We start from the raw sequence: 72,089 nt of genomic DNA on the forward strand, positions 1-72,089 counted from the left end.
CATCCGCCATCCGAAAAACAAATCATGTATATAATTCCAATAATTGTTATTAAAATCTTTCTATATATATACAAATTGTTTTTATAATCACTTAGTTTAGTTTTGAAATATACTGTGTCTAATATAGGTAAATCATATTCAAATAAATCACTATATAAAATATTTAAGACAGAACATATCACTGACATTATAAAACTCTAGTAAGTCTACTAAATCTTTTAGAAATAAAAATTAATAAAATAATAATAATAATAATATGGCATCAAATTAACTGTTTTCAAGTATTCGATGAGTGCTAACACAATTACCAAAACTCAAACATCTACTCAATATTTTGCAACGTTCTTTTACCTGGCAAACATGTTTAAGACATATAAGTGTCTTATTTGCTCCCATTACCAAAGAGGAAAGAGTTTTTAAAATTCAAAAATTTTCCTGTTGCTTGAGGTAGTTAGTCCCTCAGTTGAATACCGGATATTCGGACTTTTAATCTTAAAACCTATTATGCTTCCATGTGCTTAATATTTGCACTTCAAACCTGTGTTGCATGTATTCGAGGTTAACTCCGGGTTGTCGTCTGTGTATCTATCAACCTATCTATATTTTTATTTTACAATTAATATTACTATTTTTGGATTTATATTTATTAATATTAATATTATTATGTTTGGATTTATATTTATTTTTATTTTTAAATTTGTCGGCGTTCAAAAAGTCAAGTGGAACGAAACATGAGACAGTACTCATTTTTAGTTCGAATTTTAGTTTTTAAAATTATTAATCATTTCCGAGTCGATTTGAAGCACTAAAATTAATAATTAGTTTTTCTTTTCATGTAGTGTTTATTTGATTTTCATTAGTCTAAAATTATTCATTCTTTCTTTAGTTTAAAATATTTTACGAAATGTCAATATATTTTTAACATTTCAATTTACAGTTTACTTCGTCCTAAAATTGACTACTTCCATATGCTTTATATTTAAATTCCTTTTAAGTTTCTTGGGAAACTATATTCGTTTTTCTTCTAATTTTAAATTTTATCTTTTATATATATACATACAGGATGTGAGATTTATTAATATTTAACGAAAGGGAAGCAAGCTTATATTATTTGTAAATGTAAAACTGGACAAACGGACTTTTTGAGTTTAAAGTCATTATATGCATTTCCAGGTTCCATGACTTAATTTTGAAATCGAATTTACCGATACAAGCTTTAATTCGAAGAGTTAATGAATTTTAAATCAAAACAATCCAATCCTCAACATGCAGTATTGCTAAATTGCTGGCCACCAGTATTTTCTTCCCCTCTTGTGTTATCAAAGCTTGGAAGAGCGTGGAAGCTGTTCTTCTGGGTCCCAAGGCTAAATACTTAGGAGTTATTTGAACCAATGAATCGCATGGTCTAACCACGTTAATAGTGTCAAGAGCAAAGCCATGGGCATAATATGCAGATTTCTCCCGGTCGTTTTAAAATATTCAAATCTTAGCTTGCACACCAAAAACATATATATATACCACTTTAATTCGACCGATACTTTGTTATGCTGCTGCTGCTTGGAACACTCAGACTCAACTGCATCAATTACAAGTAGTGCAAATCAAATTTCTGAGCATTATTACTGATTCACACTATCTTATCCGCAATAGACTTTTACACAGAGACTTAAAACATGAGACGATTCCAGATTACATCAGAAGATCTAATGAAAGATTCTTCAACAATGATGTGCAATGTGAATTTGTTAATTTCTCCCAAGTCTTTAATTATGAAATTCTCTTCGAAGATAGAAACGTCAGACCACTTGCAGCTCATACCTTCATAGGAGGAGACGACAACGTTTTCACTTAGCTCCTCAGTTGGTAGCTTTTTATACTTCCAATGCATCTGATTTTGATTGAAGTTCTTCTGTAGCTTGAATATTATTCTTGGAGATTGATACAATTAATGCTGTGAGATTTTTCGCGTTGTGATGATATAGTAGTGTTGTAAATAGGTTGCTTAGGTTGTTGTTGAGTTGCTGTAGTGTATTACCGTTGAATAGTTGTATTAAAATTGTGTTGTATAGTTGTAATGTATTGTGTTGTATTTAGCACTATTGATTGAGGTTGTTTAGTTGTATTTGAATTTTTCATTGGAACTATTGCTGTAGTGTATCTTTTCATATTGTTGTCATTGATTTGCATTGTCTTGGGTCCTACTTGAAAGCTATGATCGCTCGTCACGTTTGCGAACTTGTCCGATTGGATTGTCTTGCTCCTTTTGGTACTTCTCTTCTTACGCTTTTCTCCGTTTTCTCATCTGAGATTTTCTCCACGTCCGGATTTCCTTATATCAAGTGCCCTTGGGCTTTAATTCTGGAACCGGCAACATTGCTCTTCGCAATAGCTTGGTCAATTATAAAGTCTAAGAGGACTAATAAATTTTGTGCATTCTGAGTTATAAGATGAAGCATTCTGAGTTAAAAATGATCATATGCATTCTGATTTGTAATATGAGGCATTCTGAGTTAAAAAATGAATAATATGACTCTTGCAACGGAGACTGCTCTTCTTGATTTTTGGTAAATATAATTTTTGCTTGCTCTCGTCAATGTGCCCAGTAATAGCGAACCACCTGATAGGGGCAAAATTCCTTGGCATGCTACTTTCAGCGATTATGATAGCGATAATGATTCTACTTATTCGAATTGTTCAAGAAAATTGACTACATCCAAAGAGATGCCTGTAATTGCTTCAGATGACCCGGTGCTTCAAAGTATAATTGCTACTCTAATTTCTACCAAAAAAGTAAATCCCAGAGAAAAGAAAAGAAAATAGCCGATAATACTAAGAAATTCAAACCTTCCCCTTCAAATTTTGAAGCAGTAGTTAACAAACACAGAAAAGTTTTCCCTAATTTAGCAGAAGCTATCTCCATATAAATCTTAATACTCAGCTTCCGACTAACCCAAAAGATCTCTCACTCAAATTAGAAAACGAAATCGCCGATAAATTAAACTGCATTGAGTCTATGAAGACATTAACCCCCCCCCCACCACCACCACCACCAGCGATAGAAATGCACTCAAAGTTACAAGAAGAAATTTAACAAAATCATTTTTTTAGCAAGTATTCAGAACACCCCGAAGATCGCAAATTCTAAAACAGATGATAAAACAATAAATCAGAAGGATTGGCAAACTATGCGTTACGACATAGACGACATAGACATAGACATCGACGACTCATTCCTCCAAAGTTTTAAAATAAAAGTGCAAGGCAAAGCTATGGTCTATACATATGTTGAAATCGGTTAATAGTGTTGTCAAGGTATGCTGAAAGGAGAGTTTTCAAAAATTTAATTTTCTCCAAATGATCTTAAATGTAAGTTTGTTATGCTAATACTTTGATACAGTATGTGTCCTTCGTTCTACAGAACAACAAGAATTTTTAAAGTTATGGGCCTGGTTATACTGATACAAATATTCAAAATAATAAAGGGATTAAATTGGATTATTCAATTACGACAAAGCACACGAGAGCTATCTGCCTAAAGGGAAAGATGTCTTAGTGGAGGACTTTCTAAGGGAAACTGGCTCGTATACACGTTACACATGGGGAAAACCACGAAAACGCCCATGCAGCCAGCCCGTTCGCGGGATTCGAACCTCAGACTGAACTACCAGTGTTCAGCGTCTTTACCGCTCGGCCGCTGGTGGGCCCAAAATAATAGAAGACCGTAGAATTAAAAAAGGGGACAGCAAGAGGCATCATGTAACAGCGCGGTACCACTTAGATTGGTATTTAACTGAATTTATATGGCAACGAGCTCCTAAGGGAGATAACTCTTTATTTATTATTTTATATACTCCATCAGGCATATTCAGACACCAGAATGACTTTCTCTGTCGAATAATCTCAGATTTCTAGTTCATTCTTTTAGAATGTGTATATTCCTTATTCCAAGTATACTCTGGTTATTATCTAACCCGAAAGCTGTCTATTATTATCTAACTATATAGACAGCAGTCTGTTCTTTCAATTTTCCCACAAACGAAAGCGACATGATACAAATATTCGTTTCTTTACTTAAATTAAAATCACTTCGATTATTCACGACACCAATAATCAAGTCCTCACTGTAAATGAAAGAAATGTCAGTATCGGAGTTATGTATTTATATATGTCTCTCTTACTTGAACGTGGTAATGGAAAAAGATGAATGTAAAAATTATCCTTTATTTATATGCTTGGGGAAAAATGTAAAAGCTTCTGAAATATATACATTACTGCTGAATGTTTTTCCTATGGATATATTTAATCACTGATAGGGTCTATACTGCATTTACTATTGAAATCTTGTTACATTACATAAAAGCCAATTTTTAAATTTTTGTGTAATTTTTTAATGTGTATACACACATGCACATTTGTATATATATATATATACACATACATACATGTGTGTATATATACATACATACATGTGTATGTATGAATAAATTCAAATTCGTTAATAAATTCATGGTAAATTCATGCCTAAGCTTGAGAGTCTCTACGCCATAGTGACTACCAGATATCCAAAGAAGGACAGAAGAGGTGGCTCTTCCCATAATTTTTAAGTTCATGAGCATCAGAATTATGATATTTTTTTTTAACCTTTAACTACTGTGACTTAAATTGTCGCATAACTACTGTGAGCGGTCTCTCAGACCGCGTCTGCTAAAAACAAAATAAGATATTCTTTTATTTTTCTTATTTGAATAAATGTTATTTAATTTCATATATTTAACTTTTTCATGAAGATATAAAGCAGTTTTTATACTTAAATCAGTTCATTAAAATAAAATATATATTATGATAATAATTCCTTCGCTTACGTATCTGGATGGAAAAAGAAAATTTTAAAAATCAACTTTTTTATTTTACATTAAAATTTGCGATAAGAATGCTTTAATAAGAATATAGAAAATTAATTTTTATTTTAAAAATTATAACTCGAGCTGCATTTTTAACATACTTTTCTACTGCATTGTAGACACATTGGTTCTTTGCATGCTATACATTTGTAAGTTGTTTTCCTTTTCTTGCTCGGTGGACAAATATATCACGTTCTTTTTTTATCTAATTTATCGTCTTCGATCGCAATGTTTTCTTCTTCATCATTTATTCCGAAAACTCTTCTTATTGTAAGTTTGAGTTCTGTATGTAAAAACCATGAAGTTATCCTCCGTTTTACATGAGACTGCACCAACTGAACTGCTAATGAAATCTTTTCGTTTTATTTTCTGAGCCAATGGGATAAGACTGAAATAGTTACGAATGCATTTATTGCACAGATATCCAAGTTTCTGAAGAATATTGCCATAGACCAACTTTGGGTTCGACGAGCAGTTGAATAAATTGAACGAAGAATAACATTGTGACTACGAGTTCGAACACCTTTGTTGGGCTCTTGAATACACCGTTTGAATTCATTTCTTCCAATAAAAAATCTCTTACAGAAGGAGAATATGGATTTTCATTTTCATCGGCAGATATTTCTGAATTTGTTTCGTGGTCGCTGTCAATAATTTTATTATGGGAACTTTCATGAAAGAACTGTAAATTAGACCGATTTTAAACTATTTATTCAATTTTGTCTTGGATAAGATATATAGAACGTTTCCTGCACGTATTTGAAGCCATTTCAAGAATATTTATAAAAAAGTGAAATATGTAACAACAACGAAAAGTGAACTTTATCGGCCGAAATTTGAATCGTATCTGCTGTGATCGGTCCCACTGACTGCTGACGGGGGGGGGGGAATTTTAAAAAATAAAAGAAGAGCTAGCCAAATGCAACTTGGTATGTGACCTTGGACAACTGGTTCAGGAAGGTACTAAGAATGGCAATACCCATTAATTATTCTAAGGGGTTGAAGCATTTAATGGAAACTGTCGCGCGGTCTGAGAGACCGCTCGCAGCAGCAGTTAAGGGTTAAATATCTTACAAAGATACAGAAAATGCCCCATCGAATTTCGCTAAATATTGAATACATGGTGCGTGAAACACAGTGCAATGAAGGTGGGGCTTCATTGCACTGAAAATAATAGCATTAGAAATAAAAGTAGCTTTAACAATATTTTACATTTTATCGTCTTTTCAAAATAAAAACAGCGCAAATTTAATTTTTGTAAAACTTCAAGCCACTTTCGTAATAGGAACTTTGCTGATATGAGGTATTCTAACCAGAAACAGTAACCAGTTACAGAAAGAGTCACGTCGAATAGTGCCTTCTGTACTTACTCTATATTCGTTTGCAGAGTGTAAAGAAGGAGATGAATTTTCAAACGTCTATTTTTCCTAGTTTATACTAGTGCATAGTTTGTACGTGCAATAATATAGGGAGCGATGCTGAAATGATGCATCAGTTTAACGTACAATTTCATCTGGACTATACATTTAATTAATGCCTCTTTTGGAAGTATGAAATTGCGCAAAGTAATTACTTGCCAATAGGTCAACAGCAGCTAAAGCTTTGATTTCAAATATTAAACTTCCTTGAAGCTCCCAAATGAAAGACATATTTTAATTGTGCACGTGTCCATACCGCGAGCCTTTAAAAACAACTGTTATGACCTAAATGCAGGTTTCAATTCGTAATTACTTACTTAAATAATCGAACAAGCTTTTAAAGTATCTCTTCATAATATGTTGTAGGTAAAACATAATTAACTGTCCCAAAACTGAAGAAATTGAAAATTCACATACAGTTCATATCAAAATTAGTACTTATATGTTGTAAATTTATTTATTTCGAACATTCGTTTACTAGTATTGGTATCCGTAAAATACAGAAGCTTTTTTTTTTTCCCCCATTCTTCTGTATTTTCTAAGTTATTGCTTTTTTCAATTCATTTTGTAAAAATGTTAAATTATGAATATTAATTGACACTATTAAGTTAACTGAACTACGTTGATTAATTCATTTTTTATACACACTTGTTTTTAGCACAGTTATTTGAATCTTCTAATTGATATTTTGATCTTGTAATTCAGGGCTGTCAAATAATAGGTACACTTGGGCCAAACAAACAAGGTTTAACAGCACGCGCTGTTAAACAAGGTTAAATGCACGCTCTGTTCTATTTTTAACCTTCCAACGCAGCTGTCTTTTCAAAAATCGTGTGCGTTGCTAAGGCAATATGAAGCAAATCTAATTACAATTCTAAATAAAAAAAAACTAAATAAATAAATAACTATGAAATCCGTAACAATATGAATTAAGTAATAATTAATAATAAAGAAAAGTGCATGCAAATGCATGCACCAATATATCGTACAAAACTATGATTGGAAAACTGAGACCATGAGTTCGGCCACATTCGGCTATCGGGGGATGCGTACAAGTTCTGAGTGCGCGTGTTCCCCAAAAGCCGAAGGTAGCTGAACGCAAGCTACTCACACGCATTTGTAATTTAAGTAGTGTGTGTGTCAGCTCGCTGTGAGTAATCTAACAGCACTGAATAAATTACTGTTAATTACTTAGCAGTAAACATTTCATTTTTTTCTTCGTCTATATGTTATTTTATTATTATATATTATTATTTGCCGATATATTGGCCGGGCCGCAAAAATATTTGTTGTGGGCTGCATGCGGCCCGCGGGCCGCGAGTTTGACATCCTTGTTGTTGTTGATAATAAAAAATAAAGCTGACTCATTCTTTAGCAAATGAGAAATTTTTGGTAAGGGGAGTTATTTTTATTTACCGAATGCCACATTCCGTCTTTTGGATAAAGATTTAAGAATACTTGATATTGAAAGTGATGCTGAGACGTACATTTTGAGTAATAATTTATGCACTGCTTTTGCTTCTAGCCTAACGTGAGAGCTAGTCAAAGAACAGCAAACTACAGAATTTGAATCTTATTGAAGATTCTGACATTATCAATCATTATTTCAACAAGAATTGGCAGTTGTTAATTAAAATGCCGAAATAGAAAATAATAATCGATATTTGAACGAATTGATATTTGAGGAAAATGAATAATAATAATAATATCTACTGGTATTTAAGAAGGCTGCTTGATAAATCGTTCCATTTAGCATTTAGCTTTGAAAATTCCTGAATGTAAATCAGTTTTATCTACAGCTTAATTCATTTTTTGAAACAATAATCTAAACTAGGGTTTTCCGGTAATTTTAAATTACCTGAATTTCTCATTGACGTTACAAATTAAAGTTCCGAAATATACCACGGGTAAAGCAGCCAATACCATTCTAAAGAAAACCGTTGCTACACAGCAAACCAACGACTTATTGTTTCTTCCTTTTTTACAGCTTCGCCTCAAAGAAGCAACGCAGTTTATTTCAAAAAAAAGCGCAAAATGTAGGAAGGATATATGTTAGTGTTTCATACGTTGATACAGAGGTATTTATACAGGGGTTCTACTGCATTCGCAATACTTCCCTGTAAACCTGAAGGAAATCCACAATGGGCATGGTGTTGAAAGGTTCCTGGATGAATCCCGTGGAGGGAGCAGGGAGAGGGAGGTGTGTGTGTGATTATGGCAAAGCCTCGAGGGCTATCTGCCTAAAGGGAGGGATGCCTTCATGGAGGACTTTCTAAGGGAAACTGGCTCGTATACACGTTACACATGGGGAAAACCACGAAAACGCCCATGCAGCCATCCCGTTCGCGGGATTCGAACCTCGGATCGAACTACCAGTGTTCAGCGTCTTTACCGCTCGGCCGCTGGTGGGCCCAGGAAGAGGGAGGTAAAAGAAGAAAAATATCTTAAAGCAATGTTCTCTACCTTCGGGGAAATATTTGTAGTGTGATACGTCAACTAAACATATTTGGCCGTATATTCCTCATGCTTTCAGAAAACACGTCTTTCAGCGAATTCATGGTTTATCACATCCAGGAATAAAATCGACTGTAAAATTAATGACATCAAAATTCATTTGGCCTAACATAAAAAAGGATGTACAGTTGTGGACAAGAACCTACATTCCTTGCCAAAAGCTAAAATCAGTCGGCATACCAAAACAGAATTAGGTGAGTTTGAAGATTTTCTGTTATCGATATCGATCTCATAGGACCACTTCCACCATCTAAAGGGAATAATTATTGTCTTACTTGCATAGATAGATTTTCGAATTGGATGGAAGCAATTCCTTTAGAAAATATTTCCGCTGAGAACGTCGCAAGAGCCTTTTATAGCAACTAGATTGCGCGTTTCGGAACGCCAAGTAAACTCATTAAGGATCGTGGATCCCAATTTAAAAGTGATACCTTACGAGCTTTGTCCACAATCTGTGGCATCAATTTACAACACACTACTGCCTACCACCCCTCGTGTAATGGCAAAGTTGAGCGCCTTCATCGAACATTAAAAACAGCATTAAAAGCCCACAACAACATATCTTGGACGGACACGTTACCAACAGTACTTTTGAGTTTGTGTACTGCTGTTCAAGAAGATACAAATCATTCTATTGCGCAAGTAGTTTATGGCCAGAGTCTCAGACTTCCTGGAGATTTTTTCAGCGAACCAAGTATCCAGACAGCATCGGAAACGTTTGCTAATAAACTCCAGAAACAGATGGAAGTTGTTGGACCGAGATTAATTCGTAAAAATTCATCTGAACGGATATTTGTACATAAAGACTTAAAAAATTGTTCTCATGTGTTTCAGCGAATAGATCGGGTAAAAAAAAAAACCTCTGGAACCTCCTTATGAAGGACCATTTCTTGTTATTGATCGCAAGGACAAATATTTTACTATTAGCATAAAAGGAAAACATGTTAATGTATCCCTGGATCGCTTGAAACCAGCATATACTTTAGCTGAGGAAAATTCCCAGTTGATACAACCTGACTACAGTAACTTCCAGAGACCGGAATCCAATTGCGATGTGAATCAAAAGCATTCTCGCACAGGCAGAACTATACGTTTACCTGTTAGATTCAAGGACTGACTAAGGGCCCTATTCATGACATTTTTAACCACAGCGTTAAGTAAGATTTACGGAATCACGTGATACTCTGACGTCACAAGTAGTTAAATCGCAAGTATTGGTATTCGCATCAAAGCTAGTGTTAAATTTGACCGTTAAATTGACGGGACGGCTGTTAAAGTAAGGACAGGTCTGACCCTTCGTGTTAAATAAAAATTCCGGCAATAAACATGGCGGAAGTTTTTCGTCAGTTTTAGCTGAAGCGTATTTGGATGAAATCAGTCGAATTTCTCTGCGTCGGCAGCGAATTTTCCGTGATCGAAGCAATGCGTTCTATTTACATACAATATAGACAACGGATAATTAATTATCGTCAAGATTAATGACTTCCGGGCCCAGGAGAGTGTCATTGGTGAGGTAAGTTCAGCTTCGTATTTTAGAATCCATAGAATGTTAGAAAAATTACTTTTCCTATTTCTTCAAAATGAGTATTTTAATTTCACTGTCACTTATTGACGATCAACTGATGTTATAAATACAAAATCAATTGCGGAATGTGCATATGTTTGTGCAGTAAAATATCGCCAATACTGTTTGTGATGTTTCTTTTATTATCGCAAATAGTTTATGCTGTTTGTAAAATTGTATCCTACGTTTCATGTAAACTTTATGCTGGGTTATCACAAAGGTTAAAAATGTGATGCGTCTTATTTTTATTTAATTTTACTGTACGACTGGTAATTTAAAGTAGCATTCTATTTTGATTCTAATATATTGTCGCCAAATCTGCTAGTTGGCGCCAGTGTTAAAAACTTGATAGTGTGATCTAAATTATAAATAATTTTGTTTTTTCTTTATAGTAAGATCAATATATTCTGCGTTTTTTAGGAATTTTGAAGAAGTTAAGTATTAATTTAAATATTCGACAAATTGTCTTGAGCCCATTATCATGCTTTATCTAGTAGTAAATCTTCATGTTGTATTTTTAAGTATACTTACTTTAAATTTATTTAAATGTGTGAACAAGAAATATGTTTTAAGTAGCTTTACAAAATTAATTCTATTTTTGTATACAAATTAAAATTTATCAGAAAATTGATTGGAAAACTTAGTGCTACTGTGAAAGAATGATCAAACGATGTTTACCTTAGTATTGTAATGAATTGCAGGATTTTTCATAATGTGATGTTGCATATGTTTTACTCTTCTTTGTTATTAAATACATAAAAGAGTATATTCCTAATCTGATACTTCTTTTGTAAGAGTGTAATGTATCATAATGTTATACTTGAGATTTGTTTCAGTACATAACAGTATTTTTTTTTTTTTTTTTTTTTTTTTTTTTTGTTGACATGCTAATAGAACAAGTGTATTTTATATACTTGTTGCTTTAAAACAGGTTTTAAATCAAGGCTATTATTTCCTGCCATCTCAGTATGCACATAAAACTTTCTTAAGCTATATTTTTAACAAATTAACGAGGTATATGTTTTAGGTTAACTGCTTTAATAGAAAAAGAACTAAACTAAAATGATATACATTGAAACATTTTATTGAAAATAAGAATATTATCTTAGCAGTGTTGGCTAAGATTTATTCAGACCTCCCCCCCCCATTTATTTTAATATTTCCATATACATTCATTTAAATAAGAATCCAGTAAAGTAAGATCATTCTATATAAAGCTGTTGAAAATAGAAAAAATATCAAATTACTGCTGTATTTTAATAAGATTTTAATATAATGGAATAAACTGCAAGTCTTTTTCCTAATGTAGTGCAATTTATTTCTATTTTTGCATCATTTTCATTATATGTGTTTTGGATATGCTTGTTATAAGAGGCCTTAATCTACAGATCTGTAGCTAAATGATATTTTTATGTTTTTACATATGGAAATTAATTAAAAAGAAGAACTGTGATTTAAGTATTGTCCTTGCAGTGGTATAGATTGAATCTTATATAGGTTATGGAATTATCATTAAATATTCAGATAAGTGTAACATTAACAGCATACGTATGTTTTTTTCATCATTTAATGCATGTAAATTCTTATAAATTTATCAGTATTTTTTCTATGTATTATAAAATGTGGCTATCAATAACAAATAATTGATTAGTAAATAATATCTGCAAATTCCGTATGTAAAAGTATTATTTTTATTTATTTATGTGTGTATTATTTTTTAACTTCGTTTTACCTAAATAAAGGTGAAAAAAATTTTTTGATGTTTAATTTTTACCCTACTAAATCTATACAAAAATTTATTTTTTTGCCATCAGAGAACTGAAGTATTTTTTTACAGCATTCTGCACTTCAATCTAAGCATTTTAATTTAAAGGTGCATGTCTTGAACCAGTATTTAAAATCATAAAGCCTTTAGCTGCCTTTTCTGGAAACACATGCAAAATAACATTTTTAAACAGTTTGCTACAATAATAGATGTTAGATTCCATACAAGCTCAACTTCAAATAGCATATTTAAAATAAAAAACATGCTTTATATGCAGACATGCTATTAGTTTTTTTCAGAAGTTTAAACTGTAAACTTGCTAGATATATATTAAAGCGCCAGCATGCACTTATATATTTATCATGTAAAAATTTATTGACAATTTTAGAAAATTATCCGTTGATTCAGGTAAGCTTTAGAAACTTAAAAATTATTGAAGCTGTAGTCATACCAATTTGTACACACAGCTTTAATGGCCTCTAAATATTTTAACATGTAATGTAAATAAAATTAATATGCTTAACTCCATCAGTACTGAAATGCCATAGCTGAGAAATTAAGAATTATCATACAAATAGAGCACTGAGAGACTTCTAATTTTTATGACACATGAAATAACGCCCTGTCTGATTTTACGTGTGCTGCGGAGTGCGACCACGTGCTAATTGCTATCCGCTTGCATCAGCATTTTTAAATGCTAATCCTCGGTTAGTATTATTTTATAAAAGCCTGGATGCTTTTATTATTTTGAATTATTTTAGGTTTTTTTATATTATTTATGCCTTTTCTTGCGAATTAGCTTAATTGCTGGTACGAGTGATACCGCGCTATACTGCTACTGATTTTCGGCGCTTTTATTTTGCGTAATTATTTTTGCATTATAAATTAATACATCAGATTTTAAATTAATTGCGAGCGCGTAATTAAAATTTTGGATTTTGGTCGTTGTGTCTGCTTAGTTACCCCCAGGCTCACGCTGTCAGGTGTGAGATAGGGGCCTAGTAGACTTTCGCCCGCTCATCCGTATGCCGGAACACCGTCGAGTGCGTCCGGTTCCGGGGCGCGGGACTCTGGATCGCTGACTTGGGCGCAGGATTGCTTGGATTTGGACTGCGATATGGATACGATTTTGGAAGCCGTGAAGATTCAAATTAAAGAACTAGAGACTATTCTCCTGCAAAATGGCACTTTCACAGATACAGAAGGTAAGATGCATAACTTCTTACTGAGTATGTTTGATATGCTAGTTGTAGTTAATAAGCAGTTAACACAACAGGATTTGAATAAAACGCAGCAAAATACGTCATATGAAAGTAAAGTTGAAACTGATAGGGATAGAAGCCCTATTAAAATTCATCATAATTTTGATTCCTTAAAGGAAATTTCTCTAGATCAACCCACAAGTTCTGACGAAGATCTTCCTAAAACTAAAGGTGACCAAACTGTCAGAATACGTACCCAGAGACCCAATGCTAAGAAAATTAAGATTGGTAGTCCTGCTAAAAGTACTCCACAAAAACCACTAAGTCAGGAGGGAAATTCTGATACATCAGCTACACTAGTAGCAGCCAATGAAAACACAAACACACGAAATAATGAAAGCATGGATACTACACAACCGGATAATGATAACTCCACTGCCACAAATAATCCAAAGCAAAATAATAAAAACTCCAAAATTCCCCCAATTACGTTAAGAGAAAATTTACTGAAATGGAGGGAAATAAGTGATATTTTCCTACAAAAACAGATTAAATTTCACGGAGAACAGATTCCTAATGGGAGTATCAAAGTGATTACGCAAACTCCAGATGATTACCGGACAGTTGTCCAAATTCTCAAAGAAAAACACGTGGAACAACATTCATTATATCCTCCCAGAGGACCGATACTTAAAATTTGTCCTCAGAGGACTCACTGTAAACTCCCAAATTGAGGACATTAAATTCGAATTAGAGCAATTAAATTACCAAATAAAGGAAATCAAACAAATGACCAGACGACGCAACGGGGAAGTCACTAAACTACCGTTATTCTTAATATCTCTTCCAAAAAATGAGAAATCTATAATGAAAGATTTCTTTGCCATATGAAAATCAAAGTTAAAGAGTATATGGGAAGACAAGGACGCCTGCAATGTTTTCGTTGTCAGGGGTTCAATCATACACAGGCGGGTTGCAATTATGCACCCAAATGTGTCAGATGCAGCAAAGAACACTATGTGAAAGCCTGCCCTGATAGAAATAATAGAGAAAAGCCTCCGGTTTGTGTAAATTGCGGGGGTTCCCACACTTCCAGTTTCAGGGGGTGTGAGAAATTCCCGAAAAGAAAAACTGATAAAACAATCAATTTCCTCAGTAGGGTTATTGAAAACAAAACTTATTCACAGGCGTTGTCCTCTGGACTTTATTCTGACATTTTAAGTGAAGCGAAGCAAGTCTTCACTGACCTGGCGGAACTCGTTTCCGTTATAAAAACTGCTGGTTTTCAAATTTCACAGCAGGTCAGAGGAATTCAGGAAAACAATCAGGAGATAAACACTTCCACTACAATCGTTAATGGGTCAAGTTAGACCTACGCTTGCTCCTATTAGGATCATGACATGGAATGCTAGAGGCATTGCTTACAAAATTACGGAACTTTATACCTTTTTCAAGGATCATGATATTGACGTGGCGATGATTACAGAGACTTTTGCTACGCCGAGTACCCAGATGAAAATTCCGAATTATGTTTGCTATAGATGCGATCGACTAAGTCACCGAGGTGGGGGGGTCGCAATTTTTGTCCGCAACTCCCTACAATCCTGTCTTTACCAATGACGAGCGATTTAATGGACACGAGCTGGTCAAGGTATCTGTCCGTCTCTCGCACTATGGGAATGTGTATTTTAACTCTATGTATAATCCTCCGAGGAATATTCTCGATGTCGATTACTTAGCAAAGATATTGGATGTCAACAAGCAGGTTATTTTGGCGGGTGACCTAAATGCAAAGAACCAAGAATGGAATTGCAGGAGGACTAATAACAACGGTATTAAATTGTCGGAGTTCATTAATAATTACCCGGTTTATTTACATGTGCCGAGTGAGCACACTTATTTGCCCAATAACGGTAATTCGGGTGATATACTTGACATCTTCCTTTCTACCATCTCACTGTCTTTTAGCCTAGAGGTCTTACAGGATCTGGACTCGGATCACTGCCCAGTCATTGCGACTCTTGGCACGACTAAGGAAGTCATGGAAGAGTTTATCAATACGACGAACTGGAGAGAATATAATGAAATACTCTCAGAAAGTCGCACAAACCTTATGTTACGCAATCCCGATGACATAGAGCGTGCTGCGAGGCAGCTGACGACAGATATACAAAACGCTTATGACGCAGCTACCAGAAAGATTCCTAGAAAGCATATCACAAATAAACTACCAATTAGAATTAAAAATCTTATCAGAGACAGGAACAAGATCAGAAAGAGGTTTAACCTTACCTATGACCCGAACACAAAGAAAGACATGAATAGGCTCAGTAGAGAAATCAAAATACAGATCAGTATTTACCGTAAGGATCTATGGGACCAAAAGATAGAAAGCCTTAATGAGCCAAGTAATTCTTTTTGGTCTTTTGTAAGACGTTTAAAAAATAAGAATACGATAAACAGACCAATTTATCATGAGCATGGCATTGCACTTACAAATAGTGAAAAATGTAACACGCTTGCTGAACATTTTGAAAAGCAGTTTACCCAGAACACATCACCATCTAATCAGGATTTTTCTACCTTAGTAAACTCCACTGTTTCTGACTGGATGGATAACTATGATACGCAGAGTCATCTTGAGCTCACTTCACCCTAGGAAATACTCAGCATCATCAAAAAACTCAGGAACAGGAAGGCCCCAGGGCAGGACAATGTAAATAATGTGGCGCTTAAATGGCTGCCTTTATAACAGTTATATTCCGCAAATCTGGAAATCTGCTAAGATGATAGTACTCCCTAAACCGGGAAAAAATCTTACGAAAACAGAAGGGTACAGGCCCATTAGCCTGTTACCCAGTATGGGTAAAATACTAGAAAGAATTATCCTTAGCCGTATTCAGCCTCACATGGATAAACTACCTCTAGAACAATTTGGTTTTAGAAAAGCACTTTCCACGACTAAACAGCTAGTTCGACTCAACGAATTCATTGGCACTGCACAACAAGAGATATGTTGCCTTACTCATGCTAGACGTGGCGAAGGCGTTCGACCGCGTCTGGCATGAGGGGCTTATTTATAAGTTAATCAGCTTAAAGTTCAGTGATGCGCTGATTAAAATTATTTATTCTTTCCTGACAAACAGAACTTTCCACATTCAAATTGGAGAAACTAAATCTATTACGAAATAAGTAAAGGCCGGGGTCCCACAGGGATCTATTTTGGGGCCAGTACTCTATCTTTTTTACGTAGCAGACTTACCTGCTGAACACCTTCATCAAAACTTCTTCATGGGGTGCTATGCAGATGACACAGCTTTTGCTGTCAAGTCTGGGACACCGAATTTTGCCCTAAAGAAACTGCAGAGATTTATGCCCAAGCTGGAACATTGGTGCGCCAAATGGAAAATAGCAATCAATGCTGATAAGTCCAAACTACTAATCTTTAAGAAAAACAAGATGAATCATCCCTTGACAACACAGCTGATACTCTTTGACACTGTAGTGCCTGTTGTCAAAAGTGCTACCTACCTCGGACTAAAATATTGTTCAAATTTCCACTGGAAAGAACATAATAACTGCATTAGAGGGAAAACTATCGGAGTCATACGAAGTCTCACGCCGCTTCTGTCTGCGACTTCCAGATTAGATTTAAAGAGGAAAAGACATATATATATATCTATCATACGACCTATCTTTTCATATGCCTCTCCCGCCTGGGCAACTGTTCAGAAGAAGGAGATAGACAAGTTACAAATTTTACAAAATAAAGCTCTTCGAATGATAACTAATGCACATTATTACGTCTCAAATCACACTCTACACCGTGACTTGAAAATGGACTCCGTCGAGACGTATTTGCATAATGCTAATAACAAATTCTTTAATAAGGCTCAGGAATGTGAACACATGACTGATCTTAATGTCTTGGATTATGTGATTCTTGATGAAGATGCTTCGTTAAGACCACTCGCGGCCCACCTCGCCAGGGACTTAAATTTCCCCACGTAAGATTTTCATAATGGGTACGCACTGCTCTTGTACATATTGTATATAGTGTATTTATTTTTATGTTTATTTTTCATTTGTAATTTATATATTTCCTTTTCACGGTACAGTAGTATGTATGTAATAAAGTATGATATGTTTAATTATTGTGATGTGTTTTTAAACTCAGATGTCAAGATTGAAATTGTAAGTTTTTGTCTGTGTTTCTTTGATGTTACAACACAAACATTTCACACAGATCCTCACGGCTCCTGCTTTGCGAATTTCTTATTGTGCGCGCCTTTAAAGGCCTTGCGACGCATGGTCGCCCCCTGTAATCACCTTTGACCTCTCTAAATTTGTCAAGAAACTGCAACGTCATGTGCCCTTTGGGCTTATTTTTCAAGAGCCGGACAAGTTGTGCAGCCGCGCGACATTTCGGCTATAGTCGCATAGACTAGACTAGACTAGGACAACGGCTTGAATTTGGCCAATGACAGTCCAGATGAGGGTTTCATTAACTCCGCCCACATGAGTGACGTCATATTTCTGACGTTTGTTTACATTCTACTGTTCAGAGTTACGAAGTGCGTTTTTTGAATGTACATTTAGTTTTTCGGAATAAAAGTGTATATATATGCGTATATATTTGTATATAACCGATTTAATGTTTGTTTCGGAATATTAAGGATTATTCTGTTCCAATACAAAATTAGGTATAATCAGATAGAAGTTACTGATGGCTGGAAGATGCATGTAAAGTGTGGTTTACAAATTATTCTGCATATTGATAATAAGAAACTTTTAAGTGATAATGACTTAAATCATCTACTATATAAAATGTACCTGCGGGAATTAAACCAAGTGAAGTTAATGTTAAGTTAGTGAATCCAAGTGCTATTTTGTGTCAGTAATTAATGCAATAAATATTTTGAATCAAAATGCCACCAGTAACTATTGCAATGAATTGACATAGTGTGTGTCAAGAAATCCTTAAAATACATTTCACATATATCTATCTGAATATTTACAACATTAATTGTGCTTTGATTAAGAAATCAATATGCTTTACAGGATTCAATATGCTTTCTTAGAAATAAACTTCATTTCATTATTAGAATGTTGAGAGTATAAAAGATGAAAAAGTGTGTCCACTCTAATGAACATATTGGAATGTAATTTAGCTGTGAAATTACTGAAGTTAAATGATGAACATGTTATTTAATAAGAACTGAATATATTTAAGATATGCTACCGGCTCTGATATTTCAAGACTGTTGGATATGCTTATCTATGAAGATTAAATCACTATTAACTGACAAATTATGGTTCTGGTAAAGCATATATCATATTTGGAATCGTAGAAAGGAAGTTCATTGTTTTTCTGAAATGTAAAGAAAATAATACTGAATAACTGTAAGTGCTTAGTGTAATAGACCTACTGAAATCTAATTTAGCTATAAAACTGCAAATGCTAAATGATGCTGAACAAAATTTAGTAAGATATACTACCAGTAATGATATTTCAAGACTATCGAAAATGCCTAACAATGAGGTATCATTACCTGTTCTAAGGTGTAACGCTGAATTGAATAAGTATACTTTTATTTCCAGGAAACATACCTTCAAGTGAATTGCTTGAATTAATCAAATTCAATTAAAAAAAATCACTATTAACTGACATTATAGTTCTGATAAAGCATATATAATATTTGGAATTTTCATTGTTCAGTATACATTCTTAGAAAGGAAGTTCATTGTTTTGTTGAAATGTTAAGAAAATAATAGTGAATAACTGTAAGTGCTTAGTGTAATAGGCCTACTGAAATCTAATTTAGTTATAAAACTGCAAATGCTAAATAATGCTGAACATAATTTAACAAGAACTGAATTTAGAAAGTTATGTTATGCTATTTCAAGAGTATCGAAAATGCCTAACAATGAGGTATCATTACGTGTTCTAAGGTGTAATGTTGAATTGATTCGAATAAGTATACTTTTATTTCCTGGAAACATACCTTCAAGTGAATTGTGTGAATGTGTGTTTACAGTTCTTTACATCTAGTTAAATACAGTGAAACTTACATAAGCCAAAACTGAATGGATTAAAAAAAATAACTTAAAGTTGTATTTCAAATTTTACATTTTGTCATATTAAAGACTGATTACTTGGGTTTCCACTGATGGTTGGACTTGATAAAATATGTCTTGAACAGGCAAAAAATTTTTTTTTCTTTTGAGAAAAAGCATTTAATATTGATTTTCTTACATTAGTATGTATTTTTAACTGTGAAGTTTGTGCATTTAAAAATTGTAATGACATGCAAATTATTATATTTTCATTTATTTCTAATTTCATTAAAAGTATTTTTTTACAATTTATTGCCTGATTTTATACATTACATGTATGAGTAATAAATAATTATTGTAAATATGCTATGTAACTTATATTGTGATCTTGATATTGAAACAACTTATATATTATATATGTATGAGTCATGCATTAACTCATGGCAATTGAAATTGAATTGTTAGTAAGAAATTAATGATAATAAGATGCATTGATGTATCTAATAAGATGTATTATTGATGACAGTACATAAAATTAATTAAAACTGTAAGATATAAGACTAAACATTGTTCAAATAGCTGCTCAGTATTGTGCTATAACTCTAGCTGTTAATGGCTACCGCTGTGACTGAGCAATCTAAGTAACTGTACAGGTACATATTCATAAATATTTTTATTAAACCTAGCATAGCCTCTGATATGTATGATTTAATTATAATTAAGTTCAAAACTAAAGCACAAGAATTTTTGGCTAATCTTTGGAATATGGTAACAGGTAGTTTGGCAACATTTTGGTAAGGTGATAAATGTTACTAGCTAGGACTTTAGCAGTGTACATGGATAAAGTCAATGCCATTTTTGTGTAATTCTGGGATGTTTTTTTAAGTGAAAATAGGTCGACGTGTACATGGATACCGTGTATGTGCAATTCTTAAAAACGCGGCAAGCGATTCTGCACTTTTTCCCAATTTCGCTCCTAATCTTCGTCATGATTAAGCACTTTTGTTCCATAAAAGTTCTAGCATATGTGTAATTCGGCTAGCAGATTGTTGGAAAAAAAATGTTGAGTTTAAAAAAAAAAAAAAAAAGCATTTACTTTGTGAAAACAAAAAGGCGTCCCCCCCCAAAAAAAACTAGCAGGTTGCTGTAGCAGAGTTGGTCGCCAAATTTTCACCAAGTTACCATAATCCGAAGATTAACCGAATTTTCTTCTATTATTAAAGCGTGTGCATTTTTTTGATAAGCCGTTTATAAATATAGATGAATTTTAGTTTAAAAGAACCGAGGCCAGACCACCAGCACCTGAGTGGTAAAGTCACTAAATACTAGATATTTAGCCCAGGGTTCCAATTTTGCCGAATGCATGGGTGCTTTCATGGTTTTCCTCAAGTGTAATGTGTTTAAGAGCCAGTTTCCCTTTGGAAGTCTTCCATACAAGCATCCCTCCTGTTAAAAGCAGATAGCACTCGAGTGCTTTGCATAATTAAATAAACCAAACCAAACCGAGGGCAAAAAAATCACTAAATCATGCTACTTGGCCGGTCAAAGGGATAATGTAAGAACCTAAAACAGTATTAAAATTAATACACTGCAATTTTGTGGATGCCAATTGCCTCATATTTAGCACACATTTCTAATTAGCATCTATGTTCCCCAAAGCCTTTTATCATTTGAGCAAAGGATCTTTTGTCAAACTTGTGACTATCATACATTTTTCTGTAAACTTTAATTTAAAACTGTGTAACTTCACGTTCCCTTAAGTCAAGGATGAATATTCCATAACATGTGAAGAAAACATATATATATTTTCTCATATGTCGAACCTTTTTCAGTATTATACTCAAATATAAGACTTCATACTATATTTAAAGTTTATATATATATATCAATAAACCAGAGCCTGATCTTTACATTAAAAAAAAATCACATCACAGGATACGAAATTTGAAATTAACACTACATGATATTCAAATTTATATAATTTTAATTTCAGCTTCAACATTATTCATTTCCTAGATTAAATCTTAACATGGACTATTTAGATATGTTATGTCCTACACTTCCTTCCCTACAAAAAAAGGGGCCCACCAGCGTCAAGCAGTTAAGTCGCTGAACACTGGTAGTTCGGTCTGAGGTTCGAATCCCGCAAACAGGCTGGCTGCATGGATGTTTTCATGGTTTTCCCTATGTATACAAGCCAGTTTCCCTTAGAAAGTCCTTCATGAAGGCATCACTCTGCTTAGGCAGATAGCCCTCAAGCTATAAATTGCTATAAATCACATAAACCAAATCAAACCCTGAAAAAAGTTAGGAACAGATTATCATTTTAACACAATAAACTTTTTCTTTGTGATCACTTCTGAAACACTACTTCTCCTCAATATACAAATTCTGGTACTGAACATCTTCTTTTTGAAATGAAAAGATTTACACAAAATTAAAATCATGTAGAACTGCTGGTGGTCATCGTAGAGAGGGTTCACTGTATTTATTAAAGGTAAGAAATTTATTCAACTATTTCTAAAAATGCAAATTAATCAACAAAATCTGGTATTAAGTACTTTGTAAGCATAATTAATAACAACTTCCGAGTTTAATTTAGTATGTATGATTACAGTTTATTACATTAACGAATGTCATTTGCTTGACAGATATGAAGAATTTCTTTTGAGGAGCAGTTTTTCTTGGAGGGTTGGTTTAGTTTGTTTGATTATGGAAAGCACACAAGGTCTATGTGGGAGGGATGTCTTTGTGGAGGATTTTCTAAGGGAAAACTCTCATATCCATGTTACGCATAGGAAAACCAGGTAAGTGCTCATGTAGCCAGCCTGTCCAACTGAAATCAAACTCAGATCAAACTATCAGCATTCCAGTCACTTTACCACTCAGCCGCTGTTAGGCTGTGTGGGGAGGGCCATGAAGGTTAGGTTATTTAATTACGGGAAAGCCTCGAAGGCTAACTGCCAAAGGGGAGGGATGCCTTCGTGGAGGACTTTCTAAGGGAAACTGGCTCGTATACATGTTACACATGGGGAAAACCACAAAAACGCCCATGCTGCCAGCCCACTCACGGGATTCAAACCTCGGACCGAATTACCAATTTTCAGCGACTTTACCAACCGCTCGCGCTGTTGGACTCGAGGGCCATGAAGGAAAATAATTACATGCACTGAAAACTGAATTTTAAACTAAATGTATAAAGAAAGCAATGGAAATTCACTTATCAACAGTAGTTCTTATTAAATTAAAATACTGCTTAAAATAAATTTATAAAGCTATTGAATGAAAATTTTCTGTTAACATATATTAGACATGTGTAAGAAGTAACAGATTAATTATTTCTAATATTATTAAGTAATTTTCTTATAAAGGAATTAAAAAATAAAAACAAACAAAAGCTTCTTTAGAGAAATTATTCTACTATTAAAAATCATATACTACTGGAATTAACATCTCACTTTATCGAAAATTAAATAAATTCATTTTTAATTGATAAATCAAGTTGTGCAGAAATATTAAATATGAATACATTAATCTTAATTATTTAAAAAAACTGAATGTGAAGATGGGAAAAATTAAGAGAAAAGAGCTTTGTAGACTATTTGCTAGGAAATCTGACATTCTGAAAAATTAATACACGCATACACAAACACTCACTCATATTTATTTGCATAAAACACACACATATTGATAGATATAATTCACATATGATTAATTATATATTGAAAATATATGTATGTGAGCATGCGTGTGTATACACACTCACGCATATAGTGAGAAATTTTGTAATGTTTGAGACATAAATTTATATTCTTTCTGGAACAGTAAGGAAATAATACTTTAAAGAAAATTTTAAAAATAGTGTCACTAGAACAAATTTACGTTGCAAAGTAAAAATGTTTTTCATTCAAACAACGCACTTCGTAACGCCGAATAACAGAATGTAAACAAACGTCAGAAATGTGACATCACTCATGTGGGTGGAGTTAATGGTGACCCTTATCTGGATTGTCATTGGCCAAACTTAAGCTGTTGTCCTAGCAGTGTACATTTTGCTTATATGCAATCGGGCCCTAAATTCTTTTGATAGTGGTTAAGGGACGAATTCAAGTGCAACGCTTGTCATGGTAATCACACTTGCATTGCAAAATCGGATTCAAGTGCAACGCTTTTCGGACACGCCTACTGAAAATACGTCACTACCATAGAGGAATTTTGCGGCTACTCCTGACCTGCCGCAAACTCTTAACAGCGACTGTAAACAAGATGGCTGAAGTGATTTTGCTCAGACGTTTAAGATATCGGAAAAATGCTGATCAAATTCCTTGGCATTTAAGAGACAGTCGTAATGCTTTTGAAATGTCGGAGCGTGAATTCATCAGTTGATTCAGATTAAATCGGTTTGCTTCAATGAATTGAAACCTTTTCTGAAGGCAACTGCCAATGGATATTCTCTGCAAAAGCAGGTTTGTGTTTACTTTAGATTATGAAAACTGAAATACTTCTGGAAATGTTTCCGAATCAAAGACTATGCTTAAATGACCTATTTGAGAATATTATATATTTTTATACGTAAACACACAAATTTTTAATGTTATTGTATCAGGATTCTTTCTTTTTCATCCCTTTTTTCTTCGTAGTAATGATCGAAATCCTTAATTACTGCGAATTTTGGAATGCAGTAATAATATCACCATTAATTTATCGTTTTAATTACTCTAAAACGTAATCTCGGAGAAACTGTTTTTCTAACAGAAATTATGCATATGCCTGTCTTTGAGATATATATATATATATGTATATATTAGGGATTAGTTTTTTGGAATATTATATATTTTTTCATGGTTTTAGATACGTGCATTTAATTTACATAGGCTCTCAGAATTTCAATGATATAGTAAATTAATTTGCAGCAATAATTAATCTTTGATATGTATGCAATTAAAATTTCATAGTTTAAATTAACTTTTTATGAAGAGAGAATATTTGTTAAATTCAAATTTAATTCTTTGCAGCAATTGCGCATGAGAATTATTTAAATTTAACTTTACTTTTTATTCTTATGAAACAATGTATATATATATTCTGTAACTGTAGGGCAAAAAGCATGAATTTTTCTCAGCTGTTTAAACAGTTCCCATGTGTAAAATAGCATTTCATCCCCCAAAATATTAGTTAATTTTCTCCTAATGTATAATGTCTTGCCTGTTTGTACAGTGTGATTAATGTCATGGTAATTTTGGATACTTTCTATAGATCTTGCATAATAACTACACATGTAAGTTATATACACATTCGTAAATCTCTTATGATATGAAAAGTTATTGCAGACTTTCACATAAATATTAATAACTTGATATTCTCTTAACAGGTGACTTACCTTACTTCCGTAGACCATGAGCAGAATTAAATAAACTTATAAGGTTATCATACTAAATTACATGAAAAGCAACATGACATAAATAAATGCAAAGAAATTAAATGTATTTACTGTACTAATAGATTATTATATTACACGACATTGGTTTTGCCCATGTATAATGGGAATGAAAGCCAGTTTTCCATAGAAAGTCCTCTACAGAGGCATCTGTTTTCTTAAGCAGATTGCTTTTACCACATTTCAGTGACCTTGATTTAAGTATGAAACTGGATAATATTTTCTTTCTGCATGAAATGTGTTAACTGAGTTTTAGAAATGTAAGCCATCTTGCAGTTACTGTAATAATAATAATTTTTGGTAGCTCCATATTATACCATCAACCATGAAAGTTGTGCCAATTGCTGCTGTGGAATTCCGAGCCAGACATTTGTATACAGCAGTTACAACAAACCCATATATCAGTCTCTCTGCAGAATACATGAAATAGCCCTGCTGTGAAAGTATTGGACCCACTTCGTGAAAAAACATTCGTTCATTACTACTGTTTTATTTGCGGTCAAATTTTACCAAAAGCTCATTTTAGAATGCTATGAATACAAGTTGTCTACAGGTAATTGTTCCAATTTCTTACTGTTTTGTTCGCTATTTCCACATACAGTAGATGTTAATTCTCTCGACCAGCTGTAAAAGAACTGGAGTGCAATCACAAATGTGATTCTACCTAGCTTACCAAGAATTATTTTGGGTTACATTCAAATGAAACCGCAGATGTTGCGAGTGTGGTGTGATATTAATTTTTGTTTTGTCTTCATTAACCGGAAAAATAAATTTTCCATTAATGGTGAAAAGGTAAGAAATATATGATAATAAGTATAATATTATAGTCATTTCAAATTGCTGCAAGAATGTTTTATTATTATTATTATTCAAATAATAATAACAAAAAGCTATCTATACTATAATTATAGTGAAGTATTGATATTAAATAATACAAAAGCTTTTAGAATCACCTATTTACTACAATTTAATGAAAAAAGGGTAGCTATAATGTTTTTTTTTTTTTTTTTTTGTTTTGTTTTGTTTTGTTTGTTTTAACGTTTTATTGCATATTTTTAATAATGAAAAAACAGTGACATATTTTTGTTAAAAATGGAAAGTAAACTCCTTAAAAAGACTGATTTATTAATATATCAACTATATTCAATGTTAAAAATCTGTGTATTAAAATTTCAGATGAAACTTTCTTTTGACTTAGGATTTATGTTTTTCTAGGTATGGGATGCTGGTCTGAGAGTTCTCTATGCTGTAGGACAATGGCCAGGCAATACTCATGATGCATTTATATGGAGTTTGAGTGGACTCGAACAAAATGTAGATAGTATTTTGTCGCATCGTGCATATCTTTGGGAGATAGTGGATTATAATCCCATTTTATCTCGGGAATATCTCTATAATGAGAAGCACAGAAAAGTTCCTGCAGCTATAGAGATCAAATCAAGATTTAGGGTACTGTACGTTACTGGTGGAACACTATTGTATTCACAAAGCAAAATATGTAAAATGGTCATATCTGGTGGCCATTTTACATAATATATGCATAAGGTATTGTGTTGAAAATCCTGAGATTGATGTGTTTGAAGATGAGTTGGTACCTTCAGAAAGTTTTCAGTCAGTGCATGTTGAAATTGCATTGCACAATGAATTAATTTTAAATTTTGAAACTCGATAATAAAAACCCAAAGTGGGCAACAATGAACCTCTGGTAAAGGTGAAACCCCCTTCATGGATAATAAAGAATATATTATGAAAAAATTACTTTCATAATATATTCTTGGGGACCCACAAGCCATGGTTTATATTTGAACCTGTAACTAAATTCACAACCCTAATTGATTTTAATTGATTATAATAATCCTGAATAATTTTATTTGTCCTGGTTTCAAATGCATACTGACAACTTTTATCATTATTGTTCTTCCCTCTGAATTTCTTGTTTCCATCATTTATGTTTAAAAACTCTTGACTACCAGAAATAACTTAATAGACTCAATATATATATATTTCAGTGTTGGTATGCCAATCATGATTTACAATAGTAAGTCACTATGAATTAGCATTGCACTTAATTTATCTCTAACTTAGCAATAAGATTTACTGCATCAAAATTCAGTTTCTTCCAAAAAGTCAAATGTTTCCCTTCCGTGAGACAAGATAGAAAATTTCCATGTGACAATACACATTTAATAGCATAAGAACTTCATGCTTATTTATTATAGTACAAGTTAAAACTGACATATTCTGTCAAAGATATTTAAATGTATTTCCTAAAAACAATTATTTCACTCTATACTGTTTATGTATACCCAGGCTTCTTGGTGGTGGGCAAAACAAATATTGCACAGTTCAATTTCTGTGAGCGTATTCTTCGATTAAGCAGGGTTTTGCTGCAATTCCTGATTAGCATATTATGTAAAGAATAAACAGCCTATGATTTATGCCTCCATATCCTCTTGTATTATTTAAAGAACATACATTTTTCCTTTAATTCTAGATTTTAAAACATTAAAGTAAGGGAAAGATTGTTTGCTGAATTTAGATTTATATCATAATTACGCATTCACTATAATAACTTACTGCATACTTACCTGAGTGGGTTTGCCATTAAAAGAAATACATTTAAATAAAATCATGAGTGTATAATAAATTGTTTTTCAGCCAAAAAAAGAGAAGGAGGAAATAAATACAGTCTGATTCACTCAACAGTGTTATTGTAAACTAGACATTAGCCATACTTTAATAGTTGTCATCTTTAAGTTACTCTGTATTTTTAGAACTTCGAAATTAGAATGCCAATTTTATCTGCCATTGTTATGGAGCTGCAGGATATCGAATGTTATTTCTTTAATGATAAAAAGAAATGAAATTTTTAATACCACATCTCATTCATATAACTTATTAACATAATTGAAAAACAATTTAATTCATTTCATGTTATATCTGAAAATTAAAATTTGTAATACATTGACTAGATTCTTACAGGTCTTATTCCCATTTCCTCCAGGAAAAAGATAATTGCTGTGTAAAATGCATAAATATTTTCACGAGACTTATAATAGTGGTATTAAAATTATTATAATGTTTATGTCATATAATGGATCTGTGAATTTCTTTTAAATAATTTTCATAATCACAAATTTAATAAAATTAAGAAAGTAGTGAATTTTACAATTAAAATATGAATCCCGTACTGCAGAAATATATACAAGAATGAAAACACTGTAATATTTGAAATGCATGATTTATTTTTTTAATAAATTAATAATTATATTTTGATTTTCTATGACAGCAGTCTGATTTGCAACTGATTGCTTATACAAGTCACATATTTCACACAGTACATTAATATATTCTTCTGTGTTTCAATTATTTCCTTTTCTGCAGCTGTAATATCATCTCTCTTCCTTTTTTCTCTTCGGTCTCCTGCTTCGAATAGTTCAGCTTCTGAGGGAAAATTTTAAAATATTCATTCAAATTCAAATATTCTTAATTTTTATATTTCATAATGTAAAACACTTTTTATAATTAATTAAACAATGAAACTTCTCTAAAAAGGAACAATTCATAATAGTGATTTCTTTAACTTTCAATTTTTTTTCCCTTTATAATTTTTAAGACTGTTTATAGATCAAGAGCATTTAATGATTATTATTTTAAATTCTTAAAATCTTGTTCTTAATAATAGACATACTCTGTATATAATGTTCACAATAAAAGAATTGAAATAACTCTTTTATATGAGAAATATTAATTTACATCTGTTATAATTAATTTATACCAGCGGTTCTCAGCCGGTGGTACGCAAAGAAACAAAGTATTTTTAACTATTAAATTCAAAAATCTCATAAAGAAAAGAATAGTTAATAGAAATTTCCTTTGATCGAAAATTTGAATGACACACTTGTTAACTTTTGGCTGAACCGAAAAAAAAGAATTTAAAGGCATTTCAAATAAAGCTATCAAATTTGTATTGTCTTTTTGCACAACCTGTTTGTGTGAAAAATGATTTTTCCATGTTAAATTTGAAATATAAATACTCACCAAAATAAAAAGTGGATCCTAATTTACCATTAAATGAAATAAGAGCAGACATAAAGAAATTAAATATTAAAGTATTATAACTGAAATTTTGATAATCAAGTGAATAATTAATTTAATTTTGATAATTAAGTAATCATCAGTTTTTAATCTAATAGTTTTTATGTGTACATATTTAATACAAAGAGTGTGCAAATGGCAATATATATATATGATTTTAATATTTCTATTAAGGAATTGAAAAATAATCATTGTAAAATTAGTGGTGGTATTAATGTTTTTCAGTTTTTGCTTGGATGGTACACTATAAGTCAAAAGGTTGAAAAACGCTGATTTATACCATTAAAGTTTTTCTGTTGGAAGGAAAAAGAAAAGAAGAATCCAGAAAACATTAGATTTTATGTAATAGATACAAACTTGTCATTCCTAAATGTCATCCTCGTGATAAAAGTGTGGAATTTTCTAATGTAAAAAAGAAAAAAGCATAAAATAAGCACAATTTACTCAACAATCTTGACTGAAATATACATGCTTTCAGAGATAGCATAAAGTAAGAAAAGTTTACTCAACAATCTTGATTGAAATATACATGCTTTCAGAGATAGCATAAAGTCAGAAAAGTTTACTCAACAATCTTGATTGAAATATGCATGCTTTCAGAGATAGCATAAAAGAAGCACAATTAACCTCAACAATCTTGATTGAAATATACATGCTTTCAGAAATAATATACAAAGCATACTGCATAATCAAAGTTACGAGTTTATATACTACGAGATACTATACATGTTTATAATATACCATGTTCCTGTACACCTAACACTTCGTCCACAATTTTCTATACAATTCATTAAAGATAGTTCCTGAAACATAACTGACTTAAGAGAAACATGCATACTTCTAATTTATGCAAAATAATTTGACAAACATTGATTTCAGGTAAAGAGCTACATGTATTATATCAAAGAAAGAATGAATAAGTGTAATTTGCCTTTATCCTACAAATACTTAAAAACATTTACATTAAAAAAAATGAATTATACGTAATCGTAGCAAATTTTTAATGAAAAACAAAACAAGAGTTGAAAACTTAATACAGTTTTTGTCAATATTTTACTCTCTTAAAATTTATATAAATGTATAGAAACTTGAAATGCATACCGCATTTGGCTGGAAAACTTGTGGTATTGTACTGCACTCTAGGGAAAGGGGAAAAGTATACAATGAAGCAATCATAAGAATAAAAGATATTTGCATATTATTGAAACCACCTTAATAAAAGATACCAAATTTTCAAAAATGTGCCAAACTCTGGCAATGATTATGCATCAAAATTTTTCAGGTAACATGCTCATGACAATTTTTCATTCAAGCAATGTCACCATTTTCATATGTGTTCCTTATGTTGTATTTCAAGTTCCAATGGTTTTTAGATACGAATAGTTGTTTTAGATTAATTTCAGATTTAAAATACTGCTTGTGGAGCTTACCATCAAAAGAAGAAGCTGTGTTAAAAGTTCTGCAGGAATAGAATATTTTAGTACAAAAATTTCTAATGGAAACAACTATGAGATGAATTTAGTACATAGACAAGGCATGCAGTATCAAGTTTATGTAATTCTCTGATTTTTTTTTTTTTTTTTTTTAAGTGAAAACTGATCACTTGGCACAAGCAGTGAAGAACAGTGCTAAAAAATTAGACAAAAAATTTGTGGAAAATGTATTTTTTTAAACTATCATATAATTTTTATTTAATAATTCAAATTAGTATTTTAAAATTTGTTAAATGTTTTTTCCTTTAATATGTTATAACGTTTTGCCAACTTTGATAAATATTGATAGTTTGGTTATGCTAAAAGCAAGCTGCAAAAACAACGTACTTCTCCTGATAAGTATTTTTCTCTTTTCATTTATAAAGACCACCAAACTGATCCAGGTATTTGTGTTATTATGTACGTACCAAAAAATATTGAAGAATGCAGAATGAAAGATGGCAACCAGTATGGTAAAAGATACAATTAATATATGAAATGAAAGAAATCTTATTAAAAGACGACTTTCATTATCAGCAGAGAAGCATGACACAGTTACAGTAAAGATATTAAGCTTTTGTTTCTGCACTTGTAGCTTTTAATAGCAAAAATTGTTTTTTGAAATTTTATGAAATAAATAAATCTGAACATAACTGATATCAAACGAGAATGGGTCCAAAATTTCACTTAAGAAGCAAAAGTGTACTGTAAATGCACAATATTATGAGCAGAACACAAAGCATAATTTATAAATTAAACCTTTACTCTGGATGCATATATTACATTAATATCACATTAGATTTAGCATTTACTACAATTCAAAGTTTCATATAATTTTTATTTATTGTATTATATTGAAATACCTTTAATTTCATTTTTATATTTTCCCAACGATGTACAATATAAACCTTAAAATTGCTCTTAACCGTTTCATCACATAATGAATGTCTAAGGGAAGGAATGCCTGCATGGAAAACTAAGGAAAATTTAGTATTCATGTTATACATTGAAAAATGAAGAGAACACTCATGCAGCTAGCTTTTTCACCTGGATTTTAAGAGAGACTGGGATAGCAGTGTTCAGCAGGCTTATCTGCTTGCACATAGATGGGCTTATTAATTACTATATAATTCAAGAACTAGTTAAATTTCATATGGTAAACATGCCTACTGTCACTGAAGAATCATGCATCTGCATTGAACAATAAAAATATAACACAAATTTGAATTTTAAACTAAACTTACTATTAGAAGAATAAAAACCAAATGCTGTAATTTGAAAATGGGAAAAAATTGTGGTTTATATTTAAAAAAGCAAGTATTTTTGTCTGAAAAGTAAAATATATTTTACATACACCTGTTGCTCTAGATTACTTTGGAGGGAATCTATAGGATAAAGTAAATAAAGTTGTACACATTACATTACATGTCTGTATATTTCCTTCGTTTTCAGGACTGAAACACTTCGTTACACCACACTACAACGCAGTAAACACTTGACCATAAGCTCAGAAGAATCATGGGAACTGATGTTTTTTGTTTACATCGACACGCAGTCTCATTGGATATTGATGTAGTTTATCGGACAAGCTCTCCTGGCACGACAGCAAACCAGCTCCCCATTGCAATTTTGACGTCATCAGTTACCAGAGCGGTAAAGCGTTGCACTTGAATTCGACTTTAGCAGCCGATAGCAGGAACGCCTCTTGCGAGCTAACATTTGCAATTTATCAGAGCGTTGCACTTGAATTTGCCCCTAACACTGCAATACTAGTTTCTACCTATTTCTCCATCTTCGTAACGTAACTTAGTTACTGGTGGGGGAGTAGTGTAGTGGCTCAGTTATTGCATGAGAAATAATTATTTTTTATTTCATTTATTTGTTCATGTGTTTAATTATTTTATAAAATTAACTTTAATATTTTGTTAACATTCATATTTATATTTCTTTTATGCCGAATGGCAATAAGTAGTTCATATTTATATTTAAATTTTTTTTATGATGAATGGCAACTAGTTCTAGTTCTGATTCATGATTACTAGGTTTTGTTTTCAAAACGTTGCTCGTAGTGTCGCCGATAGCTGGAAAATAAAAAGCAATAAACTAAGCTATTTGTATATAATTCATGCTGTTACTAATCATAAATTAATTTTAAACATTAGTAGCCAAGGCCACACATAAATATTGATCTAATAGGAGTCAGAACGGTGTTTAACATTCCCTGTGTACCAAACTTCCACATGAACGAAGCGAGGAAGGAGTTTTTATTTTTGTGTGTGTCTATCTGACATATGAAAAAATAAATGAGCTGTTTGTGTTGCAAACTAAAGTGAAGTTTTGTTTCTAGCATACACTTAGCGATGTGGACTTCGCAGTGACGTGAAATGTGATATTATTTAGCATTTAGCATTTTCTGCGGATGAAAACCCCTGTTAAGCACTAAGAAATCTAGAAGAAACAAAACTTTATGTGTAATAATAATGAAGCATATATGATGAATTGCGTAAATTAACACCAAATTATGTAAATATTTTTGAGCCAGAAATCCTGTTTCTGTGTAATGTAACAAATTGGTTTTTTGCCTGAAAACAGAGCCAAGCTTATGCAGTACATTAGGTAAGTCTCATGAACAATATGTCATAATATTTTAATTAAAGTAACTATGCAAGCCACTGAAAATAATTGTGTAGTATCCAGTTGTAGTTTGGGGTGAAATTCAGTTAACTGTCTTATTTTGCATTATTGCAGAGCATAAACATCATCCTGATTTATCTAATAAGCTCTTAGTGTAGATAGATTATAGATTTATGTAACAAGCATCAAGGTGTGAAGTATCATTTCATTTAAATCAATAAAAAATCCTTTAAGTTCATTTAAACTAGAAGTTCATTTAAATATGCATATGCTCATTCACCTAAGAAAGAAACATGGCATGTGTAAAATATGCAAGAAATAATTTAATAAAAAAACTCGTATGCATATTCACACAGGATAGAAACCTTATCTGTGTGAAGTATGTAAGAAGATGTTTAATGGAAAAAGTAATTTAATCAACCATCTGCGTATTCACACGGGACAGAAACCTTATCTGTGTGAAGTATGTAAGAAGACGTTTAGTAAAAAATTTAATTTAACCAACCATCTGCATATTCATATAGAAGAGAAACCTCACGTGTGTGAAGTATGTATGAAATCATTTACTTGAAAAGGTTGTTTAACCAAGCATTTGCGTATTCACCCAGGTAACTTGTATGTAAGAAGACATTTAACGGAAAAAGTAATTTAAAGAAACATCTGCGTATTCACACAGGAGAGAAACCTCACATGTGTAAAGTAAGTAAGAAATTATTTAATCAAAAAAGTTCTTTAAGCATGCATAAGCGTATTCACACAGGTGAGAAACCTTATATGTGTAAAGTATGTAAGAAGACGTTTAGTGAAAAGCGTTGTTTAAACAGGCATGTGCTTATTCACACAGGAGAGAAACCTTATATGTGTAAAGTATGTAAAACGACATTTAGGGGAAAAGGTAATTTAAAACAGCATATGCTTATTCACACAGGTGAGAAACCTTATATGTGTGAAGTATGTAAGAAGACGTTTAGGGAAAAGAGGACTTTAAATAAGCACCTGTTTATTCACACAGATGAGAAACCCTATATATGTGAAGTATGTAAGAAGATGTTTAGGGCAAAGGGTAGTTAAATGAAGCATGTGCTTATTCACACTGGAGAGAAACCTTATTTGTGTGAAGTGTGTAAGAGGACGTTTAGTGAAAAGAGTACTTTAAAGAAGCATATGCGTATTCACACAGGTGAAAAACCTTATATGTGCGAAGTATGTAAGAAGGCATTTAGTGACAAAAGAATTTTAAATAAGCATCTGCTTACTCACACAGGTGAGAAACCTTATATGTGTGAAGTATGTAAGAAGACTTTTAGTGAAAAGGGTAGTTTAAAGAGGCATATGTGCATTCACACAGAAGAGAAACCTCACATGTGTGAAGTATGTAAGAAATCATTTAATCAAAAAGGTTGCTTAACCAAGCATCTGCTTACTCACACAGGTGAGAAACCTTATATGTGCGAAGTGTGTAAGACGACATTTAGTGACAAGCATTGTTTAAATATGCATATGCTTATTCACACAGGAGAGAAACCTTATATGTGTGAAGTATGTAAGAAGACGTTTAGTCAAAAGGGTAAATTAAATATTCATCTGCGTATTCACACAGGAGAGAAACCCTATATGTGTGAAGTGTGTAAGAAGACGTTTAGTGGAAAGGGTAGTTTAAAGCGGCATATGCGTATTCACACAGGAAAGAAACCTCACATGTGTGAAGTATGTAAGAAATCATTTAATCAAAAAAGTTCTTTAAGCATGCATATGCGTATTCACACAGGTGAAAAGCCTTATATGTGCGAAGTATGTAAGAAGGCATTTAGTAACAAAAGTAGTTTAAATAAGCATCTGCTTACTCATACAGGTGAGAAACCTTTTTTTTTGTGTGAAGTATGTAAGAAGTCATTTAATAAAAAAGGTATTTTAAAGAGGCATATGCATATTCACACAGCAGAGAAACCTTATATGTATGAAGTATGCAAGAAATCATTTAATCGAAAGGGTTGCTTAAGCATCTGCATTCACAGAGGTGAGAAAACTTATATGTGTTAAGTGTATAAGAAGACATTTAGTGAAAAGCATTGTTTAAACATTTATGCTTATTCACACAGGAGAGAAACCAGTTAATCTTTGGATTATGGTAACTTGGCGATTTTTTGGCGAACAACTTTGCTAGAGCAACACTCTATTTTTTTTTCGCCGCCATTTTGTCTTCATGAAGTAAAGACATGTTTCTTTCCTTTTTATTTACTCAACACTTTTTCCAACAGTCTACTAGCCGAATTACACTTATGCTAGAAATTTTATGTAACAAAACTGTTTAATCATGACAAATATTAACTGCGAAATTGGGAAAAAGTGCACAATTGCAAACTCCTTGCGCGTTTTTCAGAATAGCACATACACATTAACCATGTGCACGTCGACTTATTTTTACTTAAAAAAACATCCCAGAATTACACAAAAATGGCATTGCGCACACTCTTGACTTTATCCGTCTAAACTGCTATTTTCTCATAAATTACAAAAATTTGCACGGAAATGCAGGAAAATTTTGTGAATCTTTAAACTCGGTAAAAAGCACATATATGAAATTACCTGATCGCGAAAAAGTATATACCCTATCCAAGAATGAACATTTCCACGTATAATGTAAATAAAATATCAAAAAACTTTTACCTCTAAATTATCTATTATAAACATCACCAACGAATTCATAACAAAACATTAAAAATGGTTACAAATACTTAGTGTCAAATATTTAAATTATTTCCATGCACGTTTACTTCCACTCAAACGTATACCAAATTGCTACAAACATATAATTCACAAAATAACTATCATTTAATTAAAATATAATTAAACCATGTACACATCAACTTATTTTTACTTAAAAAAACATCCCAGAATTGCACAAAAATGGCATTGCACACACTCTTCACTATATCCATGTGCACTGCTTTTTTCTCATAAATTGGAAAAATTTCACGAAAATGCATGAAAATTTTGTGAATCTTTAAATTCGATAAAAAGGACATATATGAAATTACCTGATCGCAAAAAAGTATATACCCTTTCCAAAGATGAACATATAAAATAAATAAAATATCCAAAAATGTTTACCTCTAAATTATCTATTATAAACGTCACGAACGAATCTATAACAAAACATTAAAAATGGTTCTAAATACTTAGTGTCAAATACTTAAATTCTTTCCATGCACATTTACTTCTACTCAAACGTATTCCAAAATACTACAAATATATAACTCTCAAAATCACGATCATTAAATTAAAATATAATTAAATTAAAAAACACTACTTAAAATATAAATAAGCACATACATTAAATTAATAAAAATTAGCTTACAATCCTAATTACTTTAAACTAAATCATTGCTAATAACAATTTTCCCAATAATACCAAATTCCTTTCCACCTTACATTTACAACAATGCATAAAAATAATATCCTCAAATAATTAAAAATACTAACTTACCTAATCTTCTACAGAATCTTGAGTGCATGGCGGATCACAAAATGTCCATTTTCACCAGATTTCTTGCACCGCCATTCAAATGTATCTGTAATATCCTTCCTTTCACACAATCTCATTTCATACCCACATGTTGGACATTCATACGTATCCGCAATTAATCAATTCTTTTCAATTACACATAAACGCAATAAAAATTTCGGATTTACTTTTTATAGGGCCACGGGATCCAAATATTAAACAACACTGTTTCACAGAACATAGAATGAAACTAATGCTGTACAGCAGATATTTTTACAAATTTACCCCCTTTTCCGATTAAAGAACAGTGATTCGTCCATTAATGTCACATGACATATCTCATGATCTCTCATTTCCCTCGCACGAAATAATGCGTAATCGGAACTGAGTACTTCTCACATTATTACCAAAGTCCTAGGTAGTAACCTTTATTGCCTCCAAAATGTCGCCAAACTACCTGTTGCCATTTTCCAAAGATCAGATGAGAAACCTTATATATGTGAAGTATGTAAAACAACATTTAGGGATAAAAGTAATTTAAACCGCCATATGCTTATTCACACAGGTGAGAAACCTTATATGTGTGAAGTATGTAAGAAGACATTTAGGAAAAAGAAGAGGTTAAATAAGCACCTGTTTATTGACACAGATGAGAAACCTTATATATGTGAAGTATGTAAGAAGATGTTTAGTGGAAAGGGTAATTTAAAAAGTCATATCCTTATTCACACAGGTGAGAAACCTTATAGGTGTAAAGTATGTAAGAAGGCTTTTAGTCAAAAGAGTAGTTTAAATAAGCACCTGTTTGTTCACACAGGTGAGAAACCTTATATATGTGAAGTATGTAAGAAATATTTTAATCAAAAAAGTTCTTCAAGCATCCATATGCGTATTCACACGGGTGTGAAACCTTATATGTGCGAAGTATGTAGGAAGGAATTTAGTGACAAAAGTAGTTTAAATAAACATCTGCTTACTCAGACAGGTGAGAAACCTTATAATTGTGAAGTATGTAAGAAGTCATTTAATCGAAAATTTATTTTAAACAGGCATATGCTTATTCACACAGCAGAGAAACTTTATATGTGTAAAGTATGCAAGAAATCATTTATCCGAAAATTTCGTTTAAACGTACATATGCGTATTCACACAGGAGAGAAACCTTATATGTGTGAAGTATGTAAGAAGACGTTTAGTAAAAAATCTAATTTAACCATCTGTGTATTCATACAGGAGAGAAACCTCACGTGTGTGAAGTATGTATGAAATTATTTACTTGCAAATGTTATTTAACCAAGCACCTGTTAGTTCACACAGGCGAGAAAACTTATATGTGCGAAGTATGTAAGAAGACGTTTAGTGAATAAAATAGTTTAAATATGCATCTGCTTATTGACACAGGTGAGAAACCTTATATGTGTGATGTATGTAAAACGACATTTAGCTAAGTTAATTTAAACCTGCATATGATTATTCACACAGGTGAGAAACCTAATATGTGTGAAGTATGTAAGAAGGCATTTAGGAAAAAGAGTTTAAATAAGCACCTGTTTATTCACACAGATGAGAAACCTGATATATGTGAAGTATGTAAGATGTTTAGGGAAAAGGGTCATTTAAACCAGCAGATGCTCATTCACACAGGTGCAAAACCGTATATGTGTGAAGTATGTAAGTAGACTTTTAGTCAAAAGAGTAGTTTAAATAAGCACCTGTTAGTTCACACAGGTGAGAAACCTTATATATGTGAAGTATGTAAGAAGTTGTTTAGTGAAAAGGGTAATTTAAATAAGCATATACTGATTCACACAGGAGAGGAACCTTATATATGTTATGTAAAGAATCATTTAATCAAAAAGTTAGTTTACATATGCATATTCACACACGATAGAAACATTATATGTGTGAAATATGTAAGAATACCTTTCGTGAAAAGGGTAGTTTGAACAAAGATATGCTTATTCACGTAGGAGAGAAACCTTTTATGTGTGAAATCCACTTAATAAGTTATTTAAACATGTGTATGTGTATTCACACAGCAGAGAAATATCATATGCTTATTCACACCGGAGAGAAAATTTGTGTGTGTGGTATATAAATGTTGGTTGATCTTTACAATATGGTAACTGGTAGTTTGGCGACATTTTGGAGGCGGTAAAGGTTACTACCTGGGACTTTGGTAATAATGTGAGCAGTACTCAGTTCCGATTACGCATTATTTTGCGTGAGGGAAATGAGAGACCATGGGATATGTCATGTGATATTAATGGACGAATTATGGTTCTTTAATCGGGAAAAAATATGGAAATTTTGTGTTTAGCTTTATTCTGTGTTGTGTGAAACAGTGTTGGTTAATTTTTGGATCCCATGGCCCTAACTAAAGTGAATTCGAAATGGGTGTTTAGGCATTGTGATAAAGAGAAGTTTGCTTTTTATTTAGCGGAGGAAGTATGGAGGAAAAATTCGCAGAAAAAATCTTTCAATAATTTTATTGAATGAATTAGAAAAGTGTATCCGCCACGTAATCAAGATTCTGAAGAAGATTAGGTAAGTTAGTATTTTTAATTATTTGAGGATATTATTTTTATGCATTGTTCTAAATGTAAGGTGGAAAGGAATTTGGTATTATTGGGAAAATTGTTATTAGCAATGATTTAGTTTAAAGTAATTGGGATTGTAAGGTAATTTTTATTAATTTAATGTATGTGCTCATTTATATTTTAAGTAGTGTTTTTGAATTTAATTATATTTATTGAAATGACAGTTATTTTGTGAATTTTATGTTTGTAGGAATTTGGTATACGTTTTAGTTGAAGTAAACGTGCATGGAAATAATTTAAATATCTGACACTAAGTATTTGTAATGGTTGCGGTATGAATTCGTTGGTGACGTTTATAATATAATAGATGATTTAGAGGTAAAAGTTTTTGGATATTTTATTTATTTTATATGTGGAAATGTTCATATTTGGAAAGGGTAAATACTTTTTTGCGATCAGGTAATTTCATATATGTTCTTTTTACCGGGTTTAAAGATTGAGAAAATTGTCATGTATTTTCGTGAAATTTTTCTAATTTATGAGAAAAAAGCAGTGTACATGGATATAGTGAAGAGTGTGCGCAATGCCATTTTTGTGTAATTCTGGGATGTTTTTTTAAGTAAAAATAAATCGACGTGTACATGGTTTAGTGATATTTTAATTAAATGATAGTTATTTTGTGAATTTTATGTTTGTAGGAATTTGGTATACATTTAAGTTGAAGTAAACGTGCATGGAAATAATTTAAATATTTGATACTAAGTATTTGTAGTGCTTGCGGTATGAATTCGTTGGTGACGTGTATAATGTAATAGATGATTTAGAGGTAAAAGTTTTTGATATTTTATATATTTTATATGTGGAAATGTTCATATTTGTAAAGGGTAAATACTTTTTCGCGATCAGGTAATTTCATATATGTTCTTTTTACCGGGTTTAAAGATTGAGAAAATTGTCATGTATTTTCGTGAAATTTTTCTAATTTATGAGAAAAAAGCAGTGTACATGGATATAGTGAAGAGTGTGCGCAATGCCATTTTTGTGCAATTCTGGGATGTTTTTTTAAGTAAAAATAAGTCGGCGTGTACATTGTTTATGTGTGTTATTTTGAAAAACGCGTAAAGAGTATGGTATTGTGCACTTTTTCCCAATTTTGCAGTGAATATTTGTCATGATTAAGCAGTTTTGTTTGATAAAATTTCTAGCATAAGTGTAATTCGGCTAGTAGATTGTTGGAAGAAGTGTTCAGTAGATAAAAATAAAAGAAATATGTCTTTACTTCGTGAAGGCAAAATGGCGGCGGGGAAAAGAAAATAGAGGGTTGCTGTAGGAGAGTTGGTTGCCAAATTTTTGCCAAAAAATCGCCAAGTTACCATAATGTAAAGATCAACCTAAATGTTAATTCGTTTTCATGAAGAGGATTTAAATATGGATATAAGCATAAGAGATAAATGTTATGTGTGTAACGAGCCATTTAGAGCGATGACAAAAACATATATGTTATATCCAGTGTTTTGAACATATGTTAGAAACACCTTTCACATGCTTTTGCAGTAAGCACTTGTCTCTGCAGCTAGAAAATCTAATTTGAGGTCATGTCTGGAATTTTTTCATGGGTTGACAGAATATTCGTATAGCAAAATTCTTGGAAATCAGATAGGCAAATCTGAATAGTGTAAAGCATAGTAGTAAGCCTGTAGAAGAAACAGAAATTCACATTTGATGAAAAAAATTATAAACCATTTATTTGTTTCCACAAGATTAAATATTCAATATATTTTTACATGATAATAAGTGTTCAGTGTTTATATCTGCTGCATAATGAAGTCTGGATAAGAACTTCAAAAACTGAAATTCTAAATGGTGGCTAAATGTTTCATCCAATATGTATGCTGCAAATTATTTGTGTTTTGCTTTAAACTGTTTCTGAATTTCACATAGTTACGTATTATAACCATGCCATTACAGATAGTAATACCATTCTTGGTACCTGTCATGAAAACTATATTAGGTATTTCCACTCATCCTGAAAATGTACTAAAGACCATGCCTATTCGGCTCCAGTATCAAATGTGTTAGTGTATAAAATTTACAAAATTAGTGCAATGTTCCATTGCATTGTTAGAAAGGTGATATGAAATCTCTGACATTTCAGTCAAATCTTGGACATATTAAGATCAGTGACATCACGTGTGTAGTGTGTATAAGAAGAAATTTGTGTAACCTCATATCTCTGCAGGTAAGAAATCGATGCATGATAGATATTTATTTTGAAAACTTTGATATTTTTTTCATGTAATAGTGAAAGAAAGCTAAAGTAATTCAGTTGATTTTCTGCTATCATATTGTAAGATGAAATTGTTTTCCATTTTAGGAACTTAGGAATAGTTTGTCTCTGAAAAATAAAATAAAATAATAAATGCTATAAAGCACATATGTTTAAAAAAAAAATAATTAATAAATGTCAGTAGCTTTTTTGCTAGGTGCTTCGGAAAGTATGGAGGTTTTGGAAGTACTGAGCAAAGGCAAAAATGTTGCTGTAATTATTTTAAGATTAGTTTCATTTCTCTTCTTTAATATTTTTTCATGAGAACTGTATACTGTGTAATTGTTTCTGTATAGTTAAATGCGTATCAGTTTTCTCTGTAAAATTCACTTTACACTTTTCTGATTTCTTTCCTTTTCTTTTCAAAATTCACAAGTCTCGTGTCTGTTTGCTCGCACAGAGATTGTAGGGGTGTCTTTTCGATTTTAGAACTCGCTTACTCAGGATTTAAAGGCATACGATTCCTAAAATGTGTGACAAAATGATCAAGTCTTCTTGGCATTATCATTTAATGGTCATATTTTGTGAGAAATTTTTGATGAATATCTTATTTTTTGGAGAATTTTTCAAAGCACATTGAAAACAAAATTATTTGAATTTTTTATTTTTGATTCTAAAAGTTGGTCTCTTAACATGTTTAGGTTAGGGTAGACTGAAGGGTTCCCCTTGTATTATCATAAAGTTTTTGTTTAATTTATTGCCAAGTCAAGGGAGTGCACAATGCCAAGTTTGAGATTCTCTGATATTTTTTAAAGCGAAAATAGGTTAATATGTAGTTAGATACCGAGTTTGTGCTATTCTTTGACTTGTTATTTTGTCTTTGGTAGCAGCGATTTTTGGTGTTAAAATAATTTTTGTCGCTACTCAAAGCCAAAATAACAAGTCAAAGATTTGAACAAACTTGGTATCCATGTACCGCCAAAAATGGCCATCTTTTGTCAAGAGATTACCTGTAAATATACTTTTACCCATGTTTATGTTCTCTTTACTTTCTCTTCATTCAACACCTGTACCAAAAGTTGCAAAAATACTTCTAATCTTATTAAATGGCAGCTGTCTGTGCAAAAGAATTTTTGGTACTATTCCATTTTGCAGACTGTAAAAAAAATTGCAGCGAAAATGTATGCGCAAAAGCACCAAATCTAGCAAAGTCGCCCATTTAACAGCACACCAAATCTAGCGTACTGGGTGATTTCAGATTGCATAAGTTTATATAGTTCTGTATTTCTTAAGATCGCATTGAAATACTAGTTTAATTTTTAAATCCTTTTTTGATATCCTATGGATTTAACAATTTGGGAATTGCCCATGACGAAAAGTCTGCAATAGAATTTTGGATGAAGTGCAGAATCACCCACTGCTTGATGCGTTTTTAAGAATTGCACATACTCGGTATCCATGTACACGCCGAACTATTTTCACTTAAAAACGAAAATCCCAGAATTGCTCAAAAATCGCACTGTGCACACCCTTGACGTTACCTATGTACACATCGACCTATTTTCACTTAAAAAGTAAAAGAAAATTGACAAAATTCCAATTGTTTTTATCCTTGTAAAAAGCGGCAAACAAATAAGTTGGCAGTTCTGCACTTTACCAAGAATTTGTTCAAAGAAAACTCATCATTCATTAAAGAAAATTATGTTTGAACAACCAACGAGATGAAATTATGCTTGAGCAATAACTGGGTAGCAAATAGCGATGCAGGCATCCATTCAGTTACGTTTAGCAATTTTTATATGAATTATTATAATGATCTGGAATAGTTATTTACTCTTATGCTTCTATTCAGTAATGTTTAGCATTTTTTATATAAATTATAATAATAAAAAATATTATCTGAAATTAACCTTTCATCTAAATTAAAATATCAATCTTAGATAGTTATTTACTATTATACAGTACAAATTCTATAATCTGGACTCGTCGGGATTCCAGACTAGGGATTTTTCCGGATTATAGATCATTAATTTAAATCTGGTAAGATGACATGCAGAAATTATACAATTAAAAATATGGGTACTTTTCCTCCATTTTGCCAGTGCAAATGATAAAGTCACCAATAATGGTAAAATGATGCCAAATGGAATATCTTCACTGATAACCTTTTATGCCTCATTTTCAAAACAAGTCGCAGCCATTTCTTATCAGATTGATTGTTTCTTTCAATACTGGCATACAGTCAAAAGTCTTTAATCCGGACGTCCATAATCCGGAATGATCTATAATCCAGACCTCAAAGGTACAAACTTTCTGCACATGTGCAAATGCACTAATGCGTTTACACATGCACATAATACGTTTACGCATGCATGTTTAATGTATAACTAATGGTATAAGCTAAGGTAGAATTATCTAATTATCTATTTCAGTTAATGTTGCAGATTGCGTTGTTCCTTAATCATCGAATTGGATCCGGCTTATTATTTTTTGCAGACTGTTAGAGCAATTTTATAAAAAGTAAGCTTGAACTTTTGATTATGTCAAAAAGAGTTTCCAATTCTGGAGCAGCCAAAGGATCTACAAAGCGAAAGCATGTTTTGATGTCCATTAAACAAAAAGTGGAATTGCTGCAAAAAATGGATAAAGGCATGAAGAAAGTGACAGAGAGATGATTTGTATCTCTAACCATTCCGAAATCTGTTTATCAATTTCACGCTGATCTGCGGGTGGGGGGGGACGTCGCCGCGCGCAATGAACTGGAAGTTGATCTGTCAGCACTATCCTCATCTTCAGGGCAGATGTTTTTATTTTATTTGGCTTATAATTCCTCACTAAATGTAGTGTTTCATCTAGATGTACTTTGATATAATTTAAAGCAATTTCCTCGTCATTATAAATATCACGAATACGCATCAAATAAATTTCTGGTTTCAATTTTCATATATTGACTATGTGTAATGTCTGATTTATGCATGCGCACGTTGAAAGAAGTGTTTAATAAAGTAAACAAATAAATATTAAGCTTTCTTTTTTTGTAAATTTTTATACCCTCTCATAATTGCTCTTTATTTTATAAATTACGGTTTCGTATTTTTAATTTTATAATTTCTGCCATCTTACCAGATATAAACTGATGATCTATAACCCGGAATCGTCCCGATGAGTCCGGATTAAAGACTTTTGACTGTAGTTAAATTTTTAGCCCTAAGACCATTCACGGTAATTAAGTCAATTAGAATGCAATCACACTGCTCACCCGAAGGCAAAAATATAGAAAAGGCAAAATCAATTGTTAAATTCTTAAATTCTAATGAGAATGCACTAGCGAAGTAAAGCACTGCGGTTTACATAATTTCTGAGTAAGCTATTCGTAGGAATTGAAATAATTGTTGCATTTAAACTTGTATTCCAAATTAAGATTTAAGTTGAAATTAATGTAGATAACTGCGGAGAGAATTAGATTTTTGTAGTGTAGTTTACGTGAGATGAGATCACTTGGGGTCACGTGATTTGAACGGCGAACAGGATGTAGAACCATGAAAGCATAGTAAATTCTTAAATTAATGTATTTTTAGAAAATTTTAAACCATATTAAAATGTTTATGCCTTCAAAATAAAAAATTCTTAGAATTAACATTTGTTAACATTTTTTATGTGTGTACTGTATGATGTCGGCAAGAAAGTCTGCTTGGAGAGTTTTGCGCAAGCAAAACAGAAAAGTACTAAAATATGAAACCGTAATTTATGAAATAAAAAGCAATTATGATCTAAAGGGTATCAAAATTAAAAAAAAAAAAAGCTTAATAGTTATTTCTTTACTTTATTAAACATTTCTTTCAATGTAAGTTGTTTCAGTTGCTTCGTTTTATGTGTTAATACTTTCTCTTTAATTCTATAAAGCAGACATAATTTTTTGTTCAGTTACAAAGTTCCGCTGTTCAAGTCCCGTTAATATCTGTGCCGAGAATACTGACTAACTTGTCAATCGAAATTTTTTCGTTTTCACTAACCTCTCTGTCACATTCTTCATGTCTTTATCCATTTTTTGCAGCAATTCCACTTTTTGTTTGATGGACATCGAAACAGACTACAGACTTTCGTTTTGTACGATCCTTTGGGAGCTCCAGATTCGGAAATTCTATTTGACATAATCGAAAGTTCAAGTTTACTTTTATAAAATAGCTCTTACAGTCTGCAAAAAATAATAAACTGGATCCAATCCAAAGATTAAGGAACAAAGCAATCTGCAACATTAACTGAAATAGATAATTAGATAATTTTAGCCTACCTTATACCGTCCATTACACATTAAACGCCTTTAAAATATTCGTTTTATAAATAAAATTCGTAAGCGCTACGCATGCGCAGAAAGTTTGTAGCTTTGAGGTCCGGATTAAACACTTTGTACTGTATGTATAATTATTTGATTACAAGGAAAATGTCTTTTTATATTATAAATCATATTTAAATAAATAATATGATGGGGTATATGAGTTTAGGTAATTCAGTGTAATTTAATTTTAAATGAAAATACTTACAGAATTTTTTTTTAAATTTCATTTAATCAAATGGAACTCTAGAGTTATTCAAAATGTTATTCATCAGTCATTTTTAAATGTTCTGTTTCAGCTTCTTTTTCTTATTCTATTTATTTTTTATCTATTTACAAATCTATAATCTTAATTTCCATCCAAATTCCGCTTTAGGTAAATATCCATACAATGCACAATTTCATACTTTCTAGTGAACCTTAATAAAGTTTAATTACAGTTTTGTGTTTTTGATAAGTTTAAATCAGAATTATATTGTGTTGTATTCCAGATTTAAAAAATGAATTAAAAATATTTGTACACCAATTTGGATAACTTCTCGACTTTAATTGTTGGCTTTACATTGTGTTCAGTTTTGAAAATTCAAATAATATTTCAGAACTTAAAAGTAAGCTTATTTTGTAATTCTAGATATTTTCTTATTTGTATTTACAGTTTGCAAGAAATGGCGTTATGGTGGTTAGTATAAAAGCGTGGTTCAGCAAAAGTTTCACAAGAACAAAAGTCATGCAGCATGAAACATTTGAAGATTAAATATGAGAGATCTCCTTGCAAAGCCAGCATTTTTTACTCCCTAGCTAATTCATTCATGAGTGAAAATTATTTATTGCATATAACTTTTTCATGAGAGTAAATAAGCACATGTATTGCTAAATGACCTTTGAATTTAAATGAACTGCTATATTTAGCACATGTGTGCTAAATATAGCAATTTCTCACCAGTGTGGGTAAAAATATGTGTGTTTCTAACACACATTTAATTGTGAATACCTAGTTACAAATATCACATTCATGTCATTTTTCTTTGTTACTGGATAAGTATTTGTCTCTTTAATGCACTTGTGTGTGCAGATGATTTACAAACATTGCATTCATGTAAGTAGCCCCCAGTGTGTGTAAACAATTTTATTTTAATGATACAAATATTTTATCGCATACAACTTGTTCGTGTGTGATTAAGATGCGTGTTTTAATACGACTTTTGAGTATAAATGACACGAACACACTCATGTTGTTTCTTAACTGTTTGGAAAGCAATATACGCCTTTAACATACTTGCATGTGCAAATAACTTACTATATATACCTGGGGTGGCCAGACTTCATGACGACAGGAGCCTCATAGTAGATTTCATGAATGTTCGAGAGCCGCAAATCCATATTTAAACCATTTAAAAAATAATAAGACATGTTTTCGATGGAAAGAAACCTTTGAAGTAAATTAAGAATTTCACATTTTATATGCGATTCGCATGGTTACATGTAAATGAATATTTTTTTCCCCTCTGTCCTGTATTCAGGAAAGTAAGTTCCAATAAAATATAAATTTGAAATTAGTGTACTGTGTAGTTGAGCATTCTTCTGTCAGACAGAAAAAGCAAACATATTCTTTTTGTTTCCTCCTCCTTTTATAACTGTTGTTTGATTTTAGTTGACATAAGCTAAAATCAGAAGAATATGTATTGTTCTTTAAGAATACAGTTATGTAATACATTTTTCGTATGAGTGAGTTATAAATAATTAATTTTAAAAAGTGTTGTTTTTTTTTTTTCTTTAACTCAAAATCTTTTAGAAAATAAATGAAGAAATGCAAGTCAACACGTATTGCAGAGAAAACTTTTATTCCCAAATAGGCAATAGAGTGCATTCCAATGAAACTGTCATTTTATGTATACCAGTAGTGTTCAGATTTATCACAGTGTTACCTCTTAAAAATGCAAACCTCAAAAAACAACTTTACTACCCAAATCGAAACTCGGACCACATTGTTTATAATTTGAAGATTTGGTAGAGAAATGTTCATAAAAAGAATTTTTTTGGAAATTTTTTTTGATAAACTTATTCCTGTTTATCTCAAATCCACAGCCAAAACCATTGTGTTTTTGGAATATGAGGACATGCAGTTTATACACTTGCTATATGGAGAATTCAACGAGCTCTATGCAAGCATTTTGCATTGAATGATCAATATAAGTGTTTTATTAATTAACTTGTAAGTTGGAATTTTTAAGACTGGGCATTGAGGATTATTATCAAACATAACTTATAATCTCTAACATTATGTGATTTGTTTTAATTATAAAATGTTTTCTATTCTTCCATGCTGATTGGTTTATTTTTCTGTTGCTGTGAAAAGTAAAATATATTATTAGAAAAGACATTTTGTCTTTATAGGATAATGCCTGAATCCTCTGATCAAATCTTCATAGTTCCCCACTGGATGAATAGAAGTAATTGTTGACATGAATTAAACAAAGGTCTTTTCATTTCAAAGGTCTTTAAATTTCTTTCTTTTATATTTAACAGAAATAACTTGAAATGTATCTGTTCTTTCTAATAGGAGCTTAAAATATGCCCTGTTAAACAAATAGTAACTCACATTTCTCACATTTGATTTTTTATTTTATGTGAAGAGCAGGGCCAGATTGAAACACAGTTGACCTAGGTAGTTACCAGGATACATAAAGGTATACTGTATTTACTTATATATTCTTCCCTGATCCCCAATTTTTTTTTTTTTTCGAATATGATTTAAAGACTGATAGTAACAATGTAAAATGTATCCAAAGATAGAAATTATTTTGTGTAAATAAAAGAAATGTTGTTGAAATTGATAAGACCATTGAAATAAGTGACATAATGCACTCGTGTTAAAAAAATAAGTAGCAGACACTAAAAGAAAATGTACAAATGCAAAGAGGGAAATGGAAACATACAGTTAACACATGAGGTAAACATTGGATCACCGAATGCAAACAGACAACCAAAATTAGCATAAAACGCAATCCTGGAGTCATACCAAAATTATTAAAAAAAGGGGGCATTCTGGACCTACACATCAGCTTGCAAGCAGCGATACCATTACCATTATCTTAGTTGTCTGTCCAGCTTCAGCCTTGCGATTCTAACGAGATCATCTTAAAGTCGGAGGTACTTGGTATTATGGTGATTAATATAAAACAGAAGTCATGCAACATCAAACATTTGAAGATTAAATTTGAGAGATTCCCTTGTAAAGGCAGCATTCCTTAGCTAAGTCACTCTTGCATGCAAATGATTTATTGCATATAACATTTTCGTGTGTTTCTTCATGAGAGTAAATAAGCAATTGCTAAATGACCTTTGAATTTAGATGAACTGCTATATTTAGCACATGTTTATGATTTCTAACTAGTAAGGGTAAAAATATGTTTCTAACACACTATTTAACTGTGAATAACAGGTTACAAATATATATTCATGTCATTTCTTATTGTTATGGATAAGTAATTGTCCTTTTAATGCACTTCAATGTGCGGATGATTTGCAAACATTGCATTTATATAGTTTTTCCCCAGTGTGTGTAAACATGCTTATTTTAATGATGTCTGCATGTGACTTGTTCATGTGGTTTCCCTTTAGTGTGATTAACATGCATATTTTAATATACCTTTTGAGTATCACCTGCGTGGAAAGCAATATGTGCTCTGAACATACTTGCATGTGCAAATAACTTACTATATACTATACCAGTCATGTGATTTCTTATTCATTTGGTATGCATGTCTTTCTAGATTGCATTCCAATAAAACTGGCATTTATGTATACCAGTAGTATTCAATTTTATTTTAGTCTGACTTCATAAAAAATGCATACAACTGCAAAAAAACAATTTTAATACCCAAATCAGAGCTCCGACCATCATGCTTAGAATTAGAAGATTTGGTAGAAAACTGCTCATGAAAAGAATTATGTTGGAATTTTTCTTGATAAATTTGCTTCTGTTTATCTCAAATCCACAACCAAAATCAAGAAAAATTAAATAACTGTAGTAAAGATCAATATGTTGAAAAAAAAATCGACTGTTTTTGGAACATGAGAGCATGCAGTGTATAACTCTTGCTATTTGGACAAGTCACCCAGCTCTATGCAAGCATTTTGCATTGAATGATAAATATGTTTTATTAATCAACTTGTAAGTTGGATTTTTTAAGACTGGGCACTGATGATTGTTATCAAACTTCAGTTTTAATCTCTAATATTTTGTTATTTGTTTTAATTTTTAAATGATTTCTATTCCTGCATACTGACTTGTCTTTTTTTGTTGCTGTAAAAAGTAAAACATAGTATTAGAAAAAAAATTATTTTGTCTTTATAGGATAGTGTATGAATCCTTTGTTCAAATCTTTATAGCTCTCCACTGGTTAGATACAAGTAATTGTTTATATGAACTAAACAGAGGCCTTTTTAGTCATACTAACATTTCTCTCCTCTATATTTAATACAAATGACTAATTATATTTACTTTTTCTTTCCAATAGCAGCTTACAATATGTCCTTTTAAACAAATAATAACACACATTTCTCACATGCGATTTTTATTTTATAAGAAGGGCAGAGCCAGATTGAAGCACAGATGACTTAGGCAATTACCAAGATATATACATATATATATATAAATAATTTATTTCCTAAACAGTATTGATTAATTGATTATATTATCTCCTAAGTTTAATTAAAGTAGAATTATTTTAAAAAGTGTGCATCCATACTGGTAAGTTATATTTTGAAAGATGTTTTGAAGTAATTTGAAAGCAAAATGTTAATAATGTTTTAACGGGGACTGGAGTTAAATCATCACGAAGAATAATATTTCAATTGTAAAAGGAAAAATTAAAACATGTAATTATTGTCATTGATCGGAAATTAGTTGACTTTTCAAGGGGAACAAACCAACTCCCGTTCAATGAACAATAATTGATAAAAATACGTAAATATGAAAGTGTTTTGTCTTTACTCGAGTTATAAGTTAAAGCCAAACCGGCAATTCTAGTCAGGCCAAATATTTCCGCGAATAGTTGCTACTCAAAGAACTTATTCTCATGAAGCATATTAGTCAATTCAATTTGGAGTAAAAATCAATTACTGTAGAGAAATCCTGTAAAACTCGAGTAACCGTCCCCGACACTATCATCTTTATGTATTTGAATACTATATTATTTGTAGAAGTTAAACATTGGAAATTGTCATCATGAAATCGAATTCAAAGTAAAGTTGAAATAAACATAGAAGATTATAAAAAAGATAAATAATGCAAACTTTGTAAAAACAAATCAAAGAAAACATAAAAATAATATAAAAATAATATAGAAAATAATATAAATAAGATCAGTGAATGTACATGAAGATATAAAGGCCAGAAAGGTATTAATTAACTTAGGTATTAATTAACTTTAATTAAACTTAGGAGATAATATAATCAATTAATCAATACTGTTTAGGAAATAAATTATTATTAACTAACTTTGCAGCAGTTGCGCAAGTAATAATAACTTGTATTCGCACTAAATGGATTTAAGTTCATACAACATTATATATATATAAAGATATAGTGTATTTACTCACATATTCTTCCCCCCCCCTCTCCCCAGTTTTTTATTTTTTCAGAATATGATCTAAAGACTTCTGATTGTATGATGAGATGTATGCTCAAATTGTAAATTATTTTGTGTAAATAAATGAAAAATAAGCAACGAATGCTAAAAGAAAAGGTACGAACGTAAAAAGGGGAATTAAAACATACAGTTTACACATTAATTAGAGATTGCATTACCAAAAGACAACCAAAATTAAAATAAAACACAATCCTGGAGTCACAGTTGCTAATAAAAGAGGACATGCTGGACATATGCATCAGTGTGCAAGCAGCGATACCATTACCATTATCTTAGTTGTGTGTCGCGTATCTGCCTTGTGGCTTTAACAAGATCATCTTGAAAAATTGAGCTGGAGGTACTTTGGATAAAAAGAATTAAGTATAAAGTCACCTAAAAGCCGAAGATTAATCATAAAAATCATTATGAGATGATAAACTGTAGTCATTGCTTAAATTTAAAATTGCATTTGAGAATGATATAAACAATTTCTGATAGTAAGACTTTGCATTATTTTCAAAAACATAAGGCAGAAATAAAAGAATCTTGGATAATTAGTTGTACGAAGAAGCTTGTTTAAATATGCATAAGTAAAAATATGATACAAACCAGAGAAAAAGTAGGACCTTGAACTCTGGATGTGATCGGAGGTGAGAACTTTGCGTTGTGCTAAGAGAGTGTGGAGGAAAGTTGAAAATTCAGGGTAGTCGTTCAGACTTCAGGTTGAGTTACAATGTACAGTGCAAGGTCGTTTGTATTTCTGCATATCTGTGTGGTCGGAATTTAAAATCTCCAAAATTTCAGCTAAGTTAGACGTGGGCATGGTTGTAAATGATTTTTCGCAAGACTTTGAAAGCTCCTCTTCAATGGTGGTGATCTTAAGGTCAGCATGGATGATACTGTTTCGTAAATACCATGGGGCATCAGATATGATGTGGAGAAACTTACTTTCGGTTTCAGTTTGGAGTCCCATCCCTTTCTGGGGCTGCATATAGAATGACAGGGTCCATCGTACATAGAGAAATAACTCTTTTATTTTCAGTGCTTAGGTGAGAGTTTATTTTTAGTAGGAGATAAACTGCCATGAAAGCTTTCTGTGCTTTGATTCAAATGCTATTTACATGCTCCTCGAATTTTAATTTATTGTCCAGATACACTCCGAGATATTTTATTGATTTGTTGAGCTGCACTTTGATATTTTTTATTTGTAAATTGTAGCTTTTTTTTATGTGGAAAAGAATTGCAACAGATTCAAAAGGGTTGATTTTAATGCACCAGTTATCGACCTCATTATGTGCATTCTCAAGAATTTGAAAAGCAGTGTCTGGCCTGTATGACCTGCTAACAGAGTTGTGTAATTTGCAGATTTGGGGAAAACCGTACGATGAGGATTAGACATGTCATTAATAAAAATATTACAGAGAATAGTTGAAAGAACAAAGCCTTGTTGAACACCAGCTTGAACTAACTGACTTAAGAGGAGAGAGAGTTCCTGATTTTACTCGTAAATTTTCTACTTTGGACGGAACTATTGATGATTTTCATGACGTAAGTAAGAAAATTATAATTTATCATTTTGTGGATAATTCCAGGATGCCATACTTTTTCAGAGGCCTTTTTCAATGTTGAGGAAGCAGCCAGTAACACATTCTTTATTATTAAAACTTATGCTTATGTGATAATGCGAAGAATTTGATGAGTAGTAGAATGTTTTTTCTGGAATCCAAATTGGGTAGGAGAAATGCAGTTAGTATTTATCAATTCTTGAAGTCTGGTAAAGATGATAGATAAGCAAGGATAGTTCCGCGTAATCCGATATGCATGTTCCTAACATGTACTCGCAGTACCTCTGTGGAGAAAATGCTGAATCACTATAGGCTGAATGACTCATATATAATAGCGTAACTTGTTTGGTCACGTGGTAAAAACAATTGCACGTGAGATGAAAACGTATTGTGGAACATGTTGTAGAAATTAATTCATTCATTGCTGGATAAGACAAAATAAACTTTGTATGCATATTCAATTCCAAATTAATAATAAACCATTAAAAGTTATAGCTATCGAGGAATACAGAACACGGAGCTCTTCAGACATAAACTCATGAAGTATTTTAAAAGAATATAGTAAAGTTAAATTTGCTTTTTACGAATAGAGAATGTTTATTAAACACGTAAAGTATTGAAGAGAAATTTCGTTGAACAAAATATATAATAATATACAGGAAATTTCATTACCAGAACTTAAGTATTTATAATTGGACTTCAGAATACTGCCGAATGTTTTGTATAAAATATCAGAAATGGTGAAATAACATAGGGGATTTTATTCAGTTTTTGGAGAGCGGGAGCTTGAGATGGAGAGATTTTTTTTATTTACTTTATAATAAAACAAAATTGTTTTTGCATTTTTTAAAATTTTTGTTAGAAGAAGGGGTTAATGTTTTAATATTTCATTGGTATGTCTATATTTTGTGAAAATATAAAATGCAGTAGTGTTAACATTTACATTAATAACTGAAATTCTGAAAAGAATATTGTTTTTGATTACTTGAAAATATAAAGCAACTTCTAATGATGTCTGTGTTTTGAAAAGGTATGTGAACACAAACTGGAGCATTATTTGGTCACCAGTAAAGTATCGAAAACCAATGAATGTTCTTTTTATATGTAGGCATTTGGCTGCATGCTAAGTTATGCAAATAACAGGGAAAATATAAAGCATTCAAAAACTTGGAAATGATCATTATGATATTTTTAGAGAAAGTTGACATAATGAATTAATAATTTCAATTATTGTTTAATTCGTGTTAAATAGTTATTGAATAATAATACATCTGCATGAAAGAATTTATATTATTGATTTACAGTTATCTAAGAGATTCCATGAGACAATAGAATTTTATTGTATAAAAAAATATGATGCAGTATTTATAACCTTTAATGTATGATAGATAACTCAAAATTCAAAAACATTGTGCCATCTATGGCATTGACCACTCATTCATTACATAATTTTTATTTATGCTTTTCCCACATACCAGTAGATTGCAACTAAAAAAAATGTAACTTATGAGTCTAAAATAGCTTGATTATTCTGACATAAATATAACAATATATCCAAAGCAAAAGTAATTCTGTTTATGTGAAATATGTGTATGACACTTTACATAATTTTATTTTATATTTTCCTCACACCAATAGACTGCAATTAAAAAAAGAAGATGCTTACAATTATGAAATAGCTGTACTGTCTTGACATAAGCATTCACATTACATCCAAATCGAAAATAATTATATATGCATTAAACTGTGTTACCTCAGTATGTTTTTATAAATACCAGACTGGCTTGGATCATGTTAATAGTTTAACAGATGGAAAATTAAGCTTGACAGTATGATAAGCAACTGCAGTTTTTCACCATCATAGTAGTAGGGATAACTTTGAAGACATAGTTTATGACATCATGTGTATATGTTACAATAAAGTGAAGATCTGAATTGAAGATATGAATCTTACAAACATATTGAAATAATGCCTATTTGTAACATAACATGAGGTAAAAATTTGAACATATTTTAAAGAAAACTTAATAAGAAACACTAAACAGCAGCACTAGTTTTCAGGAAATGACAAAGTGAAAGAAAGAAATATTAATTAGGAGATATGTAAAACGACATGAAAATATATGTGCGTGACAAAAATGCATAAAACCTAACAAGTTAGGTAAATAGTTTCATAAAAGAATAAAAGTCTCTATTATTGATTTACTGCGAATGATTTAATTGTATTTATGTGTACATTTAAAAAGTGTGCAAAACATTCGTTCCGCACACGTTTTAGTGATATCAACACTTAATGCACGTACCATAATATACACAGTATAAGAATTACCTTGCAGAATGAAGTGGGTGAATTTGAACAACATAGGGACATTTCTTTAGATCAGATATTAGAAGAAAATGTTAATTGTATTTTCTTGACTTTGTAGTTTCTCACAGTCGGCAAAGGAGGCAGCTTGCTCCACTGACGTCAAAAGGCACATTAACTTCGTCGTCCGGAACGCGTGTAGCGCGTTCAAGTGAAACTTCCGCAGGGCGCCCGTAACGCGGCTCAAGCGTTCTTCTACATTTTAAAACTTTCAAACGTTTAAAACGCTTTCTAAATATTTACTTGTTTGAGTTTTTATTTTTGTTTGTTCTAATACCTCTTAGAGGGTGGAACATGGCTGGGCTGCTCTATGTCCTCGTTTGTGGTTATGACTCGGCGCTTCCCTAAAAAGTCATTAAATCAAGTCGATTAGGTGGACGGGGGCTGCGCCCTTTTCTGTACCTCCTAGAGGGTAGCACTAATCGGGCATTCTATTTCTAATTGAAGTTGCCCCGGGTTTTATGAATATTCGCGCCATTTTACATAAGATACAAGACAGTGAGAGATGAGATGGCTTCAACGTCTACCTAGCAGAAAAAGAGAAAAAAAAATGAGGTTCCGAATTGGAAAGACAAGAAGTATATACTTTGATGAGTATAGTCCATAATAACGATGATTGATTTTGGAACAGGGAAAAGAACTGTAAAAAAAAAACAATAATTGTAAAAGATTACAACAACAAAGTGGGAGGAGTGGACCGCCTGGATCAAATGTTATGAAATTATCCTGCTGTTAGAAATAAGCAGAGATATTATTATTTTCCCATTATGCTTTATTTCCTTATAATTTTAATTAATATTCATTGACATTCATCCACTACGAAACTCATGTATGGAAAGTTATGATGTACAGAGAAAACAACATGACACGCTACGAAAAACAGACGGCCGCTGGGGGCAAATTTTCGTGGACAGGAGAGGACGGCGAAAGGGTTAAAGCCGATCTCTTTCATCAAAAGACAGACGCAAGAACAATTACTGTCTCAGTGGCAACAAAGATAGGATCACGGCACCACGGGTCGTCGGATCTTTCAGTTTATTCCAAAAGTAAAGACCGATACACAGTCCGACACATTTTATGACGCAGTTTTCAACTGCGACATGGCCCATTCCTCACGCACAAATTTCGCTTTGGATTCGTAGATAATGACACCTGCGAATGTGGTGAGGTAAGTGTCCCAGACCATCTATTCTTTTCATGCACCCTCAGAGCCCAGTACAGGCTCAAAAAGCCTAATGACAATTACTGGCATCAATGGTTCCAAACTACAAAGAGACTAAGACAAGACCAGCTAAAGATCAAGGCTATAATAGATGAATGCCGAATAATGCAGAGCTCAGCAACAGGAGTACAAATCTGCAGTAACGACCATAGTGGTCATTTTAAAAGCCCTTAGGGCTCAATGTATACACACTGGCAGACATTTGCTGGCTGGGCGCATCGTATCTCAGTGACTATGGCGAACATTGACTCATAAAACCTTACTAATTAGAGACATCAGCTACCGCACGGCTACCTACTTCTGTGTGTCAACTGGTAATTACATTATAATGCATCACCTTCATATGGAGGTGTGCACTTGCACATGACCTACAGCACAGAGTACATAACTCTCAACTAATGTATAGTCGTAAAGCTCCTACACTGTTCTGTCTGTACCTTATAGGTGGTAACCACTAGCATTTCTCTATATATTGTTTGAATTTCTATATATATAATTGTACCAATATCATATGAATATCTATTAACTTTGTAACTCGATGTAAATGTACGCATATGTATCTCTTAACCATATGTAATGCAACAACATTGTAAGTGTTTCGATATTCAGTTGTAATCCCCTATTAATTGATTTATGCAGTATGACAACTGAATGGCTTGCAATTCCGTATGAGTATACTCAGATAGTATACAGGGGGCGGAAGCCAGCTCTGTGGTTTAAACATTAGTGAACAAACCAGTTAGCGTTTGGCCATGGTTTAAAAAATCCTTTAACCCTTTAACTGCTTAAGACATGTTCAAACGTTTTCAGAGTTTCCTTTAAAAAGACGTCTTCAAATGGAGGTGTGCAATTCGTGTAAAAACGTCTCTAGACGTCTTTACACAAATTTAAAATCGCTCGAAAAATGTTTAAGACGTGTATACTCGAAGCCCAAATTTTGCCAAAAATGCTTAAGACGTGTTTAGACGATGCGCTCTGGTGTTCTTTCCCCTACCTTTCTGCAGGCGGTTGTCAGTTGACACAAAGCGCTTAATGGGGTGTGAATCTCTTTGAAAAGAGCACTTTACGAAAGAGTCCTGAGAGTGAAGTATCATTGTCAGACAGCAGGTATGTATTATCTGTGTGGCGACTAAAGTTTGCGAATGAAGATAAATCGCTTTACAACTGTTTGCCCCTTTGGTACTTTATACAAATGAAAGTCAAACAGGATCATACGTTGTTATAGTACATTGCCAAATTTTAGTAGAAAAAATAAAAATTGTAACGGAAGACGCCCTTTTTAATAAATCATATGTTATACAATCAAATATTTTATTTTTGTGTTAAAATTGATTACAATTTCTGATTCATCAGGAAAAAATATAAAATGTAGCAACCAGCTTTTTTGTTTGCACTCGTATTTCAAATGCGCATTATTGTAATGGTATATTATTTTTTCTTTTTACATTCTGAAATTTTAAAACTGTGCTTTCAGCATGCCTGAGCTTTGTACTAGTATATGTGGCTCTGTGCTCCGTAGAAATGGCGAACTGACATATAAAATTTATATGAATGTTGAAAGGAAGATGTTCTACTCGAAACTTCAATTAAATGGAATAAATCAATACGCCGAAGGAATTTCTAGAAATATTTGGTTTAAAAAGTTTATTATTAAGATTTTAAATTCAAAATATTTTAAAATCTAAAGAAAAAAATATGTATTCCTTGAAACTTTTTGGGAAAGAATGTATCGATATAAAATCTCTTAAAATTAATGGAGTGTAAATTAATTTAAAAAGTTAGTGTACGGAAGGGTTAGATATACTCCGCACAAAAAATTACAGTCAGAAGAGCAATTACTTGAAGAATTAAATTAATTACATGAAAAGAATTTAAATTAACATCTGTCCAAATGTCAATGCTAACAGCAATAGCACGAATGAAATTTATTCTTTAAGTTCCGAACTTAATTCATCCGTCGATACGCAATGATTGTGTCTTTGCGATTACTTTTTATATAGATACTACAAAAGGCTGCCAACGACGTAGCAGTAAAACCATTGAATACTACTAGTTTGAAGCGGGTTCAAATCCTGACGAATGGATTGCCTGCATACCAGTTTTCGCGAATTTTTGCTGCCCATGTTTAATGTGAATATGCGCGTCACCATCGAGATAGATAAGGCCTGCGGTCTGAATCGAAACTGGCTTGTGACGTCACGGTTAAGGGACCCTCAGCAATAACTCACACAATGACAATCCCCGAAACTTTCTCCGTATATACCTCTTAACGCTGTTACCAGTAGCCACCTGCCTCTTAACAAGACATACTTAACTGTTACTGTTAGACATACTTCAAACGATCTTGTTAGATGCTTAGATTTCGTCAGTTTTATTAACATTTGTGCATTATTCATTGCTTTTTCAAGTTGATTGCTTAGTGATACATTTTTGTTTCTGCATATTTTCGTGCGAAATTGTGTTATCAACATTATGCCTTCCCATTGTATTGTTCCTGGATGCAAAGGAAATTATGATAATGGTCCTCGTGTGAGAGTCTACAGTTTTCCATCTAATGAAATTTAAAAAAAGAAATGGCTTAAAGCTATATCTCGGAGCAATTTTAAATTAACGAAAGCTTCAAAAGTTTGCGAACTTCATTTCAAAGATGAAGATATTGAGATGGAGACAAGTGCACATTATCCATCCTCTGGAAAAAAAATAAGTGCACCTCTTTCACGTTCTCGATTAACGAAAGAAGCAATACCATCTTTATTTCCGGGTTGCCCTGCATATTTATCCTATCAGAAACAGAATCGAGAATCTCCGTATGATAAAAAAATACGATTACAAAATCAGCAGCTGCATTTGGCTCTACAGGAAAGCATGAAAACGAAATCAGAAGAAAAGCAAAATACATGTTTTCAACATATGCAAACTTTTTAAAGTGCTTAGAGACTCAACAAATCCCGTTATTTTGGTCTATAATCAGAAAGGAAGATGAGACATTATTTATTCACATCAGTACTCAAGCAGCACCAGTTATTGAAGACTCTGTTGTTCTTAAATATGATTAAAAGCACCACACCATTCTCAAATAATTTTGTTTTGAAAATAAATACCAACAAAAGAAAATGAAAATATTTCATATTCGTATAAGCTTTGTAAAACATTATATTGCCGCTTGTAATTTTGTTTTAGACTGATTTTATAGTATGAGATACTAATTTCATAGAATAGATTTAGAAAAACGGGTGTTTAGCAAGGAAGCTAAACTGCACGATGACCGGTCCCCTAGCAGTGACGTAGTAACTCAGCGCGCAGGCCTTATCTATCGCGATGGTGACGATATGAGCCAATTTCAGTTAGCTTTTCATGATGACGTGCCTTGACTACGAGTACTCGCTCGGGTTGTGTTTGGTTTGGCTTGTTAGATTATTAAGCACGCGAAGGCGATCTGCCTAAGGGGAGGTATGCTTTCGTGACAGATTTTCTAAGGGAAACAATCTCGCACTACAAAAAGTTAAAACCATAAAAACGCCCATGCAATCAGCCTGTTCACGGGATTTTGAATGCAGGTCAAACTACCAGTATGTTAAGAAAAGCGATTTCAAGAATGTTTAATTATTTTATTTAGTTTGTCATAAGCTAAATAAAATAATTAAACCTTCTTGAAATCGCTTCACATTACTGAAATGGCCATAACTTCGAATTATACTATAATACCACTTTTCCTCTAATATGAAATTTTGAGCTTTTCCGTTATCGGACAGCCCACCAGCAACTCAATGGAGTCTAGCGGAACGACTGGTGGTTCTGTCCGGGGTTCGAATCCCGGCAAACGGGCTGGCTGCCAGGATGATATTCTTAGTTTTCCATATGTGTAACATGTATTCAAGCCAATTTCCGTTAGGCAGTCCTCGAACGAAGGCATCCTTCACTTTAGGCAAATAACCATCGACTAATTTGCCATAATCAAACAAACCATTATCCATAACATGCTTCAAATATTTTTCTGTTGAAAAGTGCATGCGCCAAAGTTGGCCCCCGTTGAATGAAATATGTTGTTTATTTTTTCTTTGTTTTTTATAACAAGAATATTCTTGTTTTTCAGAATCTAAATTATCAATAGAATACTTTTAATAATATGCGATTCTATTTTGTTTTTTGTTTAATGAAAAATAAATTTAAGCGACAAATTTCTTACGTTTAGAAAAATTTTCGATTTTCGAAAAGAGTTGCTGTCAAAAGCGCATCTTCTCGTTACTGCATATATTTATTTAAAGAAAACTGCTTGGCGCGTGTGCTTTTATATTTGAAATGATCCAGAGAATTTTCAGCAGGGAAATAAAGTTATTAATTTTATTGAAGTTTGTGGATTCTTTGTGTTTTGAGGTAAAAGTCAAACCATCAGATATGTGACAACCTTAAAATAAGGGTGTATATATAATCAGGATTTTGCGGCCAGACATTCCGAGCGAAATAGATTACAAAAAATTATCTATGTAAAATTAATGTATATTCCGTTTAGTATTTGAATTTTGTCAGTGTAATTACACATCAGTTTATCAGTCTAAGTTATATCGAGATTTAGTTGTGTTCGATATAAGAATTTTATTTTGTTTATATAAATCCGATTCGTTTAATAATATTATATTTATTAAACACTATTTAGTAAGTTTCCAAATCTGTCAAACCCAATCAATGGCCTCCTGGCTAAGATTTCTGATTACCGCTAGTTCGACTCATATTCGAACCCAAACAAACGAACTGGTTGCATGGTTGAGTTTTGTGATTTCCCATATGTGTAACATGAACATGAGTACGTTTTACTTAGAAAGTCGTCCATGGAGACATCCATTGCCTTCGGCAGATAGATCTCGTTTCCTTTGCCATACGCAAATAAACTAAAAAATTTTCAAAAAGACTAACAGATGCATATAAAAAAATAAAAATTAAGTAAATGCATATAAGAAAATAAAATTAAGTAAATGCATATAACAAAATTGAAGTAAATGTACATAACGAAAAAAAATGAGGTAAAAACAAATTTTTAATAATTTTTTAATACAGTAGTTTTTAAATTGCTTGTTTTCAAATTTTATTTCATTTTTATGTATGTACTAATATACAGTTTATATGTGCGAAAGTGTGCTTGTTCGGCATATCCATATATATTAATTAAATAAATCTGATTTGAAAATGTATGCACTAACGCGCTATTCTCGTAACTTGAAAAGCACAAAAGTATTGTCTGAGAAAAATATTTATAAAGAAAATTAAATTTCATCTCCTTACTCGGTGCTGTGTAAAACAATTTAAATAAGCTTATTAATTTTTTTCTTCTTTATTAAAAACAAATTAGTTTCTTTTTCATCTATATATAAAAAATAAGAAAATCTTACTGTCAGACTGGAAATTCTTAAAAATATAAAACTTGTTTTTTTCGAACAAAAGCTTCTGAGAAAATTCTCTAGGTCAGCAGGTAGTAACAGGACCACTGACTGCTTTGTTTGAAAAACCTGATGAAGTGGATGATTTCACCCCCAAAAGTTTTCCTTTAACAAAGCAGATGCGGTCCAAATGGCTTCTGAGAAGCGTTCGTATTTGAATAGCTAGAAGATTGAGTTGGAAGACTTATTGTTCCCGAAGCAATCAGTCAGACAGCAATAAAATTTGTTATAGATATTTCTCTCTCTCTCTCTGTGAGTTCTTGAAATCTTGGAGTGGGTGAAAGTTTATTTTGTTTTACATATATAAGGAAACTGCATATAAAGCAAAATAATTCAAGGCACCCATTGTATATTAATCATTGTACGTCCCTTCAGCTCTTCGGTTGGATATTAAGAAAATGGATTTCAGAACTTACGCAATATCTATCTGAATTTGAATATTTGCATAAAAAACGAGCAAAATAAAATGACACATTGTAAATAGTACATTTTACTGAAATCAAACTTTCTTTGAAAAAGGAAAATTAATTGTAAGGAATAAGATGGATGCATTTAATTAAACGGCGGGCAATAACAGCGCTGATCATATATTTTTGTATAGGAAATCATTTTGTTCGTGTTATCGTATAACGGAAAATATCCACAGATTATATATTACAGTTTTTAAGAAGTCATGGGTTATCTGTTTTAAGAGAACACTTTTGTGGGTAATTTTCTAAATAAAGTTGGCTTGAATTCACGTTACGCATGGGGAAAATCCTAAAGACAACAAGTAGCTAAACTGTTCGGTTGCCAGCAACAAACTAGCAACATCCAGCAATCGTATTCAGTTAACTATAGTGAACTTAAATTAATGCTTGTATATTATTAGTACTATTAAAATAACGAAAATATTTATTCTAATAAAATTTGTTGTTTAAATATCCTCCCTAGTAAGGTATTTCCTTTGGTTGGAGATTTGGTGTGAATAATAAATGCTATGTTCAAACAAGACATTTATTTAGAGCATAATACTTCAAAAATGTATGCTGGGATCCCTAGAAAAAAATATCGCCGGAAAATATATCTCCGAAAAAATATTTAATTATTCATATTCTTATGATTAATTATTAAATAATTAATAACTGTTATAATTATTAAATGCAATGCTTAATAATACTTTACCAAATGTACAGCAACACTCTTTCGTTACAAAAATACCATACTGAATAAATTATATTGTAAGCTAATGAGTAACAACATTGCTTCGTTTAATTAAGGTACAATAACAAGCCGAACAAACATTAAATTGGAAGTCAAACAACAATCAGCCTCAGCTGCAAAAGCGCAAATGAACGAGATAAGATATAATGAAAATTATATTGTAAAAATTTTGTTGTTTGACTTCCAAATTAATTGCTTTGTTTCTTATTAATATGGCTCATCTTTCCTATTTCAGATAAAGCTTACTAGTGTTTCTTGGACAGGAAAGCAAGAATTTTTAATTGAAACAATAAATTTATGATACACTGAAAACAGTTTCAAGTTATAATTCCCTTTCTGAATATCTTGAATGTATATAAAAAAGTAAAATGCAAATTTAATATTAATAATATCGCCCTTAAATAACACCCAGATGTTTCGTTTATTACTCTTTAAACTACATAATAATTAAGGCAAAAAGAAATTATTTAAAATAATTATTACTTGCATGCAGTTGAAGAATATAGGAAAATGTTGAGAGTTTTAAAGATTTTTAATTAATGACAAAAATACAGAAAATCGGAAATAATAAGAAATGTCTCAGCAATATCTTCAGAAGTTATGAAAGTTGCACCAGATATTTGACAGAATAGAATTTTAGTGATAGCAGTTTAATCAGTCTGCATTGTAATTCCTGTGATAATCAGAGACATACAGATTTAGGTTACTTAGGTTAAAAATGCGTAATAATTAAAAATTTAATCAGGTAAATTTTAAAATTAATTTATTTGAAAATAAGATTGTTTTAGGGAAGTAAACTTTTAAGTTTCGAAGCTGTACCCTGCGGCATTGAGACGGTCATCACGGAGATTCTACGGAGTCTTTTGCAGTCCTCTTGACAACTCACATGTACGGAACAATATCTAGTAATCAATCTCATTTAGCGGAATCATTGAAATAAAATTCTGGGAGGAATGGGAAATAACAAAAGAACTGCTTGACAATTTTCAGAGGTTTAGGGTTATTTTCGCGATATTTTACGAGAAGTTCGGTCCAAAACTAGCGACAGTTTTAAAGGGATTCGCAGAAAATCACTCGACGGGCTAAGGGTTAAGAGCCGTTCCCACAGGGGACTATCTAAGCTAACGGCGAAAACTGACATAGCCGACCCATCTCCGAAACCAGGTTTTTCCCATAGGGCAGCAAGTTGAAAAATTTGAACTCCAGGCACAGCAGAGTTACTCGAGACATGCGACTGCACTGAAGTATGTGAAAAAAGGGTATTTAAATTAATACGTGTTTAACTGATGTAGCCATGAATAGCGTGTGATGTGATAATTTTTTGTAATCATAGGCCTGATATATTGAGTACCTAAAAGGTGAAATGAAAGCAATGATGAAGGGAAAAATAGATCAATAAAAATATGGTGGGAAGCTGTTTCTTGTTATTTACCAACTGTAGTCGCATGTTCCTTGTTACACATACATTAGTTTTCACACACTATTCACTACAGTACATGTATTAGTTCTAGAAAAACTCTAAAGATAAGGACCGCAGTTCACATTATTTAACACTTCCTTTTTAAAAGTAGTACGTACAAGAATCGTTTTACGAATTGAACTAGAAACTCTTTTTCCTATCTGCCTTTTGCTTTAGTGTTTGTATTGTGTATAAAAAAATTTAAAAAACCAAAAAAGTATAAAATATAAAAGTACAAAATTTACAAAATCCTAAAATCTTATAAAAATACTAACGATGTTTAAGTTTTGTTTTCCTCGCTATCAATAACTTTTCTTGAGCCCGTGGCTCCCTCTATTGAGCATCAAGTTAATCACTTATGCATTTTCCCTATTTCTGCTAACTATTTATTAATTATGATGTGGAGGTACATGGTTTTGAACCATAGGCACTCCGTAACTTTTAATCATTGGCAACTAGAAACTCAGAAAATTTTCCTCGCACACTAAAAGGTTTTATTTATGTGTCATTGCTAGCATGGCATATTTCCAAATGGTTATTGAATTCACATACACTGGTTATCATAAATTAAGGAAAAATCACAAAAGTAGCGATAACTCCCTCAAAAATAAGCCAAACCGTGTAAAATTTGAATATGTTGCCAAGTAAGAGTAGCTGAGTAAAACTGCGATATGCAAATTAGTGAGGCTGCTTTCGGAATACGTTATCTGCGAGGAGCATGAAAGTCCATGTTTGAGAGCAAGCCCACATATTTCACTGTGACAGTGACATCAGAAATCTGAGATAGCCAATTTGTAACAATGACCTCCATGCATTATTTGCCTGCAGAACTACGATGGAGCGCCTTTGGGAGACTAGAGGCAGGACAAAGTCAAACAGAAGTGGCCAGATGGCTAAATGTGAGTCCTTCTGTGGTTCATAGACTTTGGAGGCAATTTCAAACCACAGATTCGGCATCCAGGAGGTTCAGGCAAGGACGGTCAACTGCTACGACTAGCGCCGATGATCGATATTTGACATTATGTGCACGCAGGAATAGAACCGCTACTCCAACTCTTCTTAGATCCTCCCTTGTTGCAGCCACCGGAAGGTTCGTGTCAACGTCAACTGTGCGTAGAAAGCTTCACGAAGGTGGTCTGTATGTGAGGCGACTAGCCATTTGTGTGCCGTTCACATCACGCCATAGGAGGGACCATTTTCAGTGGGCACGACAACATGTCTACTGCACGCCTGATCAATGGAGGGCGGTTCTCTTTATAGATGAGTCCAGGTTTAGTCTAGCAAGCAATAGTAGGCGTTATTTCATATGGAGAGAACCTAGAAAAAACGGGATCTAAAATGGAAAAAAAAATGGGTGACTATGCATCAAGCAGCCATCAGCATTTATCACTGATGATGAGTAACTATAACAGCAAACCTGTCATAACACTTTACTAACTTTTAAAGAAATGAATACAGCGTTTAACGATTGCACTGCCAATTACTTCGAGAATTGAGACCTTCAAATTAATAAAACATATCAAAATTCTATATGAAATGCATCTGTCATGGAAACAATTTTCCAATTTTGAAATTAATGTGTGAAAATAAGAAGTACTATTACGTGAATATACTCTATTTAGAAATATTAGCTAAGCGACTGAGACCTATCAAAAAACAATTTACGTCTGAAGTGTGTAATTTGTGTAAGGGCAAATTGTAAAGCATATTTAACAGTTACTGCAAAGGCTGGCTTGTTTAACTGTACGCTGCTATGAAATATTTTCCTGGCATATTCAAAGGGCTTTACATGCAACAACAAGAACTTGGCATACAGAAGTTATTCTGAGCATTCTTTTCGCTACTGTCAAAGGCAAAAAATGTAATAAGAGAATAAAGCTGGGTGCAGTCGTTTTTTGAAGATTTCACTTTGGCTGCCAAGAAACAAATCTTAAATGGGACTTAACAAGATTAATGGTTTTTATAATTAAATAAAAATTGAACCAATATTCACTAAACCCCACCAACGGTTCTAATCCTATGACATTTGTTTTTTACAATTTTTTTTAAGCTCGTATAATGATGATTGAAATCTCAATATTTACAATACAAAATATTCTAACAAAATGCAGATCAATATATTCGCATTAGATTCAATTTTCCGTACCTAATTGAGTTGCGTAAATTATGTCAGACACATAGAGTTTAATATAACAGCATTGAGACACTGTCGTTCATTGGTCCTTACTGCGATATTGTGTTGTTCTGGGTTTCTATTGCCTGAGCAATACTTCTCAGACATTCAAGGAGAGAGTACCATGTGGTGAAAAAAGCCTAAGTTTATTCTCTGAAAGGAAAACGTGATGATGAAGCGTTCATTGGTATCGATCAATATTAGTATCGATCAAATTAGCATTTATCTTTGATAATTGTTTAAGAAGATCTGTGGTCAACCGTTACGTACTTTTAAACAAATGAAGGCAGCTGATACAGGTTGGATTCTCAAATACTTTGGAAATTTAGTTTTTCAAGTTTCAAAAAATTTCAGATTTCTTCATTCTTCACATGGAAACAAGTTTCAATTCGATAAAGCTATATATTTTTTTAAAATTAAATTAAATTCAAGACTATTTATATTAAGAAAAGAATAGATAGCCAGTGTGTTGCTTACCAGTTTTTTCATATCATCCCGTGCTACATAAGTTTTAAAACTGCGAAACAGACGAACGGATAATTGCGTGGCTGTATGTTTAAATAAAACTGCTTTGCCTATTTATGCAGAGCGGTGGTTTTGCACTTAATTGCAATTATTTTATTTTTCTTGTCTGTTTTGTGCTCGATGGTTTTGTTCAGTTTTCTGTTCACGACAAGAGCTTTCCTGAAGATGTTTAAGGAATTTGAATTAGAGTGTGTATGACGATCATTCTATTCTTCTAGAACACTTCTGAAAACCTTGTCTAGAGATACGTTCTGAAGCATATGCGTAAATGCCTATTCTTCAGGTAAAAGAAAATTAAAAGTTTGAAGATTTTAAATTTTTTGAAAATATTATAACAAAATGACTAAGGCTTTAAAAACTTCAATAATGTTTCACTGAGAAGCATATTTTTTAACTTCACCGGAAAGTCTTAAAAATTCAAATATTTAAAATACTAAAGGCTTTTTGCTTAAATTTCAAATGTCAAAACGCATTTTAAACGTGTTACGTATTAATCTAGTTTTGTCAGCAAATTTTCTTCTTTTTTTCGTGTCAACGAAAATCCATGATAAATCCTTTGTTGATTCGAACTGGATTAAAAGTTCTAGTGATCAGCAATTTCATCCCTCGGCTGCCAGTGACTTCCCCACTGTAATAAAAAAATAACTTTTTATTTTCCACGTATTCCAATAAATGACGAAGCTGCATATTTATCCAACAAATAACAAAAAATATCTGATGTGTACACCACATGAATTTCTTGTAGGGAATATTCAGTTTATACGTATTTTGTGCGGCATTTCATTTAAATGTTTTTCCTCTAATGAAATTAGAGGAAAATATATTATATTTCTCATTAAATTAATTCAATTCTTGCAAGGCAAAAATACATGAAAACCTCAAAATACCTTCATTAAAAATTTAAAAATATCAAAAGTATAGAACACCACATTCAGTTAAAATACTTAAAAAAAAAAAAAAAAAAAAAAAAAAAAAAAAAAAAAAAAAAAAAAAAATCCAATTAGAATTAGAGTTTCTAGGCAAAAACAAGCAATTCGGCCAGCGAGTAAGAAGGCAAATTGTTCAGTGCACAAAAGTGAAATTTTACGTTTGGTCCTCTACGGGAAAATGATATCGAAAGAACAGAAAGTGACTTAATTCGTTATTCTGCTAAGTTTCAAATGTAAACAAATATGGCTGCTGTGGTAAACAAATTAGGCTTAGAGGCTATTAAACAACTTATAAATTGTCGATAATTCTACAAGTATTGCATGCAGCTTATTTAAAGGAATAAATACTTTATCCATAAGATAAGAACAATGTAACTCAGTCATTTTTAAAGCAAAAAAGGCAGAATTTACCAACATATAATGATAAAAAAATTGAGCTGTTTTCACAATATATGTGCTGCCATATAATGATGACAATGAACAATGCATGACCATGCACTGAAGCATATTTATCTCTCGGTAGGCATGATCTATAAAATTCTCACAAAATGAGGCATCCAAAGGGACATTTTTTAACGTTTTGTGTGTTACCTTTATTTACTGTGTTCTTCGCACTTAGCCATAAAATTCAGTTCAAAAGCAATATCGCAAAATAATTTAAAATGAGCATATCTTTAGAATTTCCGACACACAGTACCTCGCGCTGGTGATAAAAACTTTTTTTTTTTCTTTCTGTACAACGTTGCCATTGCTCTCTTTGAAACATTGATTTTGTTAATCAAAATCGTTAACGTGTTACAAAACATCAAATCGATAATAAAACAAATTCAAAATTAAGGCTTCCAGACTCCCATATTCGGTGTAGGATTCCGTTATCACAATGCGAGAAACATACATACATTTATGCAGATTCTTCATAATTTAATTTCTTTAAATATAACACACGGAGACAATGTTTGGTGACAGTTAGTTTGGTTATAAATATATCCACATAACACTGTATCTCATTGCATATATTTCTATAATATTGTATTACAGTTTTTAATTGGGAAATGAAACAATGGTTACACATCACATCAGCTTGTTTAACAATTTGAAACTTAAAAAATGTATTGCCAAAGGATGGTACTTTCTAGCATCTGCTTAAATTTTATTTGCAATGCACTAAACCAAATTTAAACAAAACCCTAATTTTCAGAAAGTGGAACAATAAGTAAAAATATTACATAAAAAGCAAGCAAAACGAACAAGTGGCTTGCAAATTATGAATTTAACACAGAGTTCAAAAGTTGCATACTTGCTCTCTCTTTAAAGCTAGCTTATATAATTTAGTGGAGAAATAATAATATACGAATATTGCGTTGACCTCTTCTTTACAATACTTTGGATGATATCTGTATTTCTCAGAATATAATACATCAATATAAAAATATAATAAGTTTTACAAAATATGAAATCCACAATAAAACAAATTCCACATTTGGGCTTCCAGATACCCATTTCGGAGGAGGATTTCGCTATTTAAAATTATATGGCTGTAGGTACCGTTGTTTTATCACAATGCCAGAAACATGCATACATTTATACAGGTTCTTCATTATTTAATCTCTTTAAATATAATGCAGGGCGATAATATTTGGTGGCAACAATTTGAAAATTGAAATAACATTTATAATGAAACAACGCAAACTGCGAAAACGAAAATAATAATCCTTCTGGGAAAACTGCCCCCTTTGGACTAAAAATAATAATAATACTTATTTTAGTTCGGTAAAGTTGGAAAAATATGATCCTGATAGCACTCTTGATGCTTAAATAAACGAATTCGAGAGCAAAAGATTGGACATTAAAAAATGTTTGGCTATATTATTTTAGAATTATTTGACTGTTTACTCGCCTTTCTCAGTCCCTAACATTTGCAATCGCTTATATACTTTATTTGATAAATTTGTTAGAAATATTTTTGACACAAGAATGTTTCTGAAAATATTTTAATCGTTTGCAACATTTACACTGAAAAAAAAAAAGGACATAAAAATTAACATTTCTTTTTTTTAAAACAAATTAACATTGTCTTAATTTAATTCAGCATTTTATTTTCCGTTTTATCATTTGGCAGCAGGAGTAATAAATTTTTACTTTTAAACATAAACCAATTATTTATGTGCTTATATTCCAGTATTATGCTTTATTGATATATGTTTACATTTCGCACTTCATTTTACTAAGAAAATGTCCTAAGAAGTATTAAGAACGCATGGTAAAATCTTTAGATAACTTTCTTACTTTTATTTATTTTTTTTTTCAGTCTCATTTTTATGACCAAAAGTGAGTAAAATGCTTTTGTTTTGTGAAGAAATGGGGGATATATTCGAAATATATTAAAACTGTCCATTGAACGAAATTCAAGACATCATTGGTTTTTGCCAAGCATTAAATTTGAGATTTCTCTGCACTGCAAAGATGGGTAAATAAATTACCCTAAATTATATTATATAAAAAATTAGCAACATCTTTGGGCAATGTTTGACTAAATATCTTCGTTCATAGTCAGTATCTTCCTTCTTTGTTTCATAACAATGCCAAACAAAAATTCATTAGTACTCCCTTTCCTAAATTGATTAGTCACATACGTGTTAACACATAGTAAGTATTTTACCTTCCTGCAACATTATCTACGCAACACCTTACAAGCAAACAATCAAAGAATGATAGAAAACATCAAATATTTGTGTGAACTTTTGGTTAGCAGTGTATTATACAAGCAAACACATATTAACTTAATTATACGTAGTTGAAGAAAGTCTGTGGGAGAGAACAATTTATTTACAATGCATGGATTATACATTATGGCTGCAAATAATGAGTTTGTCCAATCCTTCAACTTACACCTTTAAGACAAATATATACCCTGTGGCAAGATCCTTTGTGTAACATAATAAATAGGTGTAAAAATTGATTATGGCAAAGCACGCGTGGAGACTGTCTTCCTTCTTGGAAGAATTTTTAAGTGAAACTACTTAGTATATTCCTTAAAAAGAAGGCATATCATGAAAACGCCCATGCCATCCGCCCGTCTGTCTAGAATCGAGCTCAATGTTCCGTATCATTATTGTTCGGTGTTCAGCATCATTATTGATGATTAACCAGTGTTCAGCATCATTATTGCTCATTAACCAGTGTTCAGCATCATTATTGTTCATTAACCAGTGTTCAGCATCATTATTGCTTATTAACCAGTGTTCAGCATCATTATTGTTCGGCTGCTCATAAGACAATGCAGCTGGATAACACATCAACACGGTTTTCACACCATCTCAAAATAAATTTGAAAGTTTTATTCTTTTGAAACTAGTTGAATTTCAACTGCAATCAACGCTCACGTGAGTAATTTGAAAGAGAGATTAAAGAGCCGATTTCCATACCTTGATGCAGATGTATTTCTACTGCAGATAGCAGTATTTCCCTGTAACCTAACATACTTCTACACTCGGTCTTGCGCAGAGCAATTTCCTAATTAAATACCAAAGGATCAAGGATTATAAATTTCGAAGCACCTACTACCTTAAAGATCGTCTCAATTCACATCAGATATTCAAAAAATGAACAGAAAGGAGCAAATAGACAAGAGCTAAAAATGGGAAAAATTGATTGTGAATATTTCACTTTATTGTTGGTCTGCTGCGCTTTACCAGCTCAGATGGAGTCAGAGATAACCGATATTTTGACACATATTATATTGAATTTCTAATTTTTAGTTTGTACTCGGTAGTAACATAAGATTATCCAACTGTGGGCGTTGAGGTGAGAATTTCCTTACTAAGTTTTCAAGCCGAGGGAACTTGAATACGAGTAAGGGCGTGGGAATGCTTAATGT

General features: G+C 32.0%; 2 long non-coding RNA genes and 1 pseudogene across 3 annotated transcripts; 2 read left to right on the forward strand and 1 right to left on the reverse strand.

The window, feature by feature from the left end:
• Positions 1 to 28,080: 28,080 nt before the first annotated feature.
• LOC146998784 (uncharacterized) lies at positions 28,081 to 31,967 on the reverse strand. Its single transcript, XR_015039701.1, has 2 exons — positions 31,783 to 31,967; positions 28,081 to 28,302 (listed from the first exon to the last, which is right to left on the reverse strand). It is a non-coding gene; the product is annotated as an uncharacterized LOC146998784 (long non-coding RNA).
• A 473-nt stretch (positions 31,968 to 32,440) lies between these two features.
• Positions 32,441 to 49,510, forward strand: LOC146998785 (uncharacterized). The gene is made up of 2 exons (XR_015039703.1): positions 32,441 to 33,044; positions 48,101 to 49,510. It is a non-coding gene; the product is annotated as an uncharacterized LOC146998785 (long non-coding RNA).
• Positions 33,619 to 47,263, forward strand: LOC146998786 (uncharacterized; annotated as a pseudogene). The gene is made up of 3 exons (XR_015039702.1): positions 33,619 to 34,914; positions 37,133 to 41,346; positions 46,362 to 47,263. The product of XR_015039702.1 is annotated as an uncharacterized LOC146998786 (transcript).
• Positions 49,511 to 72,089: the final 22,579 nt, after the last annotated feature.

The sequence above is a fragment of the Stegodyphus dumicola genome, chromosome 2 (genome assembly GCF_044657685.1).
Source record: "Stegodyphus dumicola isolate Sdum_Otavi_A_Nest chromosome 2, ASM4465768v1".
Classification (NCBI taxonomy): domain Eukaryota; kingdom Metazoa; phylum Arthropoda; class Arachnida; order Araneae; family Eresidae; genus Stegodyphus; species Stegodyphus dumicola.